This window comes from Nipponia nippon, unplaced genomic scaffold (genome assembly GCF_047370975.1).
Source record: "Nipponia nippon isolate SJK-2023a ecotype South Korea unplaced genomic scaffold, ASM4737097v1 scaffold_65, whole genome shotgun sequence".
In the NCBI taxonomy this organism is placed as follows: domain Eukaryota; kingdom Metazoa; phylum Chordata; class Aves; order Pelecaniformes; family Threskiornithidae; genus Nipponia; species Nipponia nippon.
The window spans coordinates 62,606-132,575 of record NW_028262386.1 but is presented as its reverse complement, the minus strand read 5'-3'; the positions used below and the strand labels follow the sequence as shown (position 1 = coordinate 132,575).

General features: G+C 53.1%; 2 protein-coding genes across 2 annotated transcripts; both read left to right on the top strand.

Moving 5' to 3' along the window:
• Positions 1 to 4,201: 4,201 nt before the first annotated feature.
• Positions 4,202 to 12,592, top strand: LOC148051162 (uncharacterized). The gene is made up of 14 exons (XM_087738323.1): positions 4,202 to 4,276; positions 5,001 to 5,105; positions 5,521 to 5,701; positions 6,720 to 6,904; positions 7,345 to 7,494; positions 7,716 to 7,870; positions 8,251 to 8,398; positions 9,099 to 9,236; positions 9,840 to 10,016; positions 10,654 to 10,809; positions 11,137 to 11,238; positions 11,655 to 11,757; positions 12,092 to 12,151; positions 12,441 to 12,592. The coding sequence occupies exons 1-14, from the start codon at positions 4,202 to 4,204 to the stop codon at positions 12,590 to 12,592; spliced, it is 1,887 nt and encodes a 628-aa protein (XP_087594449.1).
• An 18,811-nt stretch (positions 12,593 to 31,403) lies between these two features.
• LOC148051161 (uncharacterized) lies at positions 31,404 to 51,582 on the top strand (the record flags this gene model as incomplete). Its single annotated transcript, XM_087738322.1, has 8 exons — positions 31,404 to 31,517; positions 32,634 to 32,764; positions 33,079 to 33,199; positions 37,664 to 37,778; positions 42,077 to 42,157; positions 44,272 to 44,489; positions 50,882 to 51,062; positions 51,399 to 51,582. Coding segments are annotated over exons 3-8 (788 nt in total), but the record flags the coding sequence as incomplete, so codon positions are not given.
• Positions 51,583 to 69,970: the final 18,388 nt, after the last annotated feature.

Below are 69,970 nucleotides of genomic sequence, written 5' to 3'. Positions count from 1 at the left end.
CGCCCCGGGGTTCGATTGCTTTTGTTTCCTTTTTCAGCAGCGGTGACCACCCCGGGGGCCCCGGGGAAGCCCGCGGATCTGCCCCAGCAGGGGCCAGACGCCTTCGCCGAGGCCTTTCCTGAGCAGGCAGAGGACACCACCGCCAGCCGTGTGCTCGCCTGGCTCGACACCACGGACAGCGAGGACACCGTCCCCGATGTCCCCGACAGCCCCAGCTTCACCGCCTTCCTCCACGAGCTCCCCGACCTCTCCGAGTACGTGGCGGAGGACGGCTGCCCCAAGGAGCGAGCGGTGGCGGCAGCGCTGGGGGACAGCGTGGGCGCCGTCCCCCATGTCCTCCACTTTACTGCCTTCCTCAATGAGCTCCCCAACCTCCCCAAGTACGTGGCGGACGATGGCTACCCCAAGGAGCAAGCAGTGGCAGCGGGGCTGGGGGACAGCGAGGACACCGTCCCCGGTGTCCCCGAAGTCCCCGACTTGAGCACCTACCTCAACAAGCTCCCTCATTTCTTGGAGTACAGGGCATACGGCGGCAGCCCCAAAGAGAGAGAGGCAGTGGCGGGGCTGGGGGACGGCGAGGTCACTGTCGATAATGTCCCCGACTCTACCAACTTCCTCAGCCACCTCCCTGACTTCTCCGAGTACGTGGCAGAGGGCAGCTGCCCCAGTGAACGAGTGGCGGCGGCGGGGCTGGGGGACAGCGAGGACACTGTCCCTGATGGCCTTGATTTCCCCAACAGCCTCGCCAGCACTGCTTTCCTCAATGAGCTCCCTGACCTCTCCGAGTACGTGGCGGAGGGTGGCTGCCCCAATGAACGAGCCGTGGCAGGGGGGCTGGGGGATGGTGAGGACACTGTCCCCAGTGTCCCCGTCATCCCCAGCTTGACCACCTCCCTCAGCAAGCTCCCCCACCTCTTGGAGTACAGGGCAGAGGGCGGCTGCAACAAGGAGCAAGTGGCAGCGGTGATGCTGGGGGACGGTGAAATCACCTTCCCTGATGTCCCCGACAGCCTTGCCAGCACCGCCTCCTTCAGCGAAGTCCCCGACTTCTGGGACAACGGGCTGGAGGGCAACTGCCCCAAGGACCGCCTGGCAGCGGCAATGCTGGGGGACGCCGACCCCTTCTGGGGGGGGCCGGCCTCCCCCTTGCAGGACCCCGAGGGGAAGCAGGGCACGGTGGCGGCAGACCTCCCCACCTGGCTGCCACTCAGCCCCTCGGACACTTCTGAGGAGAGCTCTCCGGAGACTTCAGACGACAGTCCTGTGGAGACTCCCCGCAAGGATCCCCTGAAGGCTCTTGCGGAGACTCCCCTGCTGAGCCCCCTGCAGATCCCGCTCCTGAGTCCCCTGGCCAGCCCCCGGCTGCCCCCCAGCGTCATCCACCCCGCACGGCCCAACTGGTGCAGGAGGCGCTGCGGAGGCAGCCCTGGGTGCTTTTGACCCGCTTGCCGCTGCCGCCGGGTGCCGCCTCCTGCCAGATGGTGCCCAGATCGGGAGAGATGGGCGGCAAGAAGGCCAAGCGCCCCACACCAGCCAGCGCCCCCAAAACACAAGAGACCACCCTGCGCGACAGCATCCCACCAAAGAAAAAGAAGAAGAGGGTGGTTGTGCCAGGTGCCCAATAACTCAAAAACGCTGTCAGAGGGGAAGGTGGGCGGGCACGGCACGGTGGGGGTGGCAGCGCGCAGCAGGCAGGACACAACAAGCGGAGAGCATCCAACAGCAACAACATGCCTGCCAAGCCATCTAGAAGCCAGAGGGATGCCAGGGGGCAAAGGCCCCTCGCACACCTGAGGGGACAGGTTTCATGCAGCCCATGCCAGGCCGTGCCCGCAGCACCTGACAGCAGTGGGACGCACGCCGCTGCAGCCCCCCGGGGCAGCCCCCAGGAGCCCCTGGGCCGGGAAGAAGCTGCGGAGCGGTGGGGGCAGGGGCAAGGCACGGCAGACGCCCTCACCGCTCTGGTATGCGGGAGCCCTCTCTGCCCACCATCACGCTGCCGGCCCTGGGCCCACCCAGCGCCACTTCCACTTCTGCTGCCTTCACACCTTGCCCTTGCCCGGCAAAGGCTGCAGCCGCGGCGCCACCTCGCCGTTCCTAAAGGAACAACCGCCCCCGAACCAGCATCCCCACTCCGGCCTGGTACCAACACCGCTGCTACTGCCAGCTCCGCCCTGGCCTGCTGCTGACAGCCCCACCGCCAGCATCCCCATCGCGGGCTGCAACCAGCGTCCCCAGGAACAGCATCCCCACCCCGGGGCTGAGGAGGCCCCGCTATGACCTGAGGGCGCACGTGCTGACCTCCATCCCGTGTTTCCACCTGCTGGGGCAAGGACTGAAGGTGGTCATCTGAAAGCTACTGAAATACCCAGTAGTTCAGCTCATTGCAATTGTTTAAGACAAGGCTTTTGGCTAGAACACAGTCAAGAAAATTGAAAAACAGAACTAACCTGCACTCCCTCCTTGACTGGCACCTCTTTCTTCATCACTTCTTTGCATTTCTATCGTTCCTGCGCAGTACATATCAAGATTTTCCTCATGAAAAGAAGCAAGAAAGATCAGTCACAACTATGCAGAAAACCTGCCATTCACATACACAGTGCCCACACAGGAGCATTATCAAGGCCCTGCCTAGACACAGAAGATTAAATTCATGCACCGGGGAGGAGAGAGCAGGAAGAGCGCTCTGGCACCCATGAGGAGTAACAACAATTTCTGCTCTGAACTGGGGCTTAGTCAAAGGGCAAGCACAGTACTGGTCCAGACACGAAACTGAGCGTATCGCTTAATCCCGGGCGCCACACGCACTGGACCTTCTTCCATCGCCTCCTGCCGACGAATGGTTTCCCAGGCTCTTCCATCTCATCGCAGCTGCACGCTGGCTCCGGGCTGACTGGGGGAACTTCTCAGCGCTTTAACTTTGCTTCAGGCTTGCTACGAGCACGCGGCTTCATCCCTTTGGCTTGGCCCCCAGCAGAAGCTGGGCAAGTGGCAGGTTTGCAAGTGCCTTGATGGAACGGAGCTTGGACACCTACCAGGGCAGGAACAAGCGTGCATGGACATTGAGCTGCCCTGAGGGGACTCGGGTGCCGCTGAGAAGCCCTGCCAGCAGAGACCCCAGCACCGGGGGTGGCAGGGGGCACTCTGGGGGCCAGTGCTGGGGCGGGGGCAGAGGGTCTCCACCAGCCCCACCACCTGGTGCCGGGTCTGCTGGCACTGGCTGCTGGTGGCTGCCAGGTGCCATGCCGGTTGTGCTCTGCAGGTGCTGCTGGAAGAGGAGCCCAGGGACCACCTGCACACAGCGGTGCAGCAGCAAGCCATGCTTGCCATCGCCGCCTTGAGGTAGCTGCCCAGCCCCTGGTTTGGCTGGCCCCTCTCCACAGCCCATGGCCCAGGGCATCCCCCATGCCAGCAGAGTCCAGTAGTGCCATCAGAGGGCCTCTGCTCTGCCCTGCTCGTGGCTTGCTGGGAGGGCGCAGGGGAAGGCAGAGGGATTCTGCAGCTCCCCGCCATGCCTTGGCTCTTCCCCAAAGCGGGAACTTGGCTCTTGCCCAAAGCGGGGACTGTCCTTTGGCCCAGGCCATGTCACGGAGGGAGGAGGTGCCTCCTGGCAGGGCTCCCTGCACACCCTCCATCCCCCTCAGGGACCCCTGCTCCAGAGGCGCGTGGCCACCTGCCCAAGGCATCAAGGCACCACTCCCAGCACCAGCGTCCGACAGGCCCCTCTCTCTCTTTGCAGCAAAGTGAAGATGGTGCTGGAGGGCAAAAAGGAAAGCCTCTTAGAGGCCTGCTTCAGGAGCGTCTTCTTGCTTCCTCCCAAAACGGACATGCAGGGCCTGGACACTTCTCTCTACCTTGAGGTAAGTGCTGGCTGAGCTGAGCTACAGCAGCCCCCAGTCCCTCTGGGCTGCTCCCTGGCCGCCGCGTGCTGAGAGACACGTGAAGATCCAAGGCAGGGCAGGGGCTCAGCTTTGCTTTCCCACCCTCATCCCTTCCTCCCCTTCCCGTGGGCCTGGCCATGCCCAGTGCTGCAGGCTGCTCTGCCCACAGCAGCCTGTCTGCCCCGAGGCCTCCCCTGGGCACCGTGAGGCAGCGCGGGTGTCCTCCCTTGGCGTGGGGAGTTCAGATACGTCTCCAGGGCTGAGAGGGATCGCGGAAAGACTGCCACAACCCTTTGTCCTCCTTGCAGACCCTGGATGCCATGGACACCATGCTGCAGACCTTGGTGCTCAGCTCTCCTGCCTCCGGCTTCACGGAGCTGCAGACAATCTTACAGGTGTGGCATTGGCAAAGAGTGAGGTTGGCAGGGGCTGTTCCTGACGCTGGAGGGAAGGGAGTGTCCACTTGAGCGGACGGTCCCCACGCCAGTGCCACACACAGAGCACACTGCAGAGAGGGTGCCCAGCTCCCTGGGGGAAGCCAGAGGTGGCCCACCATGCTCTTCTGGGAGCCTGGCATCCCCTGCCTGCACTCCATGTGGCTTCCCCTCTGCAGCAGCCTCCTGTGTCACAGCAAAGCCTTGCCCATGGCACTTCTGGGCCAGCTCCATCCCCAGAGCTTTCCTTGCACCAAAGTGGTGGCAGACATTTGACCCCTCTCCTTAGGCACTGCAGCAGTGGCAGCTGGTGCTGCTCTTCCCCTGCCTCGTGGTCCCTCGTGCTTTCCTCCCCAGATCCGACTGGGGCAGGGACCCACGGGACCTGCCTGTCCTGCACAGGGAGCCCAGCCCTGAAGCTCTGTACTCCTGGCTTCCCAGGGGGCCGTATCCCCATTGCCCCATTGCAGACCCCGCAGGAAGGCTCCTGCCTTCATGGCAGAGGGGACACAGGGCTGTATTCTGGGGGAGGGCACGGAAGGGAGCAGGCACTGCCCTGCGGGTGCCATCTGCCGACCTGCATGGCCGCAAGGACTGCGCGAGTCCAGCCAGGACATCAGCAGTGCTGCTTCTGCTGGCGCGGGCACCAGCTCCCAGGGCACGTGAGCAGTTTCTCTCCTCCCAGATGCTGCTGACCTTCGTCAACTGCCAGAGCGCAGCTGCGTGTGAGAGGGCTGTGGGGAGGATTGGGAGGCTGAGCAATTTGCTGGCCACCTGCTCCTCAGTGGAGGTAAGGAGCCAGACACCGTCCAGCCAGGCTGTCTCCCCTTGCCTGCACACCAGAGCAGCCTGAGCTCAGAGATGCCTGCGAGGCAAGCCTGGGCACCGAGGCATTCAGCGAGGCCCTGCCCTGGAGCCAGGGTCTTGGTTTCTTGCTTTTTCCCAGGCTCTTCTCTCCCCACTTCCCTCTCTGCCAGGAGCCATCTCGGTCCCCAGTCCTGTGCAGGACAGGACTGCCCAAGGAGCACGGCGGGAGCCCAGGCCCAGCAGCTCTCCCTGCCCTGCTGCCCAGCTGGCTGCTTTGGGAGGGCCCTCCAGAGCTCTGACTCCCCAGGGATCCTTCCCCGGGCAGACTCTGGGCTTCAGGGCTTTGGTCGCAGCTGCTGCCCCTCAGCCTTTCTCCCTGTCCTGCCTCCCTCGCCCAGGTCTGCAGCACCCATTTAGGAGACGATGACAGCCCTGCCTGCCAGACAGAGATCCATATCCCCATCCTGGGACAGCTGCTGGGGCGTCTCATCCTTTGCTGCATTTGCCAGAACTTGGAGATCAGCTGGGGGGCTTTGGATGCTCTTCATCACCTCTTCAGATTCCTCCTGCAGCAAAAAGGTAAGAGAAGCTGTGGCGGGCTGCGTCCCTCCACACGCAGACGTCTCCTTGTATGCCTGCTTGTTTCCTCGAGTACTGCAATGGACCTCCTTGCTGGAGGCTGGCCGTGAAAGTCTGCCAGCTTCCCCGACCTCCTCTGCCCCTCACAGCTGCTTCCCGTAGCATCCCAGCTAGCGTTTTGCTGCAGAAGCTGAATGCTCACCACAAGTCCAGCCCCTCTTCTTTGCTGCTCTCCTTCCCCACTCCTCTCAGGACCCTCAGAACCCGGCTGTTTCATGGTCCCCACAGCCAAAGCTACCATTGATTACCACGTCCTGAAAAGAATTCTTCCCTATTGGAGAAGAGCAGATCCAGCTGTGCATCACGCCGGCTGGTCCCTCCAGTGCCTGCAGCAAGAAGCTGTCCCTGACGCCCTCCAGAAATCTTCCTGACTGCTTGCGTCCTGCCATCTTGCAAGCAGGTCTCAGGGACGACGGTCAAGTTCCCCATGAGAATCAGGCCATGTGACAGGCATGGAGACTTGCCCACATGCTTTCAGGAAGACTTCATGCACATCCTCTCCCCGACGGGGGAGGTCTGCAACACACTGCCACCACCATGTCACCAGCACTGCCTCTCCTCTGCTTCTCACCCACATGCTCTCTCTCAGACTCTTGATCGGCCCCTATAGCTGAGCTGCTCCTTCAGATAGGATGCACCCCCCTCCTCCTCTTCCCCATCTCTCCTCAAGAGCTTGCAGCCGTGCACCGCAGCACTCCAGCCACGCGAGCCGTCCCGCGCATCTCCGTTATTCCAACAATGTTTTACTTGTGTGACTGCATGCAGAGCTCTAGTTCCTTTGAGTTGCCCAGGCCGAGAGCGTTTGCACACGTACACTTGAAGCAGGTGCCCCTCCTCCTTCTCCATCATCCCTGAGGTCCCTCTGGTTCCCTTCGCCTCTCACCCTTTGCTTTATACCCCTGTCCACCACCTCCTCCCCTGACTGTGGGTCGGAACCTCCCTCCTCAGCCATTCCTAGATCACAGCTCTTTGCACCATTTGCTAAGCTTGTTGGCAAAGATGCCTTGTGCTACTGACTCTTCTCTGATCCCCTCCTGTTTAGGCACGACGCTGCCACAGGATAATCCAGAGCATCCACAGCGTCAAAGGGAACAGGAAGCTGAGAACACCTCCTGGTTTTCCAGCACCAGCACCATCACAATGGTAATGAGCTCCTCCCTTGCCGGGCCTCTTGTCCATGGCATCAGCAGGAGACTTGTGTGAGCAAAGAGATCCAGAATCAGCGGGGCTGGCATGGCTTCACTGTCCCTGGTGAGAGGGTTGCTGCTGTCCCCGAGCAGGGACTAGAAGGGGCTGCACTCCCAAGTGTCCCAGCAGCATCTCCAGCCCGCCTGGCCACCAGCAAGCCCGGGTTCTCTGGAGGGCCAGTATGCTCTGCTCACCACCCCAACCCTCCTCCCTCCCCCTCTCTCTTCTCCTCCTCCACCACGCAGTGACTGCAGCCCCTGCTTCCAGCTTTCCTGCGGGCACCGCTGCCAGCACTGCCGGGCCATGTCTCACCAGAGCTGCTCTCACTGCTCAACTACACAGCACCATCAGGGTGCTCATTGTGCCATGTCTTCCCTGCCTTCCTTCCTCTGTAGGCATTTGGAAAATACCTGCAGCCTTCTGAGAAGAGAGACCTTGTCCTCGTGGCCATTGAGGCCATGAGAGACTCCAGCATCTATGACAAGGAGGAGGTGAGCAGCATCCTGGATGTGGCCATGAGAGAACCTGCCTCCTGGCTGACAGAGGTAAGCGGCCTGTGGCTGCCCTGCCCTTGAGCCCTTTCAGGTGTTCTTCCTTCCTCCCTCCCTTCCACCCCCCTTCCGTCCCTCCCTAACCCCAGTGCCTCAGGCACCTTGAAGCCATTTGAAGCCAGCAGAGCAGGATGGGAAGGGCAGCAGGTTGAGAGGCAGCTGAGGAAATGGCTGCATTCCAGTGGCAGCACCATCCTCACCTGTGTGCCCTCCAGGTGCCGAGAATCGTGAAGTGCATCTATGAAAACATGGCGTGCATCCGCCCGGCGTCCGCCCGGCACAGACTGGACTTGCTGCTTGTCCTGATGACAGAGCAGTGCCCCAGGGAAGTGGTCACGAGCCTCTTGAAGCTCTCTCCGTCATGTGGCAGGTACTGACCCCAGCAGCCCCCGGGGGCTTGTGCCGTGTGGGGAGAGGGCCTGGAGACCTTCTGGCTGCCAAACCCATGGGCAACTGCTGGACACCCCCGAGGAGCAGGGCCCTCCACCCCGCTACGCTTTCTAGCACTGGTGGATCAGCCAGGTGCGCAGTAGCCAAAGCTGGCCAAGCCAGCCCAGAACCCCACCACAAGGTTCCTCCCTGCCCCATGGGGAACATTGCCTCAGCCCCCTCCTCCTTGCCCAAGCAGGGACCCAGGCACTCCAAGCGAGGGGTTGGGAAGGGCCAGGACAGCCTGGGTCCTGTGGGGCTGGCCCGGGCACAGTGTGGTGGCCAAGGCAGCCCTGCTGACAGAGCGCTCTGGGCCTGCAGTGCTGCTCTGGCCATGTGGGACGTGATGCTTTCCCAGCCCCACACCTTGAAGAAGGTCTTGAGGGAGCTGCTCAGCCAGCTCCAGGACCAGCGGCTGTGCAGGGTGTTCAGCTCCAGCACAGAGGATGCCTGCATCCATCACTTGGCTGTGAGTGACCAGAGCAGTCCTTGCTCGCCCTCGGGGCTGTGCCTGCCTCTTTAGGCAAACAGGCACGGCCCTCTCCCCTCCCATCTGCCCCCAAACGGCCACCTCCTCCAGGACACAGGGCCAGAGCCCCTTAGGGCCAGCAGGGACCCGCCCAGCAGCAGGTTCCCCTGCGCCAGCCATGCAGGGCCACCCCACGCTGCTTGGGCTCCGGTGCACAAATACGAAGCCCAGGCAGCCCCTGCCTGCCCAGGCAGCTCTCTGCTTCTCCCCTGCCTGCACCCCCCTGCCCTGCTCTGCAGACTGGAAGCCTGGGGCAGGGCAAGGGCTGGGTCAGGGGCAGAGACGTGGCCTTTGCACATGCTGAACAGGCTGCAAGGTTGGGGGCAGGAGACACTCGTCACCACTCGCGTGTCGTGCCTCCTTTGTGCCCGCTCTTGCTGTTGGATCGCTCCTCAGAGGCGTGAGAGCAAAAGGCTGCCGATGCTCAGAGGACAGGAGGAGCCGGCACAGGCAACCATGTGGTGTGCGGCAAGGCACAGGGCACAGGGATGCCAAGCGGCCCTCCACGGGCAGAGCTGCCCCTGGGTCGGGCTGTCTGGCCCCGGTGCTCTTGCCCTGAGCTGCCAGTGGGAAGCAGGAGCCACACGGAGCAGGGAGCCCAGCGGGCTCTGCCAGTCTCTCACTGCTGCCTTTGTTTCAGCTGCTGGCCTCCAGTGACATTGAATCAGAGGAGTTTGCTAGCCTCTACAAAGTCCAGAGGTACCTGAGGCGTCCAAGCCTGGTGCTGCTCTCGCTGGTACTCAGAGGCCTCATCACGCTGTCGCAGAGAACTGAGACGGTGAGCAGGGCCTGGTCAAGTGAAGCCATGTTGGCAGCCTGGGGCTGGGGAAGTGGGTAACATGGTGGCTTGGCCTGGGCTGGGAGTCAGGAGGTGGGGTGATGGCTCCAAATGCCCTCGCTGTCCCCTTCACGGGCCCCAGGCTCCTTCAGGCTTGGACCTTGCCGCTGCAGCGCAAGGAGAAAGGCTCCCTCACCCACCTGCAGGAGCTCTCGCTCCTGGCACATCCCTGTGGTGCCAGGCAGGAATTTCTGCTCTGCACTGAGGCAGCCAGCGCTAAGGTGCCTCAGTCGAGGGAGCGCTGTGCCCAGAAGAAGCGTTCTGCTGAGAGAGGGGGATGAGCCAGAGCCCAGGGTACAGCTGATGCTAGGGGCTGACTCTGGGGCTGGGGCAGTGGGCCTGTCATGAAGGGGTCACAGCCTGCTCATTGCCAGCTTGGAGATGGTTGCCCGGAGGGTTACAGAGCCTTCTGCCCCTTTGGTTTGGGATTCCTGTGCCACCTGCCAGGAAGGCGGAGAGGAGGCTGGTGCTTAGTGGCCAGAGCATTTTTGCCAGGGTGGTCTTTCACCGCTTCACAAGAAGAAAATTCTGTGCTTCCTACAGGCAAGAAAAATGCTGGTCCTGCTGCCGGACATCATGGAGACCCAGCAGAATGCCAACACTGACAACAAGATGAAGGCCCTGCTTGTCTTCAGAAATGTGATGGGTCATATGACGAGGGAGGAGGCCAGCCTGACCGCTCTGCAGCTGGTGGAGAAGCTCGTGCCGCTCTTTGATGATGTAAGGCTGCTGTGGGAGCCTGAGCCCCACTGCTGGGCCCTCTGCAAGGACAACTGCCCGTCAGCCCAGCCCTGTGGCAGCACTTAAGCAGGGCTGTTCCCCTCCTCACGCCCCTGGGCTCTCGTGGGGATGGCTTCTGGGCTCTGCAGCCCAGCACGGCTTCTCCCTGACAGGCTGATGCCTCCAGGTGACCTGAGCCCCCTGTGCTGGGGCCCAGCCCAGCCCCTGTGCAAAGCACCTGCAGGCCAAGAGCTGCTCACAGATCCCTGAGGCTGCCCGCAGCTGTGCTGCCAGGCAGGACCAGACGTTGTCCCCAGGCGCCGTGGCAGGGGGCTGAGGCGGCGATGTGTGCCCTGGAGGCATTGCCGAGGGCCAGCCTGGTCCCTGGGGAGCTCTGCGCTGGTGCGGCTGGTGTGGCTGGTGGTGAATGCTGGGGGCTGGCACAGGCACCGCCTGATGGAAACCTCATGCGTGGCCTTTCGTGGGCCTGGGCCCATTCAGCCACAGCTGCAGATCTGGCCCACGGCTCCTGTGTACAGAACCTGACTGCAAAGCATCTCCCCTCACATCAGCCCCGCTAACGCCCTTGCTCAGGGAGTGGCTGTTGCTGAAGTCCTCCTGTTCTCCTCCCTGCCAGGAGTCCAGCCAGCTGCGAGAGCTCTCCATCTGCCTCTTCAAAGAGGTGCTACAGATGGTGGTGGGGAACGACAAGCGTCAGGTGAAGGAGAGTGTGCGGAGAAGCCTGCTCCGACTCTTCTTCCACATGAGTGACGAGAGCGAGAGCGTGGCCAAGGTAGAGATTTCAAACGTGACCAGTGATGCGGGGAAGGGTGTGCTGCCAGCCCAGGGGTGGGCTGGGCATCAGGGAGGGGCAAGGGCTGCTGGCAGTTGGCCTCTTGGCGTCTGTCTCACCCCAGGCTCCAACTGCCCGAGTCACTGAGGACAGGGCAGAGCTGCCCTCCTTCCCTGCCCCAGTCCCACCACTGCTGCAGAGGATGGAGATGTGGGGTCCCCTCCCATCCCTGCTCCCCACAGTCCTGTCCCTGGCAGGTGTTGGAGGCCAGGGCTTTGAGCCCCAGTCCCTGTCCACAATCCCTCCAATCCCTGTCCCACTCTGCAGGCCTCTCAGGAAGCCCTCCTCGTCGCTGCAAAGCTGCTGAAGTGGAGGCAGCTCAAGCACCTGACGCAGACAGAGCAGACCTGGAGAATTGGGGAGTGCTTGGTGAGGACAACCCCCAGGCCCAGGGCCTGGGCTGGACAAGGGGTGCCCCTGTGCAGCTGTGCCTGGCCTGCCCTGCTCCAGCCCAGAGCCCGCAGCCTGGAGCTGCATCCTCCTTCCCTGCCCCCAGGCACAGAGCCCCCCAAGGGCTCTTCTCCAGGCCCCTCTCCCTTCCCCACCCTCAAGATGTCGAACGAGACCCTAGCCCAGCCGGGCCCTGGCAGTGGGACAGAGGGCTCTCAGGACCTCCAGACCTGCCTCTGCCTGGGGCTGTCTCTGAACCTCAGCCCCACAGGGCTCCTGGGTGGGCGATGGGAATGTCCTGAGGTGGGAGGGGGACCGGGGGTGCTGGGAGGAGGGACCGGTCCGGGTAACTGGGGAGGGTCTGTGCCAGCCCCACGCCCTTGTGCTCTCTCCAGCTGGTGCAGGACAGGAGCAGACTTGAAGACTATCTGAGTCAGAGCCTGCCGTACTTGAAGGATGCTCAGGTCCCCTTGCGAGAGGCGGCCGTGAGGTTCATTGGTGAGCCACAGCCCCTGGGGACCCTCTTTTGGCAGCCTGGCCCCAGTCCCAGCCGCTGCACTGGCAGCAAGGGGCAGCCCTGTGGCTGCCAGAACCCCGGCTGCCCTGTGCAGGGCCTGGGCAGCCAGGGGCTCTGTGCCTCCCTCTCCCAGCCCTGCCCACGCAGGTGGGCTTGGTGGCCGCCCTGCTCAGTCCAACCCCACCTCGGGTACTGTCCTTTCCTGGCGTCACCCTGCTGAGGGGAGGAGGGTGTGCAGCCAAACCGGCAGAGCCGGGAGCTGTGCTGCTGGGAGCACGCTGGGGAGCGGGAGGTCTGATGCAGCTCTGTGCCTAGGGCTTGCCGCGCGGCACCGGAGGGACCAAAGCGAGGAGGAGCTGGCTGAGCTCTGCAGCGGTGAGCAGGGGCAGTGCTGTGTGTGGCGGGGCTGGTGGGGCAGGGGCCCCAGCCTGAGCAGGGTGCTGCCATGCGTTGCCCTGCTGCAGGGAAATGCTTCAAGGGCAGAGGAACATCTCAGGGGCATTTGGGGTGCTCCTGAGCAGCAGCTTCCAGCTGATGCCTTTGTCCCACCTGCTCCTCCTGGCCAGGGAAAGGGATGGGTGGGGCTGGCATGGTCCGGAGGGGATGCCTGGGGGTCTCTGCAGATCGGTGGGCTTCAGCTCTGTTCTCTTTCCTCCTCTTGCAGCCCTACAGCTTTTGGAGAAAGATGACGAACTCTCGGTCTCGTCCCTGGCAATTCAGACTGTGCTGATCCTGAGAACTCCCAGGAAGAAGCCAAAAGGGGGATGGGCCCTGTGGGCGCTCTGCTGCTGGCCCTGCAAAGCCGGGCAGAAGTGAAGCACTCTCCAGGAAAATGGCTCTGTTGGATTAAAGCTGGAAGTGCAAGCCCAAAGCCATGGTGTCCTTCAGACGGGAAGCACCCTGAGCGTGCTGAGCAAACAGCGTTGTTCTGGGCCTCTGCCACTGTGTGCAGGACAGCTCACTCCTCAGCACACCCTGGCCCCGTTATTGTTTTAGAATTTCAGCCCTCTGTTGGGCTTTCCCCCAGAAGAAGCCCTGTTTGTTCACCTCCGGTGGAAGCCTTTTCTCTAGGGAGGCCGAGGGCAAAAGGCGGACCCCGAAGGACCCAGGATTGCCCTGAGAGCTGCCTGACGCCCAGGCTTTCCAACAGCCCACGGCAGCACAGCACACACTGAGCCAGGGTGTCCTTGCCACAAAGCCCCAGCTGCCCTGCTGGACTGCCACACCTGGAGGTTTCATCGTGGTGTTCAGACGCGGCCACATCTGGCATGCTCTGGGCTTGCACATCCTTGTCCGGGAGCCGGGGGAGAAGTTTCCCTGTGGAGAAGGAGGAGCTGTGCCCCCAGGGGCACCCTGCCCCACCCCCTCTGGGCTGCTGAGGCCGGGCTCCCAGCCCTTTGGCCTCTGCCCCGACACGTCGCTCTCGCCAGTGCGACAGCATTGGCCAGACCCCAAATCCCGCCGTTATCCCAGCAGCTGCCAGGGCTGAGCAGAGCACGGCGTCCACAGGACAGGGCCAGGCCGTGCCCGGTGCCATCAGCCAGGCTCCCCACAGCCACCTCCCCAAGGGCTGGGAGGAGGGAGGACATCAAATGCCCAGCAGTAGAGAGCTCCTCACCACCCCTGGCCAGCAGCTCCCCTCTCTGGGGCCAAGCCCAGGCCATCCCCGCGCATCCCTGGGAACCTCTCCGCTCTCTGGGGCTGGGCTGGGGGTCCCCTCCCTGCTGCCAGCCTGCCTGGTGCGGGGCTCTGCCCTAACCGGGGCTCTCTGCTGCAGGCAGCAGAGCCCTGGTCTGCACCCAGTGCCCTGGGATACAGGTTAAAGATACAGGTTAAAGTGAGAAAACTCCTGGTTTGAGAGAAAGACGGTAAATAAGTAGGTGCTACACATGGGGTGGGGATCTCTGCCCCCAGGGGTGTCTGTCCCTGGGGAGTATCTGTGCCTGGGTGGGGGAGCTGCACCTGGGGTGGGGGCATTTGCCCTGGGGGGAAGATTTGCCCATGGCGAGGGTATCTGCCCCTGGGTGTGATTTGCCCATGTGGGAGGTGTCTTGCTGAAAAGGGGCCTTAGAGTGTAACTATAAAAGTTTAACGATTGTACAAAATGATTGAAGTAAGGAGTCTTGTAATCTCTCAGCGAAGGACAATTCCTGATAAGAACAGAAACTTGTCTTAAAAACCAGCTGAAACCGACCCTGCCGTTTGGACAAGAGTCAAGGAGCAACTGAGTCTGCGCAAGAACAAGGGGTTACGAGCGGTGACGAAGAAGAGTCCTCAGCCTTCATCCCCACGACCCCCCGCGACCACCACCAGGAGGCACTGTGCAAGCCTGTGCTCGGAGGGGCACAGGGAGGGCTTTATGGAAACGACCTCTGGGGGCTCATTTTAAGACAAAGCGGGGACAGGTCATGCATATGTCTAGGCGTATGGGGAAACCTTATGTATATGTAACACTTTGTCGTATAAATCCAGGACAAGCCACCACGTGGGCGCGCACGACTTTGGCGGGATAACCCCCCGTGCTGCCCAGCGCTGAATAAACATACTTACTTTACAACCTCCAGGGTTGTGGAGTCTGTTTCCACACGTCAGTTTGGTGAGCCAGGCAGGAGAGTCTCGACCGTGGGATCGACTGCGGAGCGGACGCTCCTAGGCGCGCCCCGAGCACCTTCCTCGGAGGAGCCTCCGCTGCCAGCCGCTCACCGCGGGAGCAGACAACAACCTCCTGAAGCCGTGGATTAAACGGTATGTTTAACAAGAAGGGCCAGTAAGTCGTACGCTTGGCCGGGGCTATTGGTAAACCGCGCAGAGACATCTGGCGTGCAGCATAGTCCCCGTAGGGGAGGAGGGTACCCTGGCCGATAGAGCGGCCAAGGAGATTTGCTGACTGATAGAGCGGCCACTAGCGATCTTGCGGGTAGATGGAGCAAATCTGAGGTCACCGCTGCATTCCGGTGTTGGGAGCCAGGACGGACCTGCTAATGACTGTATAAGAAGCAGGAGAAGGGTAAGCAGACCTCTCACAAAAATTATTTAAATCTTTGCAGCTGCTGAAGGGATATCAACTGGAGCGATAATTATCTGTTTCATTTACCCGGGTATTGTATGTATTATATGTATGTATTGTATGAAAATTTGTGTGTATGTGTGTTTGAGACACAGCATCGCTGTGAAGTGAGCGCAGAGTCCTGATCCGTGGTTTCGTTGTCCCGTGAGGGAAACGGCCGGAGACGGACGAAGCGAAAGAAAACGGTTGTAGGGATGTAAAACAGTAATTCTGTAACCCTCTAAGCGGTAACGTGTGGACGGTGGAACTAACTGTTAAGATCTGCGGGAATACAGGAGAGAACTGGGACCAATAAAATGGGAGGGTCACAACAAAGTAAAGAGATACCAAAGAAATCTCCATTAGGTTGTATTTTATATCGCTGGAAGGACATGGGGGGTCCTCCTGGAGGAAATGTGAATAAGAAAACTCTAATTAAGTATTGTAATCAGTGATGGCCATTGTATAAATTAGATGATGAAGAAAGGTGGCCTGTGAATGGGACTCTGAAGTCTAATGTCTTGCTGCAACTCCTCTGTTATTTTTAAGGAGGGAGGGAAAATGGGACGAAGCTCTGTATGCGGATATGTTTTTCACCCTCCGAAATCACGCTGAGTGGCAGAAAGATTGTGGTTTTAATTTTGCTTCCCAAGATCCCATGGTGTTGGCTTTGGAAAAGGAAAATCAGAGAGAGTTCGGGAAGTTGAAGCGATGTTGTTCAGCATGTAGTATTGGACAGAGGTGTTGGAAGGTGAAAGAGAAACCCAGAAAGGCGGAAGAAAAGTGCCTTTCCGGATGGATGATGTGGATAAGTGGAAAGATGCAGTGAAGAGGTACAGGGAGGACCCAAGTGGGGCTGCGAAAAGGTTTGAGTGGATTACTAAGAATTTCGACCCGGATTGGAAAGATGTGGATCTTATGCTAGATGCTAGGACTGAACCTGAGAAGCAGCTTGTATTAAAGGCAGCCCGAGCTCCTGTAGAAACACAGACTGAGGGACGAGTTTTACAGGGCACAGCTGAAGATCATGCGCCCTCCAGGGACCCAGGTTGGGACCCTAATGATCCAGCTCCGTACTGTTTGATTGCAACGATACTGAACCTGGATCAAATTTGGAATAGAACATGCGATCCCAAAGGCAGGTAACTGGTCGGCTCTGTATGCTGTCAAGCAGGGGCAGACTGAAACGCCCACGGAGTTTTTAGATCGCTTATGGGCTGCTGTGAGAAGATTTACTACTAGTCAGAAGCTGCCACACAGCAGCTGGTATCTCTGTTTCTGGGACAATCCACTAATGATATCGGAAAGAAACTTCAGAAACATAGGGAACCAGACATAAGGAATTTAGAAAAGTTGCTGGAGGAAGCGTGGAGAGTATATCGGAATGGGGAGGGGAGGACAGAAGGAAACTGGGAAAGGAGATAGTGGCTCCGCTAGCCACATTCTCTGTATTGAATCAAACCTTGTAACCTCTAAGTAAACAAAATGTTCATGTTGTGGGAGCAACTGGGCAGGTTGAAAAGGTTTTTTTCTTGAGACCATTAAAATTTAGAATTGGGAAGAGTGTGGGGATTCACAAATTTCTCTACCTGCCTGAGGCTCCTAGACCATTGCTGGGGAGAGACCTATTAGAACAACTAAATGCCGAAATAAAATTTAGAAACGGGGAAACTGAATTTAAAATACCAGATGAAAATCAGACTGAAATTTTAAGTTTGGTTCTTACTGACCCCAAATTAAAGAAGAAGAAATTACACAAGAAATAAGAGACCAGGTATACCCAGGAGCGTGGGCCTCAGGAATGCCTGGAAAGGCTAAAAATGCTGAATTGGTTGTTGTTAAACTCAAAGAAGGGGCACGACCTGTTAAGATAAAGCAATACCCCTTGAAATCGGAAGATAGGCGAGGGGTACAAAGTATTATAGAAGAGTTTATAAAATTTGGAGTATTAATTGAATGCTCTTCAGAATATAACACTCCCATTCTGCCTGTCAAAAAGCCTGACGGCAAAACTTATCCATTGGTGCAAGATTTGCGGGCAATAAATCAAATAGGTGAAGATTAGTATCCAGTAGTGGCAAACCCCTGTACTCTGAATGGTTTACTGTATTAGATTTAAAGGATGCATTCTTCTGCCTTACCTTGGCTCCAGAAAGCTGCAATTTATTTGCCTTTGAATGGGAAAACCCTGATACAGGATGAAAAACCCAACTGACCTGGACAGTGTTACCCCAAGGATTTAAAAACAGCCCTACCATTTTTGGTAATCAATTAGCTAAGGAATTAGAGACCTGGGAGAGGCCCCGAGGAAACGGGATTCTTTTGCCATATGTGGATGATATATTAATAGCCACAGAAAAGGATGAAGAGTGTAAGGAATGGACTGTGAGCTTGTTGAACTTTCTGGGATTAAGTGGTTATCGAGTCTCATTACAGAAAGCCCAAATCTTGAAGAAGGAAGTGATATACCTGGGATTCGTGATTTCTAAGGGACAAAGACAGCTCGGGAATGACCGAAAGGAAGCTATCTGCAGAACTCCAGAACCCAACACGGTAAAAGAGCTTCGAACCCTTTTGGGAATGACAGGTTGGTGCCGGTTATGGATCTATAATTATGGACTTTTGGTTAAACCTCTGTATGAACTGTTGAAAATAGCCAGACACAATTACTATGGACTGATGAAGCTAAGAGGGCATTCAAGGAACTGAAATTGGAGCTAATGAAGGCTCCAGCTTTGGGCCTACCAGATGGAACGAAACCTTTCTGGCTGTTCTCGTATGAAAGGCAAGGAGTGGCTCTGGGAATTCTGGCCCAGAAGCTGGGTCCTTATAAATGAGCTGTAGCATACTTCTCTAAACAATTGGATGAAGTAAGCAAAGGATGGCTGGGATACCTTTGGGCAGTGGCCGCCGTTGTTTTGATTGTCCAAGAAGCTCAAAAATTTACTTTGGGACAAAAGATGATTGTGCACACTTCCCACACTGTAACCTCCGTTTTAGAACAAAAAGGGGGACCCTGGCTTTCACTATCAAGATTCTTGAAATATCAAGCAGTTTGGATGGAACAGGATGATATGGAAATCGTTACATCTACAATTATCAACCCTGCTTCCATTTTAAGTGATAAACAGGAAATGGAGACTGTCGTGCATGATTGTATAGAAACTATAGAAACCGTATATGCAAGCAGAGCAGACTTGAAGGAGGAGCCACTGGAGGAAGCCGACCGAATGGGGTATACTGATGGGAGCAGTTTCGTAAAGAACGGAGTTCGAATGGCAGGATGTGCTGGAACGACCACAGAGCAACTGGTGGAAGCGAAGTCACTCCCTAAGGGCACATCTGCACAACGAGCTGAAATGAAATAATTGCCCTAGGGAGAGCGTTGGAGCTGGCCGAAGGGCTGCGAGTAAATATCTGGACGGATTCAAAATATGCCTTGGGTGTAGTCCATGCCCATGGAGCAATTTGGAAGGAACGAGGACTCTTGACTGCTCAAGGGAAAGGTATAAAACGTGCTGATAGAATTTTGCGACTTTTAGATGCTGTACAACTTCTGTCAGCAGTGGCAATTATGCACTGCAAAGGACATCAGAAAGGTAACACTGACAGGGAAGTGGGAAATTGGCTGATTACAAGGGCAGGCGAGCTGCAGAACAAGGTGAGGTATTAAGCATAATTCCTGAAAAATCTTTGCCACTACCTGAAACAACTGAATGTGATGAAAAGGATCAAAAGCTGATGACTAACTTAGGAGATGAAATCAGCCCATCAGCATGGGCACTGCTGAAAGATAACAGAATAATACTTCCCTTTAGCATACTATGGGAACTTATAAAAACAGAGCACGACAAAACTCATTGGGGAACTGAAACCTTAACCAACTCTCTTCCTAAGCAAATTGTAGCTAGAAATTTCTATCAGACTCTAAAGACTGTAGTTAATAGATGTGAAGTATGCTTAAAGAACAACCCAAAAGTAGAAAACCGTGTGAAATTTGGAAATATCAGCAAAGGAAATGTTCCAGGTCAAAACTGGCAGATAGATTTCTCGGAACTCCCCAGAAAAGGGGGATATAGGTATTTGCTAGTATTAACTGACCCTTTTTCTGCATGGCCTGAAGCCTTCCCTTGCAGAACAAATAAAGCCCGAGAGGTAAAAAGAATTCTGTTAAAGGAAGTTATTCCTAGATTTGGAGAACCAGAGGCAATCTCCTCTGACAAGGGACCACATTTCATATCACAAGTGGTCCAGCAAGTTAGTAAGTTTTTAGGAATCTGTTCCGATCCAATGTCGGGGGAGGTTTCAATACGATCCCAAGGACGAGATTAAGACGCTGGAATCGGTCAGATGTCGTACAACCTTTTACTGTTATTTGAGGGGAGAAGAGAATGGAGGGAGGAGGGAGGTCAAGGGAGGAGAGGAAAAGAATAGGGGAGAGAGAGAGAGAGAGAGAGAGAAGAAGGAGTTTATCACCACCACTCCGAGTCCGATGATCTTCTGCTGGGTCTTCGGTGGCCTCAGGCTTCGTCGGGGACAGAGGGGGGAGGGCCTTGAGGGTGCAGGAATGGAAGGAGTGGTCGTGCACGCTGCCGCCGCCCCCACCAAGGGGCACGTGTGCTTATATAGGGGCTCTCACGCATGCGCGGATCACAAATGCGTACGTGTGGTTTCTCACGGACGTGCTGCTCCCACCTCTGCTCTTTCCGCGCCTTTAGTCCCTGCGCAGGTGCACGAGGTTGTTTTTCTCAAAACTGAGGAGAAGAGGGCTTTCTCGAAGCATGACGCTGGATAGTGCTACAGCGGCAATGTCGAGACAAAACCGCATTTTGTACCGGTTCTCTACAGGCGACGGGGGGCGGGGAGGGGGTTTAACACAGCCTCTGCCCACAGGTGGGCAGCAGGTGGGCAGCGGCGGGCACCAAGAGGGCGGCACCAAGCGCAGGGCATCTGAGGACACCAACGGGCCCGCCTCGGTGCTCCAGCCACCCAGAAGCCCTGGGGACGCCGGGGCGCAAAGCGCCCCGCCCCCGCCGCCCACCCGCCCACCCCGCCCGCTGCTGGTCGAGAAGGCGCGCAGCACGCATCCCCGCGCCATGCGACCCCACAACAGGCTGCTGCGCAAAAAGGTCCAGGCCAAAACACTGCGGGGGCCGAGGACGCCCCGCTCCGACCTGAGGGCCCACCTGCTAGCCTCCATCCAAAGCTTCCACCCGCTGGGGCAAAGGGTGAAGGCGGTGGGGCCGGTGCGCCAACCGCCCCAGCCGGAGCCCCAGGCCGGCCCCAGCGTGCTCCCCAAGGTCCCCAGGCCCCTGCCCCCTGCCCCGACAGCCGGCGAGGGGCCGGCTGCCTCCAAGGCCCCAGCTGACGGCGAGAAGGAGACCGCACCGGCGGTGCCATCGAGCAGCAAGGTGCGCACCGGGGCTGCCGCCAAACCCAAGCGGCCCAGCTGGCTGCGCCTGTCGCCCACGGGGGGCCAAACCCCGCGGGAGGGGCTGCCGCAGCAGCTGCACATGCCGCCGCGCCTGCCGCGCCCTCCCGCCAACTCCGCGCTGCCGCCTGACTCCCGCTGGCCCCAGGCTATGCCCACCCCGCTGGAGGAGCAGGAGGAGTCCGTGCCCATCACGCCTGAGCAGCGGCCCGAGCGGGAGCGCCTCAAGAAGCTGGCCCAGGAGGAGCGGCAGCGGGCGGCCCTGCAGATGACATTGGGGCAGCTGCAGTTTTTTGTGCAGAGGGAGATCGACATGCAGATAGCCGACGCCTACGGCTACCCATAAGCCACCGCTCCAGCAACGTCCCCCCTAGCACCCACGCACAGAGCAGATGCGCAGCCAGGGACCTGCACCCACCCGCTCCATCCCCAGCCCTCTCCCACATCCCCCCGGTTCTTCTTTCAGTCATTAAAAGGCTTGCGTGTTCGCTTTGCAGCGCCTCTCTCTGCCTGCGGCCATTTGCTCAGCGGGGGGGGTGGGGTGCGGGGGGTTTAACGCAGCCTCTGCCCACCCCGCCGGTGCCTGAGCTGGGCTGGGGATGGCCACCCAGACGATGGGTTGACGGGGCATCGCTCCGGGTGGCAGGCGCCCGTGGGAGAAACCACACTGATTCGCACCAACGCCGGGAGGACGGAGGCCTCCAGCACTGACCCACTACCGGCATCACCGCCCCGGTACTGCCATCACCAGCACCGCCCCAGTACCAGCATCACTGCCGGCCAGCTGGATCCGGCCCTGGCAAGGAGCCGCGGCCGCCCCAGGGGGCCAGGCAGAGACAGGCTGAGCGCGCAAAACGCAGCTCGCCCCGTGGCCGGCCAGCGGGCGTCGCTGGCCAAGGCTCGCGTGCCGACATCCCGCAGCTGCCGCTGCAACGGCTGCACGGCTCGCTCGGCCCCCCTCTATGGCCTCGTCCGGCGCTGCCTGGACCTCATCCACCAAAAACCCCTGCCCACACGCCAGCCCTGAGCCGCTCTCACCAGCAACTCGCAAACGGCCCGTGCCGACTGAGGCCAGAGGCTAGGACGCAAAGTGTCCAAATACAGGGGCCAAGATTCTTTCACGCACATGCCGGGTCCCAGCCCAACTGGGGCAGCCCCAGTGTGCCTTTACACAGGGTTCTTGTACCCTTCAGTCGGTCAGGGACCAGACCACTTGACTGATCACTCCCACCCACGCTACCCACTCCTAATCACAGTCCAACTTTGCAAAGCAGCTCTCGTTTTGCAGCATTCTTGCTGCTTGTCTACCGAGCCGCATCTCCCCGTACTCCGTCTCGCTACAGTTCCTGATCTCTGAGGCCGGACGACGCCGGCAGGGTTTCAAAGACTTTCGAACATCGCTACGTTGCAGTCCTATGCCCCAGGAACTAAGATTTCTGACCAGCATCTTGTGTGCCTCAGGACTACAGTTCTCAGCCTTTCCCTTAACCAACATGGCCACCTTGCAGCTCTGTGCTCCAGGACTACACCTCCCAGCATGCTGCGGGGTGCTCCTTTCTTCGGTCTCATCCTGCTGGGACATTGCCTCACCGTCCTGGCTGGGCCCGATCCTCCTGCAGGCCCCGGGGTTTCCTCCCTCGGTCTGCCTGTGTCCCAGACCCCAGTGGGGCAGGGAGGAGGAGGAGAGAGGGACAGAGTGGCAGAGAGGGGTGGGATAGGGTGTTGGGGTGCCCGGAGAGGGAAAGAAGCAGGACAGAGGGACAGGAGAGAGACAGAGAGAGGAGGAGAATGGGGCAGGGAGCTGGGCAGCGGGTGGAGAAAGGAAACCCCTGGTGAGGAGCGGGCACAGGGACAGGGAGTAGGGCATGGAGGGGAAGGGGGCAGGGGGTGTCCCGGATCATGGTGACGAGCAGCGGGACAGAGAGAGCAGAGGAGGGCAGGAGGGAGGACAGAGGTATGGAGTAATACAGGCAGGCTGAGGGAGAGGAACAGAGGGAAAAGGAGGAGAGGAAAAAGGAAGGGGAGAGAGAAAGGGAGAGGCAGGGACAGAGAGCAGGGCACAGAGAAGCAAAAGATCTGCAAAACAGTCAGTACTGTAAACTGCCTCTTGTCTGAAAAGATGTGAAAACTGGAGTTATCGACGACACAAGCAGCTGCACAAGCCAGGGGCCTGCTCTCGCCCTATCACCTGCTCAGCAATCAGTGACATCAGAAGAAGTGTCACAAGCAAGGTGACTTCTCATACCCAGAAAGCTACTGAGCAACACGGGACACCACAAGCACCTGCACAAGCCCAGGACATGCTGTGACGCTAACAGCTACTCAGAGACCGGTGACCTCACAAGCACCCGCGCAGCAGAAGCATCCTCGCTTCCAACACCCTGCATTTTGCCCCTCCATCACCATCTCTGTCTCCCATCTCCCCGTGCTCTCCTCTCTCCCAGGCACCTTTCTCACCCACTCCACCACCTCCCAGTGGCTGTCTCTGGCTCTCTGTGGCAGATCTTACCTCGGCGGCAGCAGTGTCCCAGCCGGGTCACCTGCATCTCCTTCTCTTCCTCCTCTGGTGTCATCGCAACTGCGCCAGGTGCCTGATGCACTTTTTGACCTCAAAGGGCATTTCGTCCTGCCTCCCTTCTGCTGTGAAATCCTGCTCCTGCAAGAGAAGTGACAGTCAGTCAGGGTCACCTCTGTCGCATCTTACCTGCATCTTCCTGAGCTGGACAGCTGCTGGGACCTGTCACCATCAGCCCCGGCTCTGCTTGAAGTCTTCTCCTGGCACAGGCGTAGCTCTGGCTGTGCTTGGGGCGGGCCATGCTTCCTGAAGGAGGACAGCAACACTCACAGTTACTCCTGGGCAGTTTCCAGCTGGGAAAAGCTGATTTGAGGCAGGTTTGCCACAGGTCCTGAGCCTGGTCCGGGTGTGCTCCTTGTCCCCCAGCTCGGCCACAGGTCCCACATTTGGCTCCCTCCAGCAGGAGCTTGGAAAACCCGTTCCCAGCTGGGAGCGCCAGGCCCAGGGCACAGGGCAGAAACAGCCCCCTCCCCTGAGCACCCCAGCTCCCAGCTGGCCTCTGCCCCCAAACTCCTAAAATTCCAAACAGGCTCGCCCCCTAACTTAATTATCTTCAGTTTTAAGAAAAGAAACTGTGTACTGCCAGATTCAGTAGTCCGACTAAGACTGTTAGAGGGCGATTTGGACTTCTAGCTCCAAACAAAAGAATTTCCAGTACAGAATCTCAGCTGCCAACTCCATGACCATCTTGGCACTGACACACAAACACGTTGTTGTACAAGAACTTACGGCAAATTAAAATTATCCTCCCCTCCCCAAATCTTTGTTCTTCTCATACCCTCAGACTGCCACAGGTAGTATTTAATGTAATAGAATATAATAATATAATCATGTCATTATTCTGCAATTACCACCGATCAGAAACCCCTCCAAAGCATTACTCCCTGACGGGACTGACAGTACTGCTGATAAGGGAGAACCATCACTACCCATGCACCCACCTGTTCGGGCCTTTTGCCTCTGCGACCAAGCACTTCTACATGGACATCTCTGCCTGACAGGAGAAGACGAGCCCCCCAAAAATATCTTACATTGCCTTGGCTCTAGAGTAAGCCAGGGTCCTATGAGAGTGATACAAACAAGTTTAAGAGAAAGCAGGATAGCGGAAAAAGCAGAAAATGTAAGATATCTCACCCACCTCTAATTTCAGAAGAAAGTTTCAAGGGCGTTTTTTTCTCTTTGGTTTGGTTTTTTAACCACTGCATAGCACAAGTTGAAAACACATGCCTATGTTTTAAGGAGAACTGTAAACTACAAGAGTAAAACCATCCAGTCTATGTAATGACACTTCTTTCCAGGATACATCAGTCATTTTTCTTACATTTCACTGGAGAGGTTTATGCTAAAATCACTGAATTCTGATGTGGAAATAGCAAAATGTCATCTGTAAATCTTGGAAAAGAACACCACATTGGAGGAAAACTGTTCATAGAAACTGTAAATGACGTGTTTCTGCTGCCAAAGGTTGTAATGCTTTTGAGTATCTTTGCCGCCTTCATCTTCTTTGTCTTCACTTTCTTCTGATGACATTATAACTACTGTACCTCAACATAACATTAAACTGTTCAAGCACTCTTGCAAATTACATGAAATCCAAAATGCCTTACTGTACTGGCTTTGGCTGGGAGAGTTAAATTTCTTCAAAGCAGTTTTTATGGGGCCGTGTTTTGGATTTCTGCTGAAAATACTGTCGAGAATGCACCAATGTGTTAGTTACTGTTCAGCTGTACGTACACAGCATCAAGGCCTTTTCTGCTCCTCACGCTGCCCCGCCAGCGAGCAGGGTGGAGGTGCACAGCAAGTTGGGAGGGGCACAGCTGGGACAGCTGACCCCCGCTGACCCAAGGGATGTTCCGTACCCTATGACGTCGTGCTCAGCAATAAAACTGAGGGGGAGAGTGGCAGGGGGGACCCTGCTCAGGTACCGACTGACTGTCGGTCGGTTGGTGGTGAGCAATTGTTTTCATTTGCATCGCTTGTTTTTCTTGGGCTTTATTTTCCTCTCTCTGTTTGTTTTTTTTTTTTCTCTTTTCCCTACAATATTTTTTAAAAATTTCTTTTCAATTATTAAACTGGTTTTATCTCGGCCCACGAGTTTCTTTCTCACTTTTACCCTTCTGATTCTCAGCCCCATCCAACTGGGTTTTGTTATTACCATCACGTCCATGACACACTAGATCCTGCCAATCCTACAACCTGCAAAAGCAAAAGACCAACTTATGCAAGACACGTTCCAGAAATTACCATCAGCACAGAGAAGCATACGTATCTATCTTGTTCTGTCCTTGCCGGAACTGCTGGCTGACCTGTCATCAGCCTCGGTGACTAACAGCAGGCAAGACGCTCTCATCTGCCTTAGCTCAGATGCAGCTCCTAGGAAAACAGCTATTTCAGAAAGTCATGCCTTGTTATTTTGGGAAAGTGTTTCAAGGAAATGTTTTTAATACTCCAGAATGGTAAGACTAAGCATGGTCATCTCACTCCAAGTTCAAGCTCTGCTACAGATTACCTTTTTTTTTTTCCCCCTCTTTTCCCCAAAAGGGTGGCACTTCTTCCTGAACACAAGATGAGTTACATGGGGTATACAGATAGCCCACAGAAAACTGAGAAATGAGCCTGTGATCACTTCCATCCCCGTTCCTTGGCACTCCAGCACTCCTTTCACACTCCTCTCCTCGCCAGCAGTCAGGCCTTACGCAGGCTGTGCCACACGTACAAGACGCCAACTTCGCCAGATATTGCCCAAATCATTTCCTACTTGAGATCTGATGGGCTCAGCTACTGCCACAACCTTTTCTGTCCTTACATGCAGTCTTGCCCCCTTCTGACCCATCCAGAAAGCTCCTCAAAGGATCATCTCACTCACTGCCTTAATTGCAACTAACAGTCTCCTTAACACCCCTAAGTTGTTTCCCTCCCTTCACACATAGAGTTAATATGGCCTTTCATGACTTAGCTCCCTCCCTCGTTATTTCCCACCAAGTACCACGACGACAGCTCCGAATTACAGGCCCTGAGAGCAGCTTCCACCAACTGTCACCTGCTCCACACCAACAGGAACGGCACTGTCTTCTCCCATGCCCATCTCCATGCTCAAGAGGACCTGTTCACACACCCCTGGCAGCCGGCCTTGGTGCCTGAAAATCCTTGCTGTGCTGCTCAAGGCCATGAAAACTGTCACGCTATGGCTGTACCCACATCACTCTTCCTCTTTCTGAGTAACACTGCCCATTTCTGTCTATTCCCACCTGCCCACAGCCATCTGTTGTTTTCAATCTTTTTTTTTAATACCTTCTTTGGACCTCACTACGGTACAGGCTCAGAGCCCGTGACTATGGCTGGGAAAGTCTGTAGCGATACAGAATTGCGTAGGGATGAAAAATCCCCAGTAATTCAGCTCATTTCAATTGTTTAAGAGAAGCCTTTTGGCTAGGACACAGTCAAGAAAATTAAAAACCATAGAATCACAGAATCATACAATATCCTGACTTTGAAGGGACCCACAAGGATCATCGAGTCCAACTCCTGTACCCACATAGGACAACCCCCAAAATCATACCGTATGTCTGAGGGAGTTGTTCAATTGCTTCTTGAATGTTGTCAGGCTTGGACTACCTCCCAGGGAAGCTTCTTCCAGTACTCCACTACCCTTTGGGTGAAGAACCTTTTCCTAATGTCCAACCTAACCCTCCCCTGGCATACCTTCCTGCTGTTCCCTCGGGTCCTATCACTGGTTGTCAGGGAGAACAGATCACCGCATGCCTCTCCTCCTTCCCTCGTGACGAAGCTGTAGACGCGACGAGGTCTCCCCTCAGTCTCCTCTTCTCCAGGCTGAACAGACCAAGTGACTTCAGCCACTCCTCATACGGCTTCCCCTCTAAACCCTTCACCATCTTTGTGCCTCTCCTCTGGACACTCTCTAGGAGCTTTGCATCCTTTTTGTACTGTCGTGCCCAAAACTGCACACGGCGCTCAAGACGAGTGCAGAGTAGAGCGGGACAATCACCTCCCTCAACTGGCTAGCAATACGGTGCTTGATGCACCCCAGGACACGGTTGGCCCTCTTGGCTGCCAGGGCACACTGTTGGCTCATGTTCAACTTGCCGTCAACCAGAACCCCCCAGATCCCTCTCCGCGGGGCTGCTCTCCAGCCTCTCCTTCCCCAGTCTGTACGTACATCCAGGGTTGCCATGTCCCAGGTGCAAAATCCAGCACTTGCCCTTGTTAAACTTCATACGGTTGGTGATTGCCCAGCTCTCTGCTTTGTCCAGATCTCTCTGCAGGGCCTCTCTGCCCTTGAGAGTGTCAACAGCTCCTCCCAGTTTTGTGTCATCGGCAAACTTTGATAACAAACCTTCAAGTCCTCCATCCAAGTCATTTATGAAGATATTGAAGAGCGCTGGCCCCAAGATGGATCCCTGTGGAACCCCGCTAATGACTGGTCGCCAGCCCCATGTAACCCCATTTACTAGAACCCTTTGAGCCTGACCCATCAGCCAATTGCACACCCACCAGAACTAACCTACACTCCCTCCTTGATTGGCACCTCTTTCTTCATCAGGTCGTTGCATTTCTACAGTTCCTGGGGAGTACCTATCAAGATTTTCCTGTTCAAAAGAAACAAGAAACATCAGTCACAAATATGAAGAAAACCTGCCCTTCACATACACGCTGCCCACCCAGGAGCATTATCAAGGCCCTGCATATATGCAAAAGATTACATTAATGCACCGGGGAGGAGAGAGCAGGAACAGCACTCCGGCGCCCATGATGAGCAACAAGAATTTCTGCTCTGAACTGGGGCTTAGTAAATGCGCAAGTACACTACTGATCCAGACACGAAACTAAGCCTGTCACTTCATCCCAGGTGCCACCCACACTGCCTGTTCTTCCATCGCCTCCTGCTGATGAATTGTTTTCCAGGCTCTTCCATCTCATCACAGCTTCCATACCTGCACTCTGGCTCCGGGCTGACTGGGGGAACTTCTCAGCGCTTTAACTTTGCTTTGGGCTTGCTACGAGCACGAGGCTTCATCCCTTTGGCTTGGCCCCCAGCAGAAGCTGGGCAAGTGGCAGGTTTGCAAGTGCCTTGATGGAACAGAGCTTGGACACCTATCGGAGATTAAAAAACAACCAAAGAAAAAGCCCAGAGAAACTGTGTTAGAGAGTAGCAGAAAGAAACATCAGGGCTGATCCCTGTTTAACACACAGGGTTTGGAATTTCCGAGACTGGAGCTCCCAACAGATTCGCCTCTTGCAATGGAAACAGCCTTTAGCTTTTGAGCCTGACAGAAATATTACAGACTGCCCCAACTCTACTTTGCAGTTGCCTCAGGCATTTGCTTGGCCACGTCCAGTTCTCTTCCATGCTTACAAGTTATGTTTAATCTGCAAAACAGTCAGTACTACAAACTGGTAGCCTCTTCTCTCACAGATGTGAAAACTGCAGTGAAAGACAACACAGGTACCAGGACAAGCCTTCTGCTCTGGGCTAGGTTTTAAAAAGCAAGGTCTCCTGAACCTCTGTTTTCCAGCTGCCGCCAACAGCTGCAGAAAGGGTTTGGTTTGGATCAGCTGGATGATCAGTGCTACCTTCCAAAATCCAGTACAGGACGTTACACCTCAGGCTTCAGATTTTGAGTCTAACCCAAAGGACTGAATAACCTCCCTCCTGCCATTGGGATGACGGCAGTATTGCACATCCCCTGGCTTCTCAAGCTCTTCCCCAGCAGTCTCCTCCTGGCCACCCTGCTATAGGCTGCTATATGGTCTCAGGAAACCATATTCCGGATCCACTCTGGCGTCTCCCATCAATGAGGATACAGAGATGCTCTCCCAGCACACTGGGCTCCTCTCACCTCTCTGCATTGTCCTTTCCTCATCTCCAGGCACTGGTTTTGACCTTCAGCCAGAGCTCCACTGCTTGTAGAATTCCCCCGTTTCAAGGAAATCAACAAAATGACCATGTCCTCCTGATCCTTGTCTCTCATGGCAACTTTGGCCTGGCAACCAATACAGAAAATGGCAGTGGGATCACAAAAACATCAAGGCTTGCACCAGAGTAGGTGCGATGAGATTTCCTGGTGTTCTGCAGGGAAGCACAGCACAAAGAAAACCTGGTGAGGCCTAAGCATTAACAACTTTATTGGGCTTGACTGGGCTTTTGCTGCCTTCTGCAGACCTCTCGGCTGTTAACATGCCAAACTTCCCAGTGCCCTGGGCACTGAGAAGGCTTAGTTTGGCTTGGACTAGAGTATCAGTTAACACCTGCACTCCTGAACCCTCGTAGACCTGAGCGTGCTCCTCCTCACAGCTCCGTGCCGCTGTCCCCTGGGGGAACTGGGGCTCAGGGTGAGCCGTGCTGCACAGATATGTGCTGGAAGGCAGCGCAATGGGAATACAGATACGAGACTGGTGGGGGAAAGGTCAAGTATTGACACTGGGAAACGTGATGCCAGTTCAGTGTCTGCAGCAGGATCCAGGCTGCCACAGAACTGAGCAGTGACTCTCTTTGGAGACCATGAGGCAACGGGTACCCTCACTCCCACGACCTGGTCTAGATGACATCCCACTTCTCGCAGCCTTGCCCTCCCTTTCCCCTCCAGCTTTCCAGACTGTGGCAGTTGTCCTCTGAGGGTAAGACAAGAGAAAGTGCCCCTTGCTGAATCGCCAACATTGCCTCCACTGGAACCAGCCTGGCTCTGCACGCAAGGACACAGGGCAGTGGCAGCAGGTCACTCCCGTTCTGCTCCCTACAGACCCCTTTGGTGACTTGAAGGAAGTTTGCTCCTGGCATCTTCCTCATGCCCACACCAGCCTCCTTGAAGAAGTCAACTCTCAGCCACTTCTGCTTGCACAGGAGCTTATGCAGCATGACAAGATCCTGGGGTGCACAAAGAAGGGGGTCCTGCCCTTCCCCCAGGGCCGTCAGCTCTCTGGTGGTGAGCATTGGAAAAGGTGACAAAACACCCTGAGAGCACCCTTACCCAGTCGCCGTGCCAGGAGGTGTGACACCATCGGGGGGAAAGCAGCGCAGCTCTACGGATCTGTTCTGCTCTCTCCAGCCTTCCTTTTCTCCTGAGGGTTTTCATCAGCAGGGTTTGCTCCCGAGTTCTGGCAGATGCCAACAGAAACCCTGCCGTTATGGCTGAGGAACTAACTCACCCAGCAGCTATTTGTCCAGAAAGGGCTATGGTTACTTGACTGGCATAAGCAATGCCCAAGCAGAGTTTCTGATGCACCTCCTGAGCATGCAAACAAGGGATTGCTAAGACTCAGAGTAACTCACAGCATTTAAGAACGCACAATAGGCAACTGAATGTGAAAAGGAGCACAAAGAAAGGGGTCTTTTCAGAATCACTATCTCTTTCTTTTTCATGTCCATGTTTTCCTCACCGCGGGGAGGAAACACAGACTCTGCAGCCCCTGCAGTCAAATATGGTTCTGTGGGACAGAGGAGAGAAGAGAGACCTGAAGAGGGAATTTTCAAACCTGGGAAGAATCAAGTAGAAACAGTTGCAAAGCGCAGCATCAATTTACAGAAATTTAAACGTGATGGAGCCGAGTAGTAGAAGTGAGCATTACAGAGAACTAGAAGGGAGCACTGCAGACAAAAGGGTCATCAAGGCAGACAGCTCTAACTGCACATTTTCACCTGATTGCCTTACACACAACAGGCCTGGGATCCCCACTGCTCACTTCACCCTGGAATAGTCCCATTGCTCATCTGAAAGCTACCGTGTGCCTGGCTGAGGACAGACACAATCCACACAGAACGCAATCAGAGCTCAACCCTGAACTTGCCTTGGTGAGGTTTCCTTGGAAAAAATACATTTAAAGAAAAAACCCCAACTGTTACTGCCAGAACCAGGCAGGAAAAAATCCCTGACAGGCTGACTGGAACTTCCCAGCTGGGGTAAAACCATCCGCCCTCGGTACCCCCGTTTCCTAAAAGCCGGCAGCACAGCTTGGGCGGGGGGAAAGGCAGGTGTCAGACCTTGGGGCCCAGAGAGGGGCACAAGCAGCTGCCAAGGGAGCTGCATCCAGCCAGGAGCGCTCCCCACTGGCTCCTCTGGCAACACAGCCCCGGTGCGTGCTCTCACCTGAAGAAAGAGACAACTTCCGTGTCTTATCAAAGGCTGTCAGCAGAGATGCGGCTGTCCATCAGCATGAGACCCACACGAAGGCATGGGGACAGCAAAGGCCCCTGGCCTGTCCCCACCACAGCATGCCTGCTCCAAAGCTTGGAGCCGCTTGTGGGAGAGGAGGCTGCTCTACCTTCCCCTGGCCTGCGGACATCAAACACCCACCCCCAGCTGTCAGGGCTGGGGCTGGCGACCCTGGGGGCAGCAGCAGGAACCGCTCTGACCCTGCTGCTGGGGCTGGCCCTGGGCTGAGCCCTCGGGCCCAGGGCGGGGGACTGGGCCATGGCGGGCCCGTGGGCAGGGAGGCCCCAGCCCGGCTGGGACTGACAGGCCGCCTCCGGCTCCGCTGATTGGCTCAGCCATGGCCAATGGGGCGGCTGTTGCCGGGCAGGCTCAGGCAGCCCAGGCCTCTCCTCCCAGAGCCGCCCTGCGCCCGCTGCCCCCCGCAGCGCAGCAGCTCCTCAGCCCGCCGGGACACGGGGCCTGAGGAGAGACGGCCTCCAGAAGGGCCATGGCGCCGGGAGCTGCTCTCTCAGCAGCGCAAGGTATGTGTGTGCACAGCTCTGCCGTCCCTCGGTCTGCTCGGGGGGTCTGAGCCTGCGCAGGGAGGGAGGGGAGGGAAAGGGGAAGAAGGGCAGGGAAGAGGAAGGAAGGGGAGCTGCCCTGGATTTGCTCGGATTGGCAAGTCTTTCCGAAATTGTGGGTCTGTCTGTGCTCCAGCCACAGCCCTGGGCAGGAGGAGCTGCGTGACGGGAGCCGCTGGCCTCGGCCAGGCCGGCAGCTGGCAGGAGACGGGGCTCTGCCCCCGGTCCCACCTCCTGTGCTGAGCCCAGCGCCCAGGGCCTTCCTCAGGCCTTGCCTTCCCCCGGGCGGTGAGGAGGAGAGACGGCCTGCCCAGGGCATCCTCCTGCGGCCAGAAGGGAGGACAGAGCCCTGTCACTTTCCCCACAGGGGCTGACCACTGTCCTTGGCTTCTGTCCCCGGGGGTCCCCGGTGCTGGCAGGCCCCGCAGGGCTTCAGGGCCAAGCAAATGCCAGGGTGCCAGGGGCTCCTGCGGCTCAGGGCAGCTTTGGGCATCTCTGAAGCTGAGGTGTGGCTGCCCCTTTGCTTCTGCAGATGCAGTTGTTTTCTACCCCCTTAGTGGTCAAAACTGTTCCTCGTAGTGGCACGTGGACTGGACAGATGCCACATCCCTGTTAGCCTGGGAGGACTTCAGGGAAACGAGGAATTCCCAGTATGCACACAGGTAGGAGGACAGTGAAAAGGAGATGTGTCAAGGCTTTTCTGCTGTTTCACATCTGAACTCCGACACCTGTGTGCATCAAAGTCAGCTTTTTTTCCTCCAAGCTGTACAACTTCTTGCCAGTAAAAGCAAGGTGGGCTGAGTTGGTCTTTGGGATCACTTGGACCTTTCTTTTTCAGTTGTGTGCCTACACTTCTCCTTTTCTCCACCTTTTCTTTTTTCCTCTTTCTCCCCCAGTTGCATTCTCTGTTAAAGATAATTATGATTTGGCTTTCTGGACACATCATTGAGTAAGTAGATAGAGGAAATAGAGGCTGGTCTGTACCTTCAGAGCTGTAGGCTATAGACTAGATAGGTATGGGCTCCAGGGAGAATTACTATTTGCTAATTATCATTTCTTTCCCATATTCTGCAATAGGTAAGCATGGGGACAGCAGTGTAGTCCTCCTGCTGAGAAGTTGGGCTCAGTGTAGAATGACAAGAAGCCCACCCTGACTGATACGGTGGGAAACAAGACGGAAGAAGAGCATGGCCAAGAGAGCCATTAAGGTAGCGGCTGAAAGCCAATCACTCCTGCATGCAAAGGGGGAAAGGGTGGGTTGTAGAGCCAGAGGGCTCTGCTGCTAACACTGGCAACAGGGAAGCAGCAGGTCCTCTTCAGAGGAGGTGACACGCATCTGAGCCTTTCCAAAGGGCCTTGGTAATTGCTGTGAACTGGGGCCCTGTAACAATGATGGTAAGGTCATCAGCCTGCAGCTCTACGGCAGTTAAAACTCCCACTGAAACAGTTTGGATGGTGGATGCTGTTCTGTTTTGTTTTGGGTACTCACTTCATTGAGCTAGAATTATTTGTTTGCAATTAGGTGGCGGGGATCTTCTTGCACGGGTCTTCTCTTTCTGGAGCACGTCCTGACATCCTTTGTCATCCAGAGCTTTCCCCTCTGTTCCTGAGAGGAGTGGTGTCCACAATGAGGAATGACTCCGGTGAGTAAGGGCTTCACCAGCAGGCTTGGATTTTGGGAATGCCCAAAGGCGACGGATGTGGCTGGTGCTCATCCCTGAATGTTGGTGTACTGACAATCTAGAGTGAATGCTGGGGTGTTCCGTGATGGCACCCAGACTTAGCCAGGTGTTTTCTATGAGACACAGAACTTCAAAAGGACTTAAAAGTGTATAGTGCGACCACAAGAGAGCTTGGTGGTGGGTGGGAAGTGGAATGGACTGTGTCCTTCTATGGAGGCCATGGCAGTGGTCTCCTTGTACGTGCTGGCTTTAAGCTGGACAAGCATGCGTTATCTTCTCCGCACCCTTGACGTACTGTCATCCTTCTTCCTTTTGCCCTCCCTCCCTACCCGTCTGACTCCTAGGCTGACGGGTTGTATTATTTTCCTTAAGGATGACCCTGTGCACCATGGGTAGTTGAACTGTGTGGTGCCACAGAAAGGTAGCTCTTGATGGTATCTCTTTTCCTCAGCACAGGAAGGACATGGACCTGTTGGAGCGGGTCCAGAGGAGGTCCATAAAAATGATGAGAGGGCTGGAACACCTCTGCGATGAGGAAAGGCTGAAAGAGCCGGAGTTGTTCAGCCTGGAGAAGAGAAGGCTGCGGGGAGACCGTATTGCAGCCTTTCAATACTTAAAGGGGGCTTATAAGAAAGATGGGGACAGACTTTTTAGCAGGGACTAGTGATAGGACAAGGGGGAATGGTTCTAAACTAAAAGAGGGTAGATTCAGACTAGATCTAAGGAAGAAATTTTTTACAATGAGGGTGGTGAAACTGGAAAGGTTGCCCAGAGAGGTGGTAGATGCGCCATCCTTGGAAACATTCAAGGCCAGGCTGGATGGGGCTCTGAGCAACCTGCTCTAGTTGTAGATGTCCCTGCCGGTTGCAGGGGGGATGGACTAGATGGCCTTTAAAGGTCCCTTCCGTCCCAAAGCATTTTATCATTCTATGGCCCTGGGAATCCCTGGGAAATGAGGGAAATGTTGGAAATTGTTTCTCCCTCCTGGTGGGAGCACGCACCAGGGCTTTGTTGCCAGAGGAGCCAGTGCGGAGCGCTCTTGGTTGGATGCAGCTCCCTTGGCAGATGCTTGTGCCCCTCTCTCAGCCCCAAGGTCTGACACCTGCCTTTCCCCCACCCAAGCTGTGCTGCTGGCTCTTGGGAAATGGCTGCACAGAGGGCGGATGGTTTCACCACAACTGGGAAGTTCCAGTCAGCTCGTCAGAGGTGTTTTCTTGCAGTTACAGGTTTTAAAACAATCCAGGAAAGAAGTTTTCCAAGAAAACTTGACCAGGGAAAGTTCTGGGTTTAGCTCTGATTTCTTTCTGTGAGTGCTACATCTGTCCTCAGCCAGGCGCACAGTAGCTTTCGGACAAGGAGTGGGACTACTCCAGGGTGAAGTGAGCAGTGGGGATCCAAAGTCTGCTTTCTTTAAGGCAATCAGGTGGAAATGTGCAGTTGGAGCCTTCTTGGTCGCTTACCCTTTTGATTTCAGTGCCATCCTCTTGTCCGAATCCTGCAGTGTTTAAATGGAGAAAGCAGATCTTCCTCACCCACGCACGCACCTTCCCCCTGTTGTCCCAAAAGTGGGGTCATTCGCCCGGTGTGCAGATGCCAATTAACACAGAAAGCAGAGGTGTTTTATTTCAGGTCTGCGTAGAGGTGGGTGCTAGGTGGTAAATCCACAAAGCTAGCACACCTTCCTAAATAATTACAGCATATTTATATTACTACATGATTAGTATAATCCTGCCTAATTTTACACCGACTGGTTAGTGATTAACATCTCATACACTATTGGTTATATTAAAATTAGCCTCACTTGCTATGCAAATTAGTAGGCATGCTCCTTTCAGGTGTCGGGGGGCAAGTCTTTTCGGTCCTGAATTGAGTTGGTGGTCGCGATCTCCCCTCACCACATTTCCCTTTCACCCAGTTACTGCAGTTTTATCAGACCTCATGTTTGTCTGGCCACCATCCAGCCTTTGGTGCCAAGATGTTCCCTTTTATCAGTCCACTAGCTCTTCTTCAAGGGCATAGCCATGAGTTTTCCACGGTTCTTTAATAAAACAAATACTCTTCTATCTTTTAGCTCCCTTCCAAATTCCTTTCCCAGAACACAGGTGGTTCATAGTTTTCCTCAGTGGAAAATTTTCGCTTTCTGCAGGTGTCCTGGTTTCAGCTGGGATAGAGTTCATTTTCTTCTTAGTAGCTGGTGTAGTGCTGTGTTTTGGGTTTAGAATGAGAATAATGTTGATAACACACTGATGTTGTGGTTCTTGCTAAGTAGTGCTAAGTAGTGCTAAGCTGTTGCTAAATGGTTGCTAACTGCTCAAGGACGTTTCAGCTTTCCATGCTCTGCCAGGTGCCGGGGTGGGGGGGTGGGGGGGGGTGGGCTGGGAGGGAGCACAGCCAGAGGGGCTGACCCAGACTGGCCAAAGGGTCATTCCACACCATATGACGTCATCCTCAGTATGGGGGAAGAAAGAGGCGGGAAGAAAGAGGAAGGGGGGCAGACACATTTGGCGCAATGGTGTTTGTCTTCCCAAGTAACCATTACGCGTGATGGAGCCCTGCTTTCCTGGGGATGGCTGAACACCTGCCTGCTGATGGGAAGTAGCAAATTAATTCCTTGTTTTGCTTTGTTTGCGTGCGCAGCTTTTGCTTTACCTATATAACTGTTCTATTTTATTTTACTTCAGTTTTAAACTGTTCTTATCTCAGCCCACGAGTTTTCTCCCTTTTACCCTTCTGATTCTCTCCCCCATCCCACCAAGGGGGGAGTGAGCGAGTGGCTGCATGGTGCTGAGTTGCTGGCTGGGGTTAAACCACGACAGCAGGGTATCACCCCCAGCTCAAGGTGAACAGACAAAATCTGTGACGGTACCTTGTTTTATTAAACGTGTATCAGATATCCAGCGTCAGAGGAGTTGTGTACGGCGAATGGTTGCAGGTGCCTGGAGCTTGACCAGCATCACCTGGGAGGCAAAAAGGAGCAAAAGGTGACCACGAGGACTTGTTACCAGTTTGTCTGGGTCCCTGTTGCCCTGCACGCCCCGTGAGCCAAACGCCATTTCTGGGCAGTCACTCTGCGCCTCTCTCTGTCCCGTTTTGGTCAGGGCTGGGTGTGGGTGCAGTGGACGGTCAGCGTCCTGACCGAGCAGACTTGTCTTCAGCCATGGCCGTCTGTCAGAACAAGGGTGCCGATGGGCACTGGCTGTTCCCTGTAGCACGCTGCTGGTGTGTGCCTTGCAGCTTCCAGCTTGCTGCATCTATTCCTCTGGCCTGCTTATTGGAAACCTCCTGTATTAGCAGAGCATTTTAAATGTCCTGATGCTGTTACTCCTTGGCTTTTTTTTTCTCTTTTGGGGGAGAAATGTGAAGAAAAGGGAAAAATAGTTTTGGAATAGATAAAACACATGCCTCAGGTTTTCTGAGAACACTAAAACAAATGACTTGACCCGTCCCCTGTGCCCAAATTGTTGCCATTTTAAGGTCAGGATCTTTTAAAGATCCCTAGAAGGGCCTGAACTTCTTAGGAAAAAGTAGAAAATCTTTGGTCTCATGGGATCAGGGACTTAGCGAGTGTTTTCGGACACAAGTACCTCATGTGCCACTGCCAGTCATACTGGCTGACCCTGTGTTGTCCTGTCCCACAGGATGGTGTGTGTTTGTCTAAGGACAGGAGCTTTGGAGGGTTGTCAGGTGTAATTAGAGACTCAAAGCATGATTATTACTGCGGCAGTCTAAAGTTCTGAGGGAAACAAAGATTTGGCGGGGAGAGGGTACTTTTTATTAGTTGTTTGATTTGTTTACAATGCAGTGTTTGTGGGTCAGTGACAAGACGATCATGGCAGTGGTGGCTGGGATTCTGTAATTCTCTTTTGTTCTGGAGCTGAAGCCCAAATCGCCCTCTAACAGTCTTAGTCGGACTACTGAATCTGGCAGTACACAGTTTCTTTTCTTAAAACTGAAGATAATTAAGTTAGGGGGCGAGCCTGTTTGGAATTTTAGGAGTTTGGGGGCAGAGGCCAGCTGGGAGCTGGGGTGCTTGGGGGAGGGGGCTGTTTCTGCCCCATGCCCTGGGCCTGGCACTCCCAGCTGGGAAGGGGCTTTCCACACTCCTGCTGGAGGGAGCCAAATGTGGGACCTGTGGCCGAGCTGGGGGACAAGGAGCACACCCGGACCAGGCTCAGGACCTGTGGCAAACCTGCCTCAAATCAGCTTTTCCCAGCTGGAAACTGCCCAGGAGTAACTGTGAGTGTTGCTGTCCTCCTTCAGGAAGCATGGCCCGCCCCAAGCACAGCCAGAGCTACGCCTGTGCCAGGAGAAGACTTCAAGCAGAGCCGGGGCTGATGGTGACAGGTCCCAGCAGCTGTCCAGCTCAGGAAGATGCAGGTAAGATGCGACAGAGGTGACCCTGACTGACTGTCACTTCTCTTGCAGGAGCAGGATTTCACAGCAGAAGGGAGGCAGGACGAAATGCCCTTTGAGGTCAAAAGTCCATCAGACAGCTGGCGCAGTCACGATGAGAGCACAGGCAGAAGAGAAGAAGATGCAGGTAAACTGGCTGGGACAATGCTTCTGAGGTAACATCTGCGACACAAACACGGAGACAGACAGAGGCATTGGGAGGTGGTGGAGTGGGTGAGGAAGGCGCCTGAGAGAGAGGAGAGCACAGGGAGATGAAAGATAGAGATGGAGGGGAAAAAGCTGGGATGTTGGAAGTGAGGACGCTCCTGCTGTGCAGGTGCTTGTGAGGTCCCTGGTGCCTGAGGAGCTGATAGGGCAGGAGCAGGCAGGTGTGAGCAGCCATTAAACGCGAGTGGTTGGAAGGAGAAGTGACCTGGCAGAAGAACATTCCTGCGAGCCCGGGAGCTGAGCCTAGCGACCAGCAGCATCCTTGAAACGTGCAGCTGGCTGCTTTGAAGCACAGCTAAGTACTGAGAATCCAGACAGCTCCAGATGACCTGTGAAGTGAGACTCTGTCTGTCAGGTTATTGCTCCCCCTTTGGGCTGGCTTTTGGAGTTGGTTAGGTTTATCTGCCCGCCTCTGGGAGGGCTGGGTCCCCTCTGGGATCGGTTTGTCCTCCCCTCTGGGATGCTTTGGCCCTTTCTGAAATCTGTCTATCTCACTTTATACCGGTATTCTGTCTCCATATAAGGAATCTATCGTCAGTATATCTGCTGCTATTTTGAGGATAAGTTCCCTCCCTAATGATAAGTTTGTAGTAACCTGCAGTAGTATGCACCTATTTGGTTGCTGCTGTTCTGTTGCTGATTGCTAAAAGACTGGTCGTTGCTATAGGATTGATGGCTGCCCTTATTGACTGCTGCCATCCTCTTGGTTGCTACTGTGTCCTTGATTCCTGATAGTGTTTTGTCCTGCTGTGGAGGGAGCTGAAGTCCTGGGTAGCAGCCCCAGACTGCACCAGAGTAGAGACGCAAAGAGTATGGTGTATGTTGGAGGCAAGTCCATGCCGGAGAGCTCTCTGGAACTCCTCCCAGGAATTTCCCAGAGTCTTTTGGTTTCCCCTTGAGGCAAGAGAATTCCCAGATAGCAGCCTCAGAATCTTCTAAGGTAGCTACCCAAAGATCATTCTGTATGTTGGGGGCCGGTGCATTCCTGTTTCTGCGTCAGGACTTTTCCCATCCGTCTGCCGGAGTGTTTCCATTTTCCTTAGAGACAGCTCAAGTCCCTGGTAGCAGCACCGCAATTTTCCTAGATAGTTAGCTGAAGACTTTTCTTGGTGTTGCAGGCAGGTCCATGCCTGGTAGGTCCTCAGGAATCCTCAGAGGCATCTCCAGAATGTTTGGGCTCCCCTGGAGACAGCTGAATTTCACAGGCAGCAGCCCAGACTCCTCCAAGGAATCCACCTGAGGAGTTTTACCAATGTTGGAGGCATGTCCATGCTCAGTACCTTGCTGGTAGTCCTCCCAGGCAGCATGGGAGTGTTTTGTGTGGTCGGTGCCCATCCTCATTCAAGTTCTTCTGCACTGTACAGAAATGAGGGACTGCTAGGCCCGTATTCCTGCTGCTCCTTTCTGTGGCTTTCCTTTGCCACACTGCAAGGGATGACTTTTCAAGCTAAACTGAAGAACACATCAGCCTGCTCCTGGCTACACATGCGCATTGTGTTAATGCTTGTGAGCATCGGCTCTGAAAGAGATACAGCAAAATAGCATCAAATAGCATAAAATAAGATAAAATAACATAAAATAAAAAACATAAACCAATGAAACATAAAATAACATAAACCAACATAAAATAAAATAGTAAAAAATAACCCTAAAGAAAATATAATAAAATAAAATACAGTAACATGTAGGAGGTTCCTGGAGCGTGTGGAAGATAATTTCCTGACGCAGCTGGTAAGCGAGCCAACCAAGGGAGGTGCCCGCTGGACCTGCTGTATACAAACAGAGAAGGCCTGGTGGGTGATGTGGTAGTCGGAGGCTGTCTTGGGCTCAGCGACCATGAAATGCTAGAGTTTTCAATTCTTGGAGAAGTAAGGAAGGGGGTCAGCAGAACCACTACCCTGAACTTTAGAAGGGCAGACTTTGGATTGTTTAGGAGTCTGGTTAACGGAGTCCCCTGGGAGGCAGTCCTGAAGGACAAAGGAGTCCAGGAAGGCTGGATGTTATTCAAGAAGGAAGTCTCAAAGGCGCAGGAGCAGGCCGTCCCCATGTGCTGTAAGTCGAGCAGGCAGGGGAGAAGACCGGCCTGGCTGAACAGAGAGCTTTGGCTGGAACTCAGGAAAAAAAGGAGAGCTTACCGCCTTTGGAAACAGGGGCAGGTGACTCAGGAGAACTACAGGGATGTTGTGAGGTTATGCAGGGAGAAGATTAGAAAGGCAAAGGCCCAGCTAGAACTTAAACTGGCCACCTCCGTCAAAGATAACAAAAAATGTTTTTACAAATACATCAGCGACAAAAGGAGGGCCAGGGAGAAGCTCCCTCCTTTGTTAGATGTGGAGGGAAACATTGCCATGAAGGATGAAGAGAAGGCTGAGGTACTTAATGCCTCGTTGAGTTGGAAGGGACCTCCATTGATCACCAGCTGCCTGACCACTTCAGGGCTGACCAAAAGTTAAAGCATGGCATTAAGGGCATTGTCCAATTGCCTCTTAAATACTGACAGGCAGGAGGTATCGACCACCTCTCCAGGAAGCCTGTTCCAGGGTTTAACCACCCTCTCGGTAAAGAAATGTTTCCTCATGTCAAGTCTGAACTTCCCCTGACTCACGCAGGTTTGAGCCAGTGCCACACGTCCTGGCACTGGGTACCAGGGAGAAGAGATCAGCACCTCCCGCTCCACTTCCCCTCCTCAGGAAGCTGTCGAGAGCCGTGAGGTCGCCCCTCACCCTCCTTCTCTCCAAAATAGATAAGCCCAGTGTCCTCTGCCGCTCCTCATAGGACACACCTTCCAGCGACTTCCTCAGCTTTGCTGCCCTTCTCGGCACGCATTCACGTACTTTGACATCCTTTTGAAATGGTGAGGCCCAGAACCGCACACAATCCTCACTTCCGTATCATCCCCAGACTTCCTAAGGGCGCATTCAACTCCTGCATCCAGATCATTGAGAAAAGGATTGAACAGAACTGGCCCTAGAATTGAGCCCGGAGGAGCACCGCTGGTGACTGGTTGCCAGCCAGATGGAGCCCCATTCACTGCAACCCTTTGAGCCCTGCCGTTCAGCCAGTTCTTCACCCAGCGCACCGTCTACCTGCTCATCTCACAGCTGGGTGACTTGTCCAGAAGGATGCTGTGAGGGACAGTGCCAAAAGCCTTACTAAAACCCAGAAAAACTGCATCCACCGCCATCCCTTCACCCACTAGGCGGGTGACCTTATCGTAGAAGGATATCAAATTAGTTAGACAGGGCTTGCCCTTTGTGAACCCGTCTTGACTGTGCCTGATGATTGCATTGTTCTTTACAAGTCTTTCAGTGGCACCCAGCATGATCTTCTCCATCATTCTTCCAGGTCCTGAGGTTAAAGATAGTTGCTATCTAAGGTGCTACTGTGTTGATACTGCTTAATTTTATCCAAGGAATTTTTACAAAATAATCCTAAAGATGGTTCTAATCTCAGGGTGGGATGTGGAGGCTTTATGCACCGTAGTAGCACAAGATTGTAAGTGGAGCACCATTGCCCATCCAGAGCAAAGCCGAATTACGTCTCTTGGGATGAAAATGAGCAAATGTCCACCTTGTTCCCAACTTTAAGGTATTTTAAATTCCAGAACGGAGAATATTTGTGTGCACATCTAAAGGCACATGCCTGCTCTGGGAATTCATGATGAAAAGAAGGTGGTGGTAATTTTTTTTTTTCCCCTCCTCACCCATTCAATCATTTCTAGATTAAATGCTGTCAATCAGAAATGGTCTCTTTCTGCTAAAGCCTCTGCTGTGTACTGCGGCAAGTCATGCACTGAGCGAGCCACTGCCTTTTCTTTTTCAATCATCTTCTTCATTGGGCTGCAGGTTTCTCTTGGGCCTGAGATCCAAGACTCAGAATTGGTTTAACTTGTTAGGGCTCTTTCATTGTGGGTGTTTTTACAGACTGAAAGACAACCTTGGTTATGCTTCTCGTTATTTTTAGTTTTACTTTGAGTATCAGCTAAACTGCTCCTAATGAAGCAGAACTATAAGCTTGCTTGATGCTTAGTAAAAGATGTATTCTTTTTATTTTTTTTTCTGCAGTGGTTTGATATTTTGTGATGGTGTATGTAGAGGCAGCTGTTCACAGAGACAACATGTATATTGAAGCAAATGGATGTTCTGCATGAGCATTTTTCGTACCGCACGACTGCTTTTCGGGCTTAACTTGTGAAATTGTTTCTCATCACATTTCTAGCTGATGGGAGGAGAGCAAGGACGAGAAGTCTCACAGGAGCACGCTTCTCCTGCAAGTCACAGCTCAGCTTTTCACACTCAGGTAGGTCTAGGTATAGAGATGTGTGTGCTTGTGTGTATGTGTGTATTATTTTTTCCTGGTTGTTTCTAAGAGGTGATTATGGTCGTTTTGTAGCAGGAATGGGCAGAAGCAGTAGCATTTTCTGCTGTTTTCAATGTGAATAATGGTGTTTTGCCTAAAAGAACAGTTTGTTCAGACAGGTTGTTGTGGTTTAACCCCAGCCAGAAACTAAGCACCACCCAGCCGCTCGCTCACTCCCCCCACCCCAGTGGGATGGGGGAGAGAACTGGAAGGGTGAAAGTCAGAAAACTCATGGGTTGAGATAAGAACAGTTTAATAATTGAAGTAAAATGAAGTAGAATAGGAGGAGGAGGAGCAATAATAACAATAACAATAACAATAACAATAACAATAACAATAACAATAACAATAACAATAACAATAACAATAATAATATACAATAATAATATAGAAAGCAAGTGATACACGATACAGTTGCTCACCAGCCACCGACCGATGCCCAGCCTGTTCCCGAGCAGCGATCACTGCCCCCTGGCCAACTCCCCCCCAGTTTACATACTGAGCATGACATCATATGGTATGGAACAGCCCTTTGGCCAGTCTGGGTCAGCTGTCGTGGCTGTGCCCCCTCCCAGCTTCTTGTGCACCGGGCAGAGTGTGGGAAGCTAAAAAGTCCTTGACTGGTGTAATCACTACTTAGCAACATCCAAAACATCAGTGTGTTATCAACATTATTCTCCTCCTAAATCCAAAACACAGCACTCTACCAGCTACTGGGAAGAAAAAATCAACTCTATCCCAGCCCAAACCAGGACAGTATCCACCCCTTATTCCATACCATATACGTCATGCCCAGGTCTTACGCTTTCGAATACATTCCAATTAATCACTACCACTTTTACACACACACACACACAGAGAGAGACATAATTTCCTTAGTCTATAGGCTATCCCTCTAAAATGTTTGTTGAGTTGATTTAGTCCATGACTTTGGGCTCCATCTGTCATAACAGTCTTTCAGGGCAGGAGAGATGGTGTGTGGTGTTGGATTGTTGCATGCTGAAGCCAGTTCTGGTTCCATCACCACTGCACTTTGCTCGGTTTCCTCAAAGTTCATTCTTCATTAATCTGGGTGATTCTTACTGTATACTGTTGATATGGCACATAGTAATCATTGAAGTGATGACATCCGGTATTATATAGCAACTACCATTCTACAATTCAGTTCATTGGCTATTTTCACCCCAAATCAAATCCCCTTGAGGTATATATCAGAATTCCCCATCCTCCCGCATCACCTACCAAGTGCACCCAGGTCCTTGAGCAAAAGCAATCCCACGGATGGGTTTACCTCTGCCTGAGGCAGGAGTAACCTAGACTGTCTTCCCCGTCATATTTTTTAGGTGCGCTACAGGGACTTTATCCCCCTCTACAGTACGTCAAAGTCTTGACTGGGCAGGGCCAGCTCGATTGGCAGATCCCCTAGTGTTGACTAACCAGGTGGCCTTTGCTAAATGTGTATCCCAATGTTTGAATGTTCCACCGCCCATTGCTTTTAGTGTAGTCTTTAACAGTCCATTGTACGTTCGATTTTCCCATTAAGTACCTCTGCCTTCTCGTCCTTTGTGGCCGGGTTACCTTCTGCATCCAACAAAGGAGGGAGATTCTCCTTAGTCCTCCTTTTGTCACTAACATATTTATTAAAACTTTTTTTGTTGTCTTTAACGGCGGTGGCCAGTTTAAGTTCCAGCTGCGCCTTCGCCTTTCTGATCTTCTCCCTGCATATCCTCACAACATCTTTGTAGTCCCCCTGAGTCGCCTCCCCTTCTTCCAAAGGCGGTAGGCTCTCCTTTTTTTTCTGAGTTCCAGCCAAAGCTCTCCGTCCAGCCAGGCCGGTCTTCTCCCCCGCCTGCTCGACTTGCGGCACACGGGGACGGCCTGCTCCTGCGCCTTTAAGATTTCCTCCTTGAATAACGTCCAGCCTTCCTGGACTCCGTTGCCCTTCAGGACTGCTTCCCAAGGGACTCTGTTAACCAGACTCCCGAACAGCCCAAAGTCTGCCCTTCTAAAGTTCAGGGTAGCGGTCTTGCTGACCCCCTTCCTTACTTCTCCAGGAATTGAAAACTCTATCATTTCATGGTCGCTGAGCCCAAGACAGCCTCCGACCACCACGTCGCCCACCAGGCCCTCTCTGTTCGTGAACAGCAGGTCCACCGGGCACCTCCCTTGGTTGGCTCGCTTACCAGCTGCGTCAGGCAGTTATCTCCCACACACTCCAGGAACCTCCGAGACTGCTTCCTCTCTGCTGTCTTGTATTTCCAGCAGATATCTGGTAAGTTGAAGCCTCCCACGAGAACAACGGCTCGGGATTGCGAGACTTCAGCCAACCGCTTGTAGACTACTTCATCTGGTTCCGCGTCCTGGTTAGGTGGTCTGTAAGAGACTCCCACCACGATATCTGCCTTGTTAGCCTTCCCCCTGATCTTTACCCATAAGCACTCAACCTTATCATTACTGTCGTTAAGCTCTAGACAGTCAAAACACTCCCTAACATACAGGGCTACCCCTCCCCCTCTCTTTCCTAGCCTGTCCCTTCTCAAGAGCTTGTAGCCATCCATTGCAGCACTCCAGTTATGTGAGTCATCCCACCACGTTTCTGTGATGGCGACCACATCATAGTTTTCCTGCCGCACAGTGGCTTCCAGCTCCTCCTGTTTATTGCCCATGCTGCGTGCATTGGTGTAAATGCACTTCAGTTGTGCTATCGATCTCTTCACCAACACAGGTGTGCCACCCCTAGGCTCATCCCAAGCAAGCCAGGTTTTATCCCCTTCCCCCTTCGCATCTAGTTTAAAGCCCTCTCAACTACGCCGTGTCAACTGTGTTGCCGTTCCTGTCAATCTGTGTGGCCGTTCACGTTAATTGTGTAAGTCTGTGTGTGCGTTTGTGTATCTGGCTCTTTGGAATGCAGCAGAAGTCTCTTGAACACACACGGCAACAGCAGCAGCCACATCCGTCAGGCTGGGATAGGACAAGCCTCCTGGCTGAGAGAGTCCACCCGATTCAGCTCTAGCGGACCTGTTGTGCTTTAACCCCAGCCAGCAACTAAGCACCACCCAGCCGCTCACTCGTTCCCCCCTCACTGGGATGGGGGAGAGAATCGGAAGAGTAAAAGCGAGAAAACTCATGGGTTGAGATAAAGACAGTTTAAGAGGTAAAGCAAAAGCTGCGCACGCAAGCAAAGCAAAGCAAGGAATTCATTCACTGCTTCCCATCGGCAGGCAGGTGTTCAGCCATCCCCAGGAAAGCAAGGCTCCATCACGTGTAACGGTTACTTGGGAAGACAGACACCATCACTGCAAACGTCCCTCCTTCCTTCTTCTTCCCCCAGTTTATATACTGAGCATGACGCCATACGGTATGGAATAGCCCTTTGGCCAGTCTGGGTCAGCCCCCCTGGCTGTGCTCCCTCCCAGCTTCTCATGCATCCGGCAGAGCAGGGGAAGCTGAAAAGTCCTTGACCAGTGTGAGCACCACTTAGCACCTATTTAGCACCAGCTTAGCACTACTTGACAAGAACCAACACATCAGTGTATCATCAACATTATTCTCATCCTAAATCCAAAACACAACACTATACCCGCTACTAAGAAGAAAATTAACTCTATCCCAGCCCAAACCAGGACACAGGGCCAGGGCCAGGCGAGCTGCAGGAGCAGGAGCAGGTATCTCCCAGTGCGGACGGGCCTGGAGGGAGGGACCTGCAGGCCTCACCACCCACGGGCCCCGCCATGGCCCAGTCCCCAGCCCTGGGTCTGAGTGCTCAGCCCAGGGCCAGCCCCACCAGCAGGGTCAGAGCGGTTCCTGCTGCTGCCCCCAGGGTCGCCAGCCCCAGCCCTGACAGCTGGAGGTCTGTGTTTCACGTCCGCAGGCCAGGGGAAGGTAGAGCGGCCTCCTGTCCAGCAGGCGGCTCCAGGCTTTGGAGCGGGCATGCTGTGGTGGGGACAGGCCAGGGGCCTTTGCTGTTCCCAGGCCTTCATGTGGGTCTGGTGCTCATGGACAGCCCCATCTCTGCTAACAGCCTTTGATAAATGGGGATTTCCAGACATGGAAGTTGTTTCTGCCCCCTGGTGGGAGCATGCACCAGGGCTTTGTTGCCAGAGAAGCCAGTGGGGAGCACTCCTGGTTGGATGCAGCTCCCTTGGCAGATGCTTGTGCCCCTCTCTCAGCCCCAAGGTCTGATACCTGCCTTTCCCCCCACCCAAGCTGTGCTGCCATCTTTCGGGAAATGGTGATCCAAGCATAGACCCACCATCGGTTGGTGACCTGAATCTCAGGTCTGAGGCAGAGCTGTCGTGGGGCGATGGGAGCCACCTCCCTCCGACTCGTCAGCTGACATTCATTGACAAGGTCACGCACTTGTCCTACCATCAGAGATTTCTTTATTCACTTTCTAGTTGTAGTTCAAAAGAACCGGGGCCTTGCTGGGGGGCTCCCAAAGGCAGCTGCCAGCTTTGGTGGCAGGACGCAGTTAAGGCTGTCCCTCTTCAGCAGGACCAGGATGAGGACGGCGATCTGCAGGAAGGCGAGGAACAGAAGAAGTCTCCTGTGGGACAGGAGAGGAGTCAGGCAGAGCAGGGGGCAAATTTCCCTCAGCTCTTTCCAAGCACCCTCTTTGAACACCGCCGTGGGACCTTGCAGCGTGAGGGGCACAACACTCCCCCAGTCAGGACTGGGGCGAGGGACCCGGCCATCTCTCTCGCCTCTGCTCTACGGCTCCTCAGTGGGCCCCAAAATCCCCCCCTACATGCCCCCCAAGTTTGGAAGAAAAGAAATACTGAAACATTTCATCCCCAAGAAGTCCAAAGCTGCCTAATACCCTTGGACCACTGGCACGGACAGCCCACTGCCTGTGGAAGAGCCCCGGCACCCCGCCCCCAACCCCCGCAGGGCAACTCACCTCAGCCAAGAAGTGATCCTGTGCCTCCTGGACACCCGCTGCTCCTCCTGCAGGCCAAGGCACAGCAGCGACATGTTGGGGTGTGCGAGGTTGCTGAGGTTTGGGGGCTCAGACCCCCTGCCTCATCCCCGCTGACATCAGTGCCCCCATGTCCCCCTGGCACAGCACAGACCCTTCCCTCCCCAACGCCCACAGCAGGCTTGTCTGTCCTACCAGCCGCACAGCCACCATCTCCTGCAGCAGCGACTCGCCTCTCTCCTCTGCCTGCGCCGTCTTCCCCCTGCTATGGACACCATGGGGTTCTGGGCTGTGAGAAGAGACCTCGGCCGGCATGGCACCATGCTGGGGGGCCAAGAGGGAGCCAGGGTGCTGCCCAGCCTCTGCTGGGGCTGGCACCAGGCGCCCCTGGCATCCCAGCACTGCACAGACCCACCCCCCACCCCTGTCCTCCCCACGCCTGCTGGAGCTGCTCAGAGTTATGCAGAGCTGCTTCCAGGAGTCCCAAATTGCTGAGAGAGGTTTTGAGCCACTCGGGAGCAGACCAAGGGCTCTCCAGAGCAGGCTGGAGGAGTGGACAGGAGCCAGAAAGATGTCTGCAAGTGGCAGAGGTCTGCCCGAAGCTGCTCAGCAGCCCCCACCCCGCTGCCCCACGTTTCCATCAGGGCCCCATTGCCACTCACAAAGCTGTTGGCTCTCGGAGGCGTTCCCGTCTCTCCTGGAGGCGCTGCAGCTTATTCCTGAGCAGCTGGACAAGCAAAGGGCCCGGTCAAGATTCCGTGCCATGCCTGCTCTGAGGGGGCTTCCCCCCACAACCACATTGAGCCCTCCTCCCCCCTGTCACCACTACCTTCTTGACCTTAACATGCTCCTGAACAGCTTCTGTCAGCTCTGACCACTGCTCCTTCTGCAAAGCAAGCGGGACACATTGCAGAGAGGCATGCTGGGAAAGGGCATGCCCAGTCAGTCCCCAGGGCCCGGGAGGTCAGGCCAGGGCCAGGGCAGCAGGCACCTGGGTGTCCTAGGGCTGACACCATTGCCCAGCAGCTCTGGCCACCCCCCGAGGGATTTAGGGATGCGGGTCACAGACCTTCATCAGCTCTTGCACTGCTGTGCCTCCCACTGCCTTTCCCTGGAAGAGGGCTGCCTGGGAGAGAAGAGGGAACAGGAATGTCTCCAGGAGGGGCAGGGGGTGGAGGATGACCCCCATGACACCGGCCAGAGCCCAACACCGCACTACCCAGCACCCCACCTCCAGCCCATGCCTGGGTTCCTGTTTCGCATGGCGTCCCCTGACACACAAGTGAGGCTCACTCATCCCACCCCCTTCCCCAAAGCCGTACTGCTGTGCCTGCAGACCCACAGCAGGCTCCTCTCTGCACCACAGCCACAGCCAAGAGCCCAGGGGATCTGCACAGGCCCAATCCCTCCGTCACAGACACCATATCCCGGAGGAAATCTTCCCCAGCCACACCACTGCCCGTGGCTGCTGGGGTGCATGGACCCACCACTGGCACCCCCCTCCCTGATCCGTTCAGGACGGGCCTCCTTTTCCCCTGTACCTTCTGTACCTTCTGTGCCTCTTCCAGGCTCGCGGCTGACTCCCAACTTGCCACTGGCACGTGCTCCTGTGGGAGAGGAGGGGAAGAAAAGGAGCCATCAGGGCAGCGGGACACTGCCACGACTGCATTCCCCTTGCCATTATCCCCTCCCAGCTCCCCTCGGGCACTGCCGTTGCCCTCGCATCCCCTCGCCTTCCCAGCCCTGCAGGCACCACGGGCAGACAGAGGGACCCCCAGGCCCAACGCTGCACGCAGTCCCCATCTGGAGCAACTGGCTCTAAGTGACCCTGCTTGAGCAGGGGCATTGCACAAGACAAGACGATCTCCAGAGGTCCCGTCCAACCTCAAGCACTCTCTGATTCTATGAACTCACCTTCGTCTGGGCCACCAGCCGCTCCAGCGGCTGGAGCTCCCGGCCATTGCTTTCCAAACACCGCGCCGCAGCACACTTCTGGGAAGAGGAGCCGGACACAGGCACTGAGCCCCTGCCACAGCCCCAGGGACTGCAGCTGGGGGAGGTGGGCAGAGGAGGGGACGCTGACCTCCATGGTGAGCTGCTCCACGGTTTCCTGCAGCTCCTGCTGCTTCTTCCCCTGTGTGGGGAAAGGAGGGCTCAGGGGCTCAGGTCTCGCAGCCCCAGCCCCCGGGGACAAGGGGAACGCTCCACACCTACCAGACGCCGCAGCACCTCCTTGTTCCTCTGTGACGCAGCAGAACACTGCGTCAGGCGCTCCTGCAGCATGCAGAGCTCTTGCTTCCCCACTTGTGCCTGCATGGCTGCACCTGCGCGTCGGGAGCCGGCAGGGTGTGGGGGCACGGCCGCAGGCACTATCTGGCACAGACACTTGTGGGGATGCTGCCCTACCCTGACACACGAGCGTACAGGGACACGCGGGTGGGCTCAGGGGAACGCACCCCCACACGACTGTGCACAGGCACACAACCCCGCTCACCTGCAGCTGTGCCCAGCAGGTGCCGGCACAGGTACAGCCCTACGCCCGCGGGCACAGCCACGCACCGCCTTGTGCTCTGCAAACACAGGCGCACCCACGCTCTCTCACGCAAAGGAAGGCCACGCACGTGCACAGTCAGGGATGCCCAGAGCTGGCACGGGAGCCTCCCCCCAGCGTAGGGCACCGTCCGCCGTCTGCACTCATGCGCCTGCGCCCCCTCCCCCTCACCAGCGGTCCTGTGCACTCACACGCACTAGTTCTGTGCCGAGCTTGGCCCGCGCCAGCTGGGTGCTGAGCACGTGGCAGGATATGGTGGGGGGCACCAGGGACCGCTGAGGAGAGAAGCAGCTTCCTCTGCCCTGCTTTGCCAGGTGCCCGCGGGGCCCCTCTGCACGGCGGACACAGCACAGGTCGTTGGCGAGTACTCTCCAGACTCCTGCCCAGCACCACTGAGGTTCTCCTCCAGGTGCTGCCCTGCCTCTGGGAGCAGCCCCCTTTGTACCCACCGGGGTGCCCATGTCACAAGGCCAGAGTGACATCACGGTTACACGGCCACCACTGCCCACTGTGACGTGGCAATCACCTCACTGGGGCTGGCGCCAAGCTGGCCGTGGGGCCCAGCCATGGCCGGGGGGAAACAGGGCATCACTCTCAGCATCCACTCTTAGCACATGGGCGGGAGTACCATTTTCTGAGTTATCACCTGCAGAAAGGACTCAACGTTTATCTGCCCTGACCCTTCTTCACTGACTTCCCAGATAATTCTCTTCATCTCCTCTTCCCACAATTCACAGCCCAGAGCCCTTACGGTTATCTACAGTGACAGAAATACTCTGGGGATGAAGGGAGGGAGGGCAGGTGAGGCCAGCACGCGCAGGGACCTGGCTTGCCACAGTGTGGTGGTGCATCTCCCCCGCCCCCCCTTCCTGGACTGCTTTACCATCTCAGAAACTCCCATCAAACTTGGCATTTGTGCAGCGAGTTTGGCCGTTCAGCATCCCTTGGCCTTATTAGAAACTCTTGCATGGCTAAGGTGGGAGTAGCACTGTCTGTACCAGGGATAATCAGTCGCCTCCTGACATCCTGGGAACATATTTTATCCGGGTCGTAACTCAGGTGGATTAGTGCGGGTGGATCTGTACCAGCGCCACTGGAATTTTTCAGAACTCCAGTAATTAATGACCCGGATTGTGACAATAGGATGGAAATTTACTGATGCCTAAAGCCAATCCTTTCACAACCCTATAAACAGCAGGACCATGTGAGACCCTTGGAGCTCTCCTGGACCGCAGTGGGCTGCGCCAGCATCTCCCTCCGAGTGGGACGCCCCTCAGAGCTGCAAGCGGTTAAGTTTGCACACAGAGGCCCGACAACAGGACCTGGGTTGATCTCCGGCGCCTTTCACTCCTCGAGACTCAGCCTTCGCCCGCTGAGTTAGTCATTTGATGTGAGTATTTCACTGAACTCGAGGCGAATTTTCACTAGGTACCTTTATATATGCCTATTGTGCGTCTTTCACTAAATTCGCGACAAATTACTAGGCCTGTCGTATCTGTGTGTATCGATACAAATACTGTAGTAAACCCTATTTAATCGCCTTCTAGATGATAAATTAACCAATGATTAGCCAATAAATTAAACGCTGCCTCAGTGACTCAGGCAGTTGCACCCTGGGGTGACACAGATGCCAAGAGTCCAACTGCCAGCAGCCCTTGCCCCTCCCTGATGCCCAGCCCACCCCTGTGGTGTCAGCACGCCCTTCCCCGCAGCACTGGTCACGTTTGAAATCTGTACCTTGGCCACGCTCTCCGTCTGGTCACTCATGCGGAAGGACGGTGGGAGCAGGCTTTTCCGCACGTTCTCCTTCATCTGCTGCTGGTCGTTCCCCACCACCATCCGTATCGTGTCTTTGAAGAGGCAGATGGAGAGCTCTCACAGCTGGCTGCACTCCTGGTAGGGAGAAGAACAGGACTTCAGCAACAGCCGCTCCCTAAGCAAGGGCGTTAGTGGGGCTGATGTGAGGGGAGATGCTTTGGAGGGAGGCTCTGCACACAGGAGCCATGGGCCAGATCTGCAGCTGTGGCTGAATGGCCCCGGGCCCAGGAAAGGCCACGCAAGAGGTTTCCACCAGGCCGTGCCTGTGCCAGCCCCCAGCATTCACCACCAGACGCACCAGCACGGAGCTCCCCAGGGACAGGCCGAGGAGGAGACCGGGCTGGCCCTCAGCAATGCCTCCGGGGCACACATCACCGCCTCAGCCTCAGCCCCCTGCCATGGTGCCCAGGGACAACGTCTGGTCCTGCCTGGCAGCGCGGTTGGGGGAGGCCTCACGGAGGCAGCAGCTCTGTGAGCAGCTCTTGGCATGCAGGTGCTTTGCAGCGCTCCCCGCACCGTGTGGCTCCTGGTCCCCACTGGCAGCTCAGGGCAAGGGCACCAGGGCCAGACGGCCCGTCCTGGGGGCAGCTCTGCCCGTGGAGGGCCGCTTGGCATCCCTGTGCCCTGTGCCTTGCCGCACACCACATGGTCAGCTCTACCGGCTCCTCCTGTCCTCTGAGCATCGGCAGCCTCTTGCTCTCACGCCTCTGAGGAGCGATCCAACAGCAAGAGCGGGCACAAAGGAGGCATGACACGCAAGTGGTGACGAGTGTCTCCTGCCCCCCAACCTTGCAGCCTGTTCAGCATGTGCAAAGGCCATGTCTCTGCCCCTGACCCAGCCCTTGCCCTGCCCCAGGTTTCCAGTCTGCAGAGCAGGGCAGGGGGATGCAGGCAGGGGGGAAGCAGAGAGCTGCCTGGGCAGGCAGGGGCTGCCTGGGCTTCGTGTTTGTGCACCGGGGCCCAAGCAGCATGAGGTGGCCCTGCATGGCTGGCGCAGGGGAACCTGCTGCTGGGCGGGTCCCTGCTGGCCCTAAGGGGCTCTGGCCCTGTGTCCTGGAGGAGGTGACTGTTTGGGGGCAGATGGGAGGGGAGAGGGCTGTGCCTGTTTTCCTGGATAGGCAGGCACGGCCCCGAGGGCGAGCAAGGACTGCTCTGGTCACTCACAGCCAAGTGATGGATGCAGGCATCCTCTGTGCTGGAGCTGAACACCCTGCGCAGCCGCTGGTCCTGGAGCTGGCTGAGCAGCTCCCTCAAGACCTTCTTCAAGGTGTGGGGCTGGGAAAGCATCACATCCCACATGGCCAGAGCAGCGCTGCAGGCCCAGAGCGCTCTGTCAGCAGGGCTGCCTTGGCCACCACACTGTGCCCGGGCCAGCCCCACAGGACCCAGGCTGTCCTGGCCCTTCCCGACTCCTCGCTTAGAGTGCCTGGGTCCCTGCTTGGGCAAAGAGGAGGGGGCTGAGATATTCTTCCCCGTGGGGCAGGGAGGAACCTCGTGGCAGGGCTCTGGGCTGGCTTGGCCAGCTTTCACTACTGCGGGCCTGGCCGATCCGCCAGGGCTGGAAAGCGGGGTGGGCTGGAGGGCCCTGCTCCTCGGGGATGTCCTGCGCTTTTCCGTGGCTCCGGCAGCCAGAAAGTCTCCAGGCCCCTCTCCCCACATGGCGCAAGCCCACGGCAGCTGTTGGGCTCAGTACCTGTCACATGATGGAGAGAGCTTCAACAGGCTCGTCACCACTTCCCTGGGGCACTGCTCCATCATCAGGAGAAGCAGCAAGTCCAGGTTCTGCCAGGCTGATGCCGTGCAGATGCACTCCGTGTTTTCACAGAGGCACCTCATGATGCCTGGCACCTGGAGGGCACACAGGTGAGGATGGTGCTGCCACTGGAATGTAGCCATTTCCTCAGCTGCCTCTCAACCTGCTGCTCTTCCCATCCTGCTCTGCTGGCTTCAGATGGCTTCAAGGTGCCTGAGGCACCTGCATTAGGGAGGGAGGCAGGGAGGAAGGAACAGTGCCTGAAAGGGCTCAAGGGCAGGGCAGGGCAGCCACAGGCCACTTACCTCTGTCAGCCAGGAGGCAGGTTCTCTCACAGCCACATCCAGGATGGGAGCTCAGACAGCTTCTCCTCGCTTTTGTCCCTCAGGTGCCGCACAGCAAGCCCTAGGCACAGAGCTGTGTCAGACCTCCCGCTCCCCAGCGTGCTCCCAGCAGCACAGCTCCCGCCTCTGCCCGTTTGCCTGCACACCCTCCTTCCCCTCAGCAGGGGGGAAAAGTTGGTGACAGTGGTTTTAGGATGTGCTCCACTGTACAGGCAGTTGGAGAGATCTTCATTCAAAGTCTAACTACAAGATACCCCTGTGATCCTTATCGTAAAAAACTTCTTCCTTATATCTAGTCTGAATCTACCCTCTTTTAGTTTAAAACCATTCCCCCTTGTCCTATCGCTACTGTCCCTGCTAAAGAGTCTCTCCCCGTCTTTCTTATAAGCCCCCTTTAAGTATTGAAAGGCTGCAATACGGTCTCCCCGCAGCCTTCTCTTCTCCAGGCTGAACAACCCCAGCTCTTTCAGCCTTTCCTCATAGCACAGGTGTTCCAGCCCTCTGATCATTTTTATATAAAAGCGTGCTGCATCTCCTGATGGAGACCTTATTCGCCCTATCTCCTCAAAGTGCTAACTCACACCACCAGTGAAAAGGCTGATCTTCTCATTATGCAGAAATGAATGAACACCTGCCCTGTTGTCTAGCTCTTCTCATAGTTGTGGGCATCTACAAGGAGGAAAAAGAGGGGTGCCTGCACTTCTTGACCCAAAATAGGGCCATATTCATTAGGAGCAGGTCCCTGCTAACAGAGCGAACAGCTGTTCCCTCTGCTGTTTGGGGCAAATGCAACCTTGAAGAGAGCAGCGATGGCAGATACCATGAGTATCCCGACTGGAAAGAATGGGTGCAGCGATGCCGGATTTCTGGAAAAGATCTTGCTTGGCTTGTGCGAGCCAGCCCAGCAGTTTCAACCAGCGGTTCTCCCCACGCAGCGCGGTGAGCTGAAACTCTTGCGTGCAATCCCAAGCTACCCTTGTCCCACACTGCCCAGGGGATAGTGCCAAGGGGCAGCAGGATACTGATGTTTGGGCCAGGGGTGCTGTGAAGGAAACCGCCCTGGAAAGGCAGGGATAGCTGCAGAGCAGGCAGCGGGGGACAGGGAAAGGGACGCAGTGCCCATAGGGAGACAGCTCCATCGCCCAGGCTGCTCTAAGCCCCGATGCCTCAGGACTCGACTGCCACCAGGCTTTCCCAAAGGAAAAAGCTGGGTGTCAGGCTGCTCCACGGGACTGCCCCCACTTCAGTGCTCCAGCGTGCGCAGTGCCCCGGGACCTGCTCCTCACCAATTCCACGCGTACTGCATTCCTCCGTGGGGCCTGCACTGCTGCCCCATGCGGGGCAGAGAAAGACTGTGGGAACTCTGGTGCAGAGAAATATTTCAGAAACTAAATCCCTGTGGCCCAGTGGATTTGAGAATCAAAATCCCCATGGCCCAGTGGATTTGAGAATCAAAATCCTCGTAGCCCAGTGGATTTGAGACTCAAAATCCCCGTGGACGAGTGGATTTGATATTAATGATCCCCGTGGCTCAGTGGATTTGAGACTCAAAATCCCCGTGGTCAAGTGCATTTGACGATTAAAATCCCCGTGGCCAAACGGATTTGAGGCTCAAAATCCCCGTGGCCAAGTGGATTTGAGACACAAAATCCACGTGGCTCAGTGCATTTGATAATTAAAATCCCCGTGGCCAAGTGGATTTCATAATCAAAATCCCCATGGCCAAGAGGATTTGATAATGAAAATCCCCGTGTCCAAGTGGATTTGAGACTCAAAATCCCCGTAGCCAAGTGGATTTGATAATTAAAATCCCTGTGGCCAAGTATATTTGACGCTCAAAATCAGCGTGGCCAAGAAGATTACAAAATTAAAATCCCCGTAGCCAAGTGGATTTGAGGCTCAAAATCCCGTTGGCCAAGTGGATTTTTTAATAAAAATGCCTATCGCCAAGTCGATTTGATAATTAAAATCCCCGTGGCCAAGTGGATTTGAGGCTCAAAATCCCCGTGGCCAAGTGGAGTTGAGATTCAAAATCCCCGTGGCTCAGTGGATTTGATAATTAAAATCCCCGTGGCCAAGTGGATTTGTGACTCAAAATCCCCATGGCCAAGTGGATTTGATAGTCAAAATCCCCGTGGCCCAGTGGAATTCATACTTAAAAACCCAGTGGCCAAGTGGACTTGAGACTCAAAATCCCCGTGGCCAAGTGGACTTCATAATTAAAATCCCCGTGGCCAAATGGATTTGAGGCCCAAAATCCCCGTGGCCAAGTGGATTTGATAATCAAAATCCCCGTGGCTCAGTGGATTTAATACTTAAAATCCACGAGCCCAAGTGGATTTTATAATTAAAATTCTCGTGGCCAAGTGGATTTGAGGCTCAAAATGCCCGTAGCCATGTATATTTGAGGCTCAAAATCCCCGTGGCCAAGAAGATTTCAAAATTAAAATCCCCGTAGCCCACTGGATTTGAGACTCAAAATTCCCGTAGCCAAGTGGATTTGACAATTAAAATCCCCGTGGCCAAATATATTTGAGGCTCGAAATCCCCGTGGCCTAGAAGATTTCAAAAGTAAAATCCCCGTGGCCAAGTGGATTTGAGGCTCAAAATCCCCGTGGCAAAGTGGATTTGAGACTCAAAATCCCTGTGGCCCATTGTATTTGATAATCAAAATCTCTGTGGCTCAGTGGATTTGATAAATAAAATCCCCGTGGCCCAGTGGATTTGAGAAATAAAATCCCTGTGGCCCAGTAGATTTGAGAAATAAAATCCCCATGGCCCAGTGGATTTGAGACGCACAATCCCCGTGTCCAAGTGGATTTGAGGCTCAAAATCCCCGTGGCCAAGTGGATTTGATAATTAAAATCCCCGTGGCCAAGTGGATTTGAGACTCCAAATCGCCGTAGCCAAGTGGATTTGAGAATTAATATCCCCGTGGCCAAGTGGATTTGATAAACAAAATCCCTGTAGCCAAGTGGATTTGAGACTCAAAATCCCCGTGGCTCAGTGGATTTGATAATTAATAGCCCCGTATCCAAGTGGATTTGAGGCTCAAAATCCCCGTGGCCAAGTGGCTTTGATAATTAAAATCTCCGTGGCCAAGTGGATTTGATAATCAAAATCCCCGTGGCCAAGTGGATTTGAGAATCAAAATCCCCGTGGCAAAGTGGATTTGATAGTTAAACTCCTTGTGGCCAAGTGCAAATAAGGCTCAAAATCCCAGTGGCCCAATGGATTTGAGAATCAAAATCCCCGTGGCCAAGTGGATTTGAGGCTCAAAATCCCCGTGGCCAAGTGGATTTGATAATTAAAATCCCCGTGGCCAAGTGGATTTGAGAATCAAAATCCCCGTGGCCAAGTGGATTTGGTAAATAAAATCCCCGTGGCCAAGTATATTTGAGGCTAAAAATCCCTGTGGCAAAGAAGATTTCAAAGTTAAAATCCCCGTGGCCAAGTGGTTTTGAGAATCAAAATCCCCGTGGCCAAGTGGATTTGATAATTAAAATCCCCGTGGCCAAGTGGATTTGACAATCAAAATCCCCGTGGCTCAGTGGATTTGATAATTAAAATCCCCGTGCCCAAGTGGATTTCAGAATTAAAATCCCTGTGGCCAAGTGCATTTGAGAATTAAAATCCCCGTGGCCAAGTGGATTTGAGACTCAAAATCCCCGTGGCCCAGTTAATTTGATAATCAAAATCCCCGTGGCCAAGTGGAGTTGAGACGGAAAATCCCCGAGGCCAAGAAGATTTCAAAATTAAAATCACTGTGGCCAAGTGGATTTGAGGCTCAAAATGCCTGTGTCCAAGTGGATTTGAGGCTCAAAATCCCCATGGCCAAGCGGATTTGATAATTAAAATCTCCGTGGCACAGTGGATTTCATAATTAAAATCCCTCTCGCCAAGTGGATTTGAGAATCAAAATCCCTGTTGCCAAGTGGATTTGGTAAATTAAATCCCCGTGGCCAAGTATATTTGAGGATAAAAATCCCCGTGGCAAAGAAGATTTCAAAGTTAAAATCCCCGTGGCCAAGTGGATTTGAGACTCAAAATCCCCGTGGCTCAGTGGATTTGATAGTTAACCTCCTTGTGGCCAAGTGCAAATAAGGCTAAAAATCCCTGTGGCTCAGTAGACTTGATAATTAAAATCCCAGTGGCCCAATGGATTTGAGAATCAAAATCCCCGTGGCCAAGTGGATTTGATAATTAAAATCCCCGTGGCTCAGTGGATTTGATAATCAAAATCCCCGTGGCCAAGTGGATTTGAGAATCAAAATCCCCGTGGCAAAGTGGATTTGATAGTTAAACTCCTTGTGGCCAAGTGCAAATAAGGCTCAAAATCCCAGTGGCCCAATGGATTTGAGAATCAAAATCCCCGTGGCCAAGTGGATTTGAGGCTCAAAATCCCCATGGCCAAGTGGACTTGATAATTAAAATCCCCGTGGTCAAGTGGATTTGATAATTAAAATCCCCGTGGCCAAGAAGATTTGACAATCAAAATCCCCGTGGCCAAGTGGATTTGATAATTAAAATCCCCGTGCCCAAGTGGATTTCAGAATTAAAATCCCTGTGGCTCAGTGGATTTGATAATCAAAATCCCTGTGGCCAAGTGCATTTGAGAATTAAAATCCCCGTGGCCAAGTGGATTTGAGACCCAAAATCCCCGTGGCCCAGTTGATTTGATAATCAAAATCCCCGTGGCCAAGTGGAGTTGAGACGGAAAATCCCCGAGGCCAAGAAGATTTCAAAATTAAAATCATTGTGGCCAAGTGGATTTGAGGCTTAAAATGCCCGTGTCCAAGTGGATTTGAGGCTCAAAATCCCCATAGCCAAGCGGATTTGATAATTAAAATCTCCGTGGCTAAGTGGATTTGATAATCAAAATCCCCGTGGCACAGTGGATTTCATAATTAAAATCCCTGTCGCCAAGTGGATTTGAGAATCAAAATCCCCGTGGCCAAGTGGATTTGAGACTCAAAATCCCCTTGGCTTATTGGATTTGAGAATTAAAATCCCCGTGTCCAAGTGGATTTGAGGCTCTAAATCCCCGTGGCCCCTTGGATTTGATAATCAAAATCTCCGTGGCTCAGTGGATTTGATAAATAAAATCCCCATGGCCAAGTGGATTTGAGACTCAAAATCCCCGTGGCCCAGTGGATTTGAGAAATAAAATCCCCGTGGCCCAGTGGATTTGAGACTCAAAATCCCCGTGTCCAAGTGGATTTGAGACTCAAAATCCCCGTGGCCCCTTGGATTTGATAATCAAAATCTCCGTGGCTCAGTGGATTTGATAAATAAAATCCCCGTGGCCAAGTGGATTTGAGACTCAAAATCCGCGTGGCCCAGTGGATTTGAGAAATAAAATCCCTGTGGCCCAGTGGATTTGAGAATTGAAATCCCCGTGTCCAAGTGGATTTGAGACTCACAATCCCCGTGGCCAAGTGGATTTGAGACTCAAAATCCCCGTGGCCCATTGGATTTGATAATCAAAATCTCCGTGGCTCAGTGGATTTGAGAAATAAAATCCCAGTGGCCCAGTGGATTTGAGACGCACAATCCCCGTGGCCAAGTGGATTTGAGGCTCAAAATCCCCATGGTCAAGTGGATTTGATAATTAAAATCCCCGTGGCCAAGTGGATTTGAGACTCAAAATCACCGTGGCCCAGTGGATTTGAGAATTAATATCCCCGTGGCCAAGTGGATTTGATAAACAAAATCCCTGTAGCCAAGTGGATTTGAGACTCAAAATCCCCGTGGCTCAGTGGATTTGATAATTAATAGCCCCGTATCCATGTGGATTTGAGGCTCAAGATCCCCGTGGCCAAGTGGCTTTGATAATTAAAATCTCCATGGCCAAGTGGATTTGATAATCAAAATCCCCGTGGCCAAGTGGATTTGAGACTCAAAATCCCCGTGGCCCATTGGATTTGAGACTCCAAATCCCCGTGGCCAAGTGGAGTTGGTAATTAAAATCCCCGTGGCCAAGTGGATTTGAGGCTCAAAATCCCCGTGGCCAAGTGGATTTGATAATTAAAATCCCCGTGGCCAAGTGGATTTGAGAATCAAAATCCCCGTGGCCAAGTGGATTTGGTAAATAAAATCCCCGTGGCCAAGTATATTTGAGGCTAAAAATCCCTGTGGCAAAGAAGATTTCAAAGTTAAAATCCCCGTGGCCAAGTGGTTTTGAGAATCAAAATCCCCGTGGCAAAGTGGATTTGATAGTTAAATTCCTTGTGGCCAAGTGCAAATAAGGCTCAAAATCCCAGTGGCCCAATGGATTTGAGAATCAAAATCCCCGTGGCCAATTGAATTTGAGGCTCAAAATCCCCATGGCCAAGTGGATTTGATAATTAAAATCCCCGTGGCCAAGTGGATTTGACAATCAAAATCCCCGTGGCTCAGTGGATTTGATAATTAAAATCCCCGTGCCCAAGTGGATTTCAGAATTAAAATCCCTGTGGCCAAGTGCATTTGAGAATTAAAATCCCCGTGGCCAAGTGGATTTGAGACTCAAAATCCCCGTGGCCCAGTTAATTTGATAATCAAAATCCCCGTGGCCAAGTGGAGTTGAGACGGAAAATCCCCGAGGCCAAGAAGATTTCAAAATTAAAATCACTGTGGCCAAGTGGATTTGAGGCTCAAAATGCCTGTGTCCAAGTGGATTTGAGGCTCAAAATCCCCATGGCCAAGCGGATTTGATAATTAAAATCTCCGTGGCACAGTGGATTTCATAATTAAAATCCCTCTCGCCAAGTGGATTTGAGAATCAAAATCCCTGTTGCCAAGTGGATTTGGTAAATTAAATCCCCGTGGCCAAGTATATTTGAGGCTAAAAATCCCCGTGGCAAAGAAGATTTCAAAGTTAAAATCCCCGTGGCCAAGTGGATTTGAGACTCAAAATCCCCGTGGCTCAGTGGATTTGATAGTTAACCTCCTTGTGGCCAAGTGCAAATAAGGCTAAAAATCCCTGTGGCTCAGTAGACTTGATAATTAAAATCCCAGTGGCCCAATGGATTTGAGAATCAAAATCCCCGTGGCCAAGTGGATTTGATAATTAAAATCCCCGTGGCTCAGTGGATTTGATAATCAAAATCCCCGTGGCCAAGTGGATTTCAGAATTAAAATCCCCGTGGCCAAGTGGATTTGATAATCAAAATCCCCGTGGCCAAGTGCATTTGATAATTAAAATCCCCGTTTCCAAGTGGATTTGAGAGTCAAAATCCCCGTGGCCAAGTAGAGTTCAAAATTAAAATCCCCGTGGCCCAGTGGATTTGAGACTGAATATGCCTGTGGCCAAGTGGATTTGATAATTAAAATCCCCGTGGCCATGTGGATTTGAGACTCAAAATCCCCGTGGCCCAGTGGATTTGAGAAATAAAATCCCCGTGGCCCAGTGGATTTGAGACTCAAAATCCCCTTGGCTTATTGGATTTGAGAATTAAAATCCCCGTGTCCAAGTGGATTTGAGGCTCTAAATCCCCGTGGCCCCTTGGATTTGATAATCAAAATCTCCGTGGCTCAGTGGATTTGATAAATAAAATCCCCGTGGCCAAGTGGATTTGAGACTCAAAATCCCCGTGGCCCAGTGGATTTGAGAAATAAAATCCCCGTGGCCCAGTGGATTTGAGACTCAAAATCCCCGTGGCTCAGTGGATTTGATAGTTAACCTCCTTGTGGCCAAGTGCAAATAAGGCTCAAAATCCCCGTGGCTCAGTAGACTTGATAATTAAAATCCCAGTGGCCCAATGGATTTGAGACTCAAAATCCCCGTGGCCAAGTGGATTTGATAATTAAAATCCCCGTGGCTCAGTGGATTTGATAATCAAAATCCCCGTGGCTCAGTAGACTTGATAATTAAAATCCCAGTGGCCCAATGGATTTGAGAATCAAAATCCCCGTGGCCAAGTGGATTTGATAATTAAAATCCCCGTGGCTCAGTGGATTTGATAATCAAAATCCCCGTGCCCAAGTGGATTTCAGAATTAAAATCCCCGTGGCCAAGTGGATTTGATAATCAAAATCCCCGTGGCCAAGTAGAGTTCAAAATTAAAATCCCCGTGGCCCAGTGGATTTGAGACTGAATATGCCTGTGGCCAAGTGGATTTGATAATTAAAATCCCCGTGGCCATGTGGATTTGAGACTCAAAATCCCCGTGTCCAAGTGGATTTGAGACTCAAAATCCCCTTGGCTTATTGGATTTGAGAATTAAAATCCCCGTGTCCAAGTGGATTTGAGGCTCTAAATCCCCGTGGCCCCTTGGATTTGATAATCAAAATCTCCGTGGCTCAGTGGATTTGATAAATAAAATCCCCGTGGCCAAGTGGATTTGAGACTCAAAATCCCCGTGGCCCAGTGGATTTGAGAAATAAAATCCCCGTGGCCCAGTGGATTTGAGACTCAAAATCCCCGTGTCCAAGTGGATTTGAGACTCAAAATCCCCGTGGCCCCTTGGATTTGATAATCAAAATCTCCGTGGCTCAGTGGATTTGATAAATAAAATCCCCATGGCCAAGTGGATTTGAGACTCAAAATCCCCGTGAACCAGTGGATTTGAGAAATAAAATCCCTGTGGCCCAGTGGATTTGAGAATTGAAATCCCCGTTTCTAAGTGGATTTGAGACTCACAATCCCCGTGGCCAAGTGGATTTGAGACTCAAAATCCCCGTGGCCCATTGGATTTGATAATCAAAATCTCCGTGGCTCAGTGGATTTGATAAATAAAATCCCCGTGGCCCAGTGGATTTGAGAAATTAAATCCCCGTGGACCAGTGGATTTGAGACGCACAATCCCCGTGTCCAAGTGGATTTGAGGCTCAAAATCCCCGTGGCCAAGTGGATTTGAGAATTAATATCCCCGTGGCCAAGTGGATTTGATAAACAAAATCCCTGTAGCCAAGTGGATTTGAGACTCAAAATCCCCATGGCTCAGTGGATTTGATAATTAATAGCCCCGTATCCAAGTGGATTTGAGGCTCAAAATCCTCGTGGCCAAGTGGCTTTGATAATTATAATCTCCGTGGCCAAGTGGATTTGATAATCAAAATCCCCGTGGCCAAGTGGATTTGAGACTCAAAATCCCCGTGGCCCATTGGATTTGAGACTCCAAATCCCCGTGGCCAAGTGGAGTTGGTAATTAAAATCCCCGTGGCCAAGTGGATTTGAGGCTCAAAATCCCCGTGGCCAAGTGGATTTGATAATTAAAATCCCCGTGGCCAAGTGGATTTGTTAATCAAAATCCCCGTGGCCAAGTGGATTTGGTAAATATAATCCCCGTGGCCAAGTATATTTGAGGCTAAAAATCCCTGTGGCAAAGAAGATTTCAAAGTTAAAATCCCCGTGGCCAAGTGGTTTTGAGAATTAAAATCCCCGTGGCAAAGTGGATTTGATAGTTAAACTCCTTGTGGCCAAGTGCAAATAAGGCTCAAAATCCCAGTGGCCCAATGGATTTGAGAATCAAAATCCCCGTGGCCAAGTGGATTTGAGGCTCAAAATCCCCATGGCCAAGTGGACTTGAGAATTAAAATCCCCGTGGTCAAGTGGATTTGATAATTAAAATCCCCGTGGCCAAGTGGATTTGACAATCAAAATCCCCGTGGCTCAGTGGATTTGATAATTAAAATCCCCGTGCCCAAGTGGATTTCAGAATTAAAATCCCTGTGGCTCAGTGGATTTGATAATCAAAATCCCTGTGGCCAAGTGGATTTGACAATTAATATCCCCGTGGCCAAGTGGATTTGATAAACAAAATCCCTGTAGCCAAGTGGATTTGAGACTCAAAATCCCCGAGGCTCAGTGGATTTGAGACTCCAAATCCCCGTGGCCAAGTGGAGTTGGTAATTAAAATCCCCGTGGCCAAGTGGATTTGAGGCTCAAAATCCCCGTGGCCAAGTGGATTTGATAATTAAAATCCCCGTGGCCAAGTGGATTTGAGAATCAAAATCCCCGTGGCCAAGTGGATTTGGTAAATAAAATCCCCGTGGCCAAGTATATTTGAGGCTAAAAATCCCTGTGGCAAAGAAGATTTCAAAGTTAAAATCCCCGTGGCCAAGTGGTTTTGAGAATCAAAATCCCCGTGGCAAAGTGGATTTGATAGTTAAATTCCTTGTGGCCAAGTGCAAATAAGGCTCAAAATCCCAGTGGCCCAATGGATTTGAGAATCAAAATCCCCGTGGCCAATTGGATTTGAGGCTCAAAATCCCCATGGCCAAGTGGATTTGATAATTAAAATCCCCGTGGCCAAGTGGATTTGACAATCAAAATCCCCGTGGCTCAGTGGATTTGATAATTAAAATCCCTGTGCCCAAGTGGATTTCAGAATTAAAATCCCTGTGGCCAAGTGCATTTGAGAATTAAAATCCCCGTGGCCAAGTGGATTTGAGAATCAAAATCCCCGTGGCCCAGTTGATTTGATAATCAAAATCCCCGTGGCCAAGTGGAGTTGAGACGGAAAATCCCCGAGGCCAAGAAGATTTCAAAATTAAAATCACTGTGGCCAAGTGGATTTGAGGCTCAAAATGCCCGTGTCCAAGTGGATTTGAGGCTCAAAATCCCCATGGCCAATCAGATTTAATAATTAAAATCTCCGTGGCTAAGTGGATTTGATAATCAAAATCCCCGTGGCACAGTGGATTTCATAATTAAAATCCCTCTCGCCAAGTGGATTTGAGAATCAAAATCCCTGTTGCCAAGTGGATTTGGTAAATTAAATCCCCGTGGCCAAGTATATTTGAGGATAAAAATCCCCGTGGCAAAGAAGATTTCAAAGTTAAAATCCCCGTGGCCAAGTGGATTTGAGACTCAAAATCCCCGTGGCTCAGTGGATTTGATAGTTAACCTCCTTGTGGCCAAGTGCAAATAAGGCTCAAAATCCCTGTGGCTCAGTAGACTTGATAATTAAAATCCCAGTGGCCCAATGGATTTGAGAATCAAAATCCCCGTGGCCAAGTGGATTTGATAATTAAAATCCCCGTGGCCAAGTGGATTTCAGAATTAAAATACCCGTGCCCAAGTGGATTTCAGAATTAAAATCCCTGTGGCCAAGTGGATTTGATAATCAAAATCCCCGTGGCCAAGTGGATTTGAGAATTAAAATCCCCGTGGCCAAGTGGATTTGAGAATCAAAATCCCCGAGGCTCAGTGGATTTGATAATTAAAATCCCCGTTTCCAAGTGGATTTGAGAGTCAAAATCCCCGTGGCCAAGTAGAGTTCAAAATTAAAATCCCCGTGGCCCAGTGGATTTGAGACTGAATATGCCCGTGGCCAAGTGGATTTGATAATTAAAATCCCCGTGGCCATGTGGATTTGAGACTCAAAATCCCCGTGTCCAAGTGGATTTGAGACTCAAAATCCCCTTGGCTTATTGGATTTGAGAATTAAAATCCCCGTGTCCAAGTGGATTTGAGGCTCTAAATCCCCGTGGCCCCTTGGATTTGATAATCAAAATCTCCGTGGCTCAGTGGATTTGATAAATAAAATCCCCATGGCCAAGTGGATTTGAGACTCAAAATCCCCGTGGCCCAGTGGATTTGAGAAATAAAATCCCCGTGGCCCAGTGGATTTGAGACTCAAAATCCCCGTGTCCAAGTGGATTTGAGACTCAAAATCCCCGTGGCCCATTGGATTTGATAATCAAAATCTCCGTGGCTCAGTGGATTTGATAAATAAAATCCCCGTGGCCAAGTGGATTTGAGACTCAAAATCCCCGTGGCCCAGTGGATTTGAGAAATAAAATCCCTGTGGCCCAGTGGATTTGAGAATTGAAATCCCCGTGTCCAAGTGGATTTGAGACTCACAATCCCCGTGGCCAATTGGATTTGATAATCAAAATCTCCGTGGCTCAGTGGATTTGAGAAATAAAATCCCCGTGGCCCAGTGGATTTGAGACGCACAATCCCCGTGGCCAAGTGGATTTGAGGCTCAAAATCCCCATGGTCAAGTGGATTTGATAATTAAAATCCCCGTGGCCAAGTGGATTTGAGACTCCAAATCGCCGTGGCCCAGTGGATTTGAGAATTAATATCCCCGTGGCCAAGTGGATTTGATAAACAAAATCCCTGTAGCCAAGTGGATTTGAGGCTCAAAATCCCCGTGGCCAAGTGGCTTTGATAATTAAAATCTCCGTGGCCAAGTGGATTTGATAATCAAAATCCCCGTGGCCAAGTGGATTTGAGACTCAAAATCCCCGTGGCCCATTGGATTTGAGACTCCAAATCCCCGTGGCCAAGTGGAGTTGGTAATTAAAATCCCGGTGGCCAAGTGGATTTGAGGCTCAAAATGCCCGTGTCCAAGTGGATTTGAGGCTCAAAATCCCCATGGCCAATCAGATTTAATAATTAAAATCTCCGTGGCTAAGTGGATTTGATAATCAAAATCCCCGTGGCACAGTGGATTTCATAATTAAAATCCCTCTCGCCAAGTGGATTTGAGAATCAAAATCCCTGTTGCCAAGTGGATTTGGTAAATTAAATCCCCGTGGCCAAGTATATTTGAGGATAAAAATCCCCGTGGCAAAGAAGATTTCAAAGTTAAAATCCCCGTGGCCAAGTGGATTTGAGACTCAAAATCCCCGTGGCTCAGTGGATTTGATAGTTAACCTCCTTGTGGCCAAGTGCAAATAAGGCTCAAAATCCCTGTGGCTCAGTAGACTTGATAATTAAAATCCCAGTGGCCCAATGGATTTGAGAATCAAAATCCCCGTGGCCAAGTGGATTTGATAATTAAAATCCCCGTGGCTCAGTGGATTTGATAATTAAAATCCCCGTGCCCAAGTGGATTTCAGAATTAAAATCCCCGTGGCCAAGTGGATTTGATAATCAAAATCCCCGTGGCCAAGTGCATTTGAGAATTAAAATCCCCGTGGCCAAGTGGATTTGAGAATCAAAATCCCCGAGGCTCAGTGGATTTGATAATTAAAATCCCCGTTTCCAAGTGGATTTGAGAGTCAAAATCCCCGTGGCCAAGTAGAGTTCAAAATTAAAATCCCCGTGGCCCAGTGGATTTGAGACTGAATATGCCCGTGGCCAAGTGGATTTGATAATTAAATTCCCCGTGGCCCAGTGGATTTGAGACTCAAAATCCCCTTGGCTTATTGGATTTGAGAATTAAAATCCCCGTGTCCAAGTGGATTTGAGGCTCTAAATCCCCGTGGCCCCTTGGATTTGATAATCAAAATCTCCGTGGCTCAGTGGATTTGATAAATAAAATCCCCGTGGCCAAGTGGATTTGAGACTCAAAATCCCCGTGAACCAGTGGATTTGAGAAATAAAATCCCCGTGGCCCAGTGGATTTGAGACTCAAAATCCCCGTGTCCAAGTGGATTTGAGACTCAAAATCCCCGTGGCCCCTTGGATTTGATAATCAAAATCTCCGTGGCTCAGTGGATTTGATAAATAAAATCCCCGTGGCCCAGTGGATTTGAGAAATAAAATCCCCGTGGCCCAGTGGATTTGAGACGCACAATCCCCGTGTCCAAGTGGATTTGAGGCTCAAAATCCCCGTGGCCAAGTGGATTTGATAATTAAAATCCCCGTGGCCAAGTGGATTTGAGACTCCAAATCGCCGTGGCCCAGTGGATTTGAGAATTAATATCCCCGTGGCCAAGTGGATTTGATAAACAAAATCCCTGTAGCCAAGTGGATTTGAGACTCAAAATCCCCATGGCTCAGTGGATTTGATAATTAATAGCCCCGTATCCAAGTGGATTTGAGGCTCAAAATCCCCGTGGCCAAGTGGCTTTGATAATTAAAATCTCCGTGGCCAAGTGGATTTGATAATCAAAATCCCCGTGGCCAAGTGGATTTGAGGCTCAAAATCCCCGTGGCCCATTGGATTTGAGACTCCAAATCCCCGTGGCCAAGTGGAGTTGGTAATTAAAATCCCCGTGGCCAAGTGGATTTGAGGCTCAAAATCCGCGTGGCCAAGTGGATTTGATAATTAAAATCCCCGTGGCCAAGTGGATTTGATAATCAAAATCCCCGTGGCTCAGTAGATTTGAGAATCAAAATCCCCGTGGCCAAGTGGATTTGGTAAATAAAATCCCCGTGGCCAAGTATATTTGAGGCTAAAAATCCCTGTGGCAAAGAAGATTTCAAAGTTAAAATCCCCGTGGCCAAGTGGTTTTGAGAATTAAAATCCCCGTGGCAAAGTGGATTTGATAGTTAAACTCCTTGTGGCCAAGTGCAAATAAGGCTCAAAATCCCAGTGGCCCATTGGATTTGAGGCTCAAAATCCCCATGGCCAAGTGGACTTGAGAATTAAAATCCCCGTGGTCAAGTGGATTTGATAATTAAAATCCCCGTGGCCAAGTGGATTTGACAATCAAAATCCCCGTGGCTCAGTGGATTTGATAATTAAAATCCCCGTGCCCAAGTGGATTTCAGAATTAAAATCCCTGTGGCTCAGTGGATTTGATAATCAAAATCCCTGTGGCCAAGTGTATTTGAGAATCAAAATCCCTGTGGCCAAGTGGATTTGATAGTCAAAATCCCCGTGGCCCAGTTGATTTGATAATCAAAATCCCCGTGGCCAAGTGGAGTTGAGACGGAAAATCCCCGAGGCCAAGAAGATTTCAAAATTAAAATCACTGTGGCCAAGTGGATTTGAGGCTCAAAATGCCCGTGGCCGAGTGGATTTGAGGCTCAAAATCACCATGGCCAAGTGGATTTAATAATTAAAATCCACTTGCCCAAGTGGATTTGGTAATCAAAATCCCCGTGGCTCAGTGGAGTTCATAATTAAAATCCCCGTGGCCAAGTGGATTTGAGAATCAAAATCCCCGTGGCCAAGTGGATTTGGTAAATTAAATCCCCGTGGCCAAGTATATTTGAGGCTAAAAATCCCCGTGGCAAAGAAGATTTCAAAGTTAAAATCCCCGTGGCCAAGTGGATTTGAGACTCAAAATCCCCGTGGCTCAGTGGATTTGATAGTTAACCTCCTTGTGGCCAAGTGCAAATAAGGCTCAAAATCCCCGTGGCTCAGTAGACTTGATAATTAAAATCCCAGTGGCCCATGGATTTGAGAATCAAAATCCCCGTGGCCAAGTGGATTTGATAATTAAAATCCCCGTGGCTCAGTGGATTTGATAATTAAAATCCCCGTGCCCAAGTGGATTTCAGAATTAAAATCCCCGTGGCCAAGTGGATTTGATAATCAAAATCCCCGTGGCCAAGTGCATTTGAGAATTAAAATCCCCGTGGCCAAGTGGATTTGAGAATCAAAATCCCCGAGGCTCAGTGGATTTGACAATTAAAATCCCCGTTTCCAAGTGGATTTGAGAGTCAAAATCCCCGTGGCCAAGTAGAGTTCAAAATTAAAATCCCCGTGGCCCAGTGGATTTGAGACTGAATATGCCCGTGGCCAAGTGGATTTGATAATTAAAATCCCCGTGGCCATGTGGATTTGAGACTCAAAATCCCCGTGTCCAAGTGGATTTGAGACTCAAAATCCCCTTGGCTTATTGGATTTGAGAATTAAAATCCCCGTGTCCAAGTGGATTTGAGGCTCTAAATCCCCGTGGCCCCTTGGATTTGATAATCAAAATCTCCGTGGCTCAGTGGATCTGGTAAATAAAATCCCCATGGCCAAGTGGATTTCAGACTCAAAATCCCCGTGGCCCAGTGGATTTGAGAAATAAAATCCCCGTGGCCCAGTGGATTTGAGACTCAAAATCCCCGTGTCCAAGTGGATTTGAGACTCAAAATCCCCGTGGCCCATTGGATTTGATAATCAAATTCTCCGTGGCTCAGTGGATTTGATAAATAAAATCCCCGTGGCCAAGTGGATTTGAGACTCAAAATCCGCGTGGCCCAGTGGATTTGAGAAATAAAATCCCTGTGGCCCAGTGGATTTGAGAATTGAAATCCCCGTGTCCAAGTGGATTTGAGACTCACAATCCCCGTGGCCAATTGGATTTGATAATCAAAATCTCCGTGGCTCAGTGGATTTGAGAAATAAAATCCCTGTGGCCAAGTGGATTTGAGGCTCAAAATCCCCATGGTCAAGTGGATTTGATAATTAAAATCCCCGTGGCCAAGTGGATTTGAGACTCCAAATCGCCGTGGCCCAGTGGATTTGAGAATTAATATCCCCGTGGCCAAGTGGATTTGATAAACAAAATCCCTGTAGCCAAGTGGATTTGAGGCTCAAAATCCCCGTGGCCAAGTGGCTTTGATAATTAAAATCTCCGTGGCCAAGTGGATTTGATAATCAAAATCCCGGTGGCCAAGTGGATTTGAGGCTCAAAATGCCCGTGTCCAAGTGGATTTGAGGCTCAAAATCCCCATGGCCAATCAGATTTAATAATTAAAATCTCCGTGGCTAAGTGGATTTGATAATCAAAATCCCCGTGGCACAGTGGATTTCATAATTAAAAT

Excerpts from the sequence above, each read along its gene's own strand:
- LOC148051162 (XM_087738323.1), top strand. The coding sequence starts at position 4,202 with ATGGACACCATGCTGCAGACCTTGGTGCTCAGCTCTCCTGCCTCCGGC. Across the intron at positions 4,277-5,000 it reads AGCTGCAGACAATCTTACAG|ATGCTGCTGACCTTCGTCAA; the intron begins GTGTGGCATTGG and ends CTCTCCTCCCAG. Across the intron at positions 10,017-10,653 it reads TCGTGCCGCTCTTTGATGAT|GAGTCCAGCCAGCTGCGAGA; the intron begins GTAAGGCTGCTG and ends CCTCCCTGCCAG.